This window comes from Perna viridis, chromosome 5 (genome assembly GCF_037379345.1).
Source record: "Perna viridis isolate PV_CMFRI_1.1 ecotype Kerala chromosome 5, ASM3737934v1, whole genome shotgun sequence".
In the NCBI taxonomy this organism is placed as follows: Eukaryota; Metazoa; Mollusca; class Bivalvia; order Mytilida; family Mytilidae; genus Perna; species Perna viridis.
Window position 1 is genome coordinate 24,365,579 of NC_142449.1, and position 69,541 is coordinate 24,435,119.

Here is a 69,541-nt window from a genome sequence, read left to right on the forward strand (position 1 = left end):
ATGGCTGTTAATGACAGATCTTTTGAAGTTTAAAAAATAAAAGTAAACTAAGGATTTTAAACTCAGATAAATGTCTGTCTGTTTCCAATCTTTCAAGCAAACTTAATCAATTTTTGACAATTGTAATTACACTGAGAAACATTTGAAATGGCACAAAGTATTTTCAGTTTAACATTTTGCCAACATAAATACGTTGTTGGCCACTGTTTTACAAAAAAGATTATAGATTCAAGAGTGCAATTGACAGTACTTTTAATAAAATTAATACCTGAAATGATTTGAAAGAGTAATCATGGGAGCCAAGGTTATAGCGGTAATCAAAAGAATGTAGTCCAGGTACAAAGACCAGACATGGAAAACAGACATACACAACAAAGAACATAAAGTAACTAAAATCATACATACAAAGTAACAAAAGTAAATGAGCAACTCGGACTCCACTAAAAACTGGGAGCATGGACCAGGTGCACCGGTAGGGTAAGCGTCCTCTGCTTTTCTAGAAACACCAGCCGAGTTGCTCATAAAAAGTCAAGCCCGGGGTAGACAAACGAGGAAAGGAAAACTATGACCCATTGAATAAATCAGTTTTCATGGTGTTGATGGATACACCATAATAATCCACGAGTTCATGATGACGACCATAAAACTTCTGTAGTGAAGAATATTCATAAATCAATAACAATTAGGGTTTCAACACAATTGTTTCATAACAGGTTCGTCGACCTATTGTATTTGGCGACAGTGCTATAAAGAAACAGACATAAGAAGGACTCAGTGCTGTAAGGAACCATCACCAATGCAATATCACACCTCACCGATACTGTCTTTCAACATTTATTGCATTTTACAATAGCATACGATGTATTCCGCCAAATCTAAGGGGACCACTGCAGGAATTAAAAGGGAACTTAAATATTTTTCTTATGGTGGAGAACTCACCATACCTGTTACATTATGATAGATTTTTCAATATTTACGTTCTGCAAGTTCTAAGAAAGGCTAATTATATGAAAAAAAAAGAGTAACAACAAAAATAATTTTATTGGTCTGTTTGTGTTCAATTGGTAGGAAATCGTAGATATGTCAGAAACATCAGCACTTTCTTACGAAATTGTTTGCGTCAAATAACAATATAAACATTCTAATTATATGTGCCATAGTTCTCCTTGGCATGATGCTATTGCCATTTCCAATTCATTTCTTGCAAATAATTAGTGTCAAAAATAATTAAACGGGTTGAAAAAAATAATAGGTAAGCAGTCGTATTGAAATGGCGTCACTACCTTACGTTTTTATCGAAAATTTCAACTCAAGACCGACTGCTTGAAACAAAAATACAATTCATAAATTATAGAAAGCTACACAAAATCGAATGTATTTTAACTTACAAATCGAAATGATGTATTTGTCAATTATAAGATCTTTGGAATGTGAATATGGAAATCATGTAGAATAATAAACTTCTTGTCAATATACAAAACCAACCAAGCTGAAGTTATTAACCAATAAATCAATAATTCTTATATCGTATATGACATTACACATGATTATATATTTATTTTCAACAAATAATCATAGTATACTTGTATGCCGTTTGTCTCAAGTTCGATGTGATGTCTATTATACCAATGGTCACAATGTGTGTTTTAAAAACATTTGACCACATTTATATCACATTCAACTTTAACAAACCGAATGACTATGCTGATTTTGCCATCATGTTTGAGTTTTTCGTCAGTACATTTGAGATATAACTCCAAAGCGTGTACTTGGTTTTCTAAATATCTGATAATCTTAGGTCTTATATTCGTACACACATGTTTTTAATTACATAGCTAAGCCAAGTACCCTAATTGTTCAATTTTGACGTTCCTGAGGCATACCCGGTCCCTCTGAACAATTAAAATGGGCCAAAACGTGAAGAGGTATATCTAATTGAGACTTTAATATTATAACAAAACTTGTTCAGATGTAGGTCTACATTTACCTGTCTAGATCCGCCTTTGACTTAAAGTACTTTCTTTGTAGGAATTACACAACATGTTTATAATGAGTTTCATATGGAGAAAAAAATGCTGACTTCATATTGCATTTTCCAAGTATTTATACTTCATAACGTCCGGAAATAACCATCAAAATCTTTGTGATTTTGCCTTTTTGAGATGTTGATAGGTAAAAATTAAGTGAAATGTAGGCAGGCAAAATCAAAACATATTTTCGTTACAAATGTTTCAGCATACATTTAAGCAATATTTCGGTTTTTATAGATGTATATGATATATTTGAGGCAAACACAGAAAAAAAGCAAAAAAAACAAACAAACAAACAACCCCCTAAAAAAAACAAAAACAAAAACAAACAAACAAACAAACAAACAAAACAAAAACAAAAACAAAACAAAACCAAAAACAAAAAGCAAAAAGCAAACAAATACAAGAATTAAACAAACTAAAAAACAAAAACAAATTTACAAAAATGTCAAAGGTCAAAATATCATTGCAGTCTTCTTTCTTCAACGAATGTAAACAATAACGCAATTAGTTGGTATTTGACTATCGCACATATGGCTTGATATGTCTACATGCCGGAGATACATAGTACAAAATCCAAAACTAGAAGATAACTATGTAGTTTACCGAGGTAGATGTGTCCTTTAACAGTGAAACGGTGTTACTTTTACTGAACAAACTTTACTCATCACAGGAATAAAAAAAACACGTACACAACAGTACTCATAATGAATTTGAGTACTTACGTTTTAATAATCTTTCTGGAATCGGTGTATTCATTTTAATCAATGTCATTTCTATCAAATATCCATTTACTATTCATTTAAAATACATGTACAGCAGATGGATTGTGAATAAATGATATCGAGATGTATACAGTTTGTAAACTATTTACTAAGAGAGACTCTTAACAAGTCTAGTATTGCAAATACACATGGTAAATGTTATATTTAAATTATATTTAAAGTATGTTCTTCAATTCCAGATCGATTAAAGGTAGCATAAAATTCGATTCATATCAATAAAAATGCATAGTTTATTACTTTAAGGTAGTAGAACTAGGGTGAGGGACACAACTCTTACAAGCTTACAAGTCATTGGAACGTATATATTCACCATTTTACATCAATCTTATGGAAGCGTCTAAGTAACTTGGACTGATTTCATTCCGTTTCAAATGAAAGCTTGAAAGGCTTTGGTGAAATTGAATGTGATATAAAAATATCACTGATTTCAAGAGTTATATCTCTTACCCTAGGTCTACCTCCTTAAGCCTTACATCTGCACTGATAATGAAAGGAAACAAAGTTGCTTTTCAGAAGGAAAGGCTAGCTTCAAACATTAGAAATACGATTGATATATTTAAGATATGCAAAACAGTTTACTTTCTGATATATAAATATAAGTGTTACAGTAGAACCTGTCTAAACCGTTCCCACATTGGACTTTAAAGTAGTTCAATTAGACAGATATTCGGTATGAAAGTTTAAAATTTATTTATGTAGTTCTCCAGATAAGAATCATGCCAAAATGTGATTCATGGTTGGAAAGCCTTCATATATATAAAGGCTACATACTAGTAAAATACTACAGAAACTATTGAAATTTCAATGTTGATTATATACTAAAAGCAGGCAGATTGGAATGAATAAGTAAACATTTCATAATGCAGGCCTAGAAAACAACTTGACTACAATAATAAAAATGCCTTTTGGGGGTGTGTCACATATTACAAAATTGCGTGATTCTTACAAAGACTGCAATTTATTAATTATTATTGAGCAACTTTAAAGAAGAGTTTAATCAGGTTTTTCCTTGAACATAGATCACAGATAGGCAAGATATTTCTCATATTATTTATGAAAAAAAAAAACATCGAAAATGATCAAATAATTTTTTCGGTAAAAATCGTCTTGTCGTTACAAATTCTAATATCTCAATCAAGGTATAAGTTATATGTGATTTTTATAATGTAACAATGTATCTAGGACTTTTAAAACTCGATATAGCTTTGTATTTACATTTATTAACATTTTGTTAATATACATGTTTTGCATGAACATGTTTCTATATTTCATTAACATCGTGGTGAATGAAAACATGCTGTTCACAAATAAACAGGATATCCAAAAGAATTTTCAGGCTCAGTGTTTAACATAACACACACACTTAATTGTAATGAAACAGGTACTCAATATACAATGTATCAAAACAGAACAAGACATTGAGAGTAAACAGTTGGGGGTCAGTAAATGTGTTATAAAATGTTGAATGAAAACCTCTAAATACCAAATGTCTTCACTTTAATTTTCAACTACAAACTGTTTGAAGTAAAATACACTTACAGCTATATTATTGATAAATGTTAAAGTACAAAGACATGCTATAGTTTTTTTTAAATTATCGAAAATGCCAAAACTAGTAAGAAGAGTATTATTTTCATTCTATTGCCTTTTGAATTTTAACTTTTTTGAGTGTTATCTAAACTTCTCATTAAAAGTGATGCTCCAAAGCTTAGAATTAAAGCAAGTGACTGTGGCGTTAAGATTAACGTTAATGGCGAAAAGGCGTTTTGTCACATCATTTGATATTTTTAATGGTTATAAAAACACAAACTGCTTTATGCTGAATTGTATAACGCACTAATTTGTATTCGCAGTCTGAATTAATTTTATATCGTCTCGGTGATTTCCTTTGAAAGCAATTCTCACTTTGGGAACATTTATTCTAGTATATGTTTAGTTTTAATTAATACAAAAACAAATATTTTACTCAACATTCAAAGATATTATTTATAATCGGCTTAAAATAGTGTGCCATTTATGGCAAAGGTTCATACATGGACTTTGATATTGATCGTTTTATTGTGTGTATGTTATGTTATATCTTTCAGCAATTAAGTTTAACTTAACTTCCAAATGACAAGACAATATTTGTTATACCTCGCATTGATTGTTTTAGTATGATAAGTTTCTTTTTCCCGGTATATTTGAGTAATGCAATATTTTATTGTTTTACATTATTTGCATCACTTTTAGATATACATTTCTTTGTGTTCTTTTTGTATGTTCTCATTGCTACAAAGTCCATGTTCCTCTTTGTAGATTTCTTTACTAAACTTGCGTCATTCTTATTTTGCGTCTATGGGTGTTATTCATAAATAACTTTATTTTTTATTTAACAAATTTACAGTGCTTCTTTGTTTTCTCATCGATGTCAATGGGGATTAGTATCAATAAGTCACAATTTATGAATATAATATGATGAAGGTGAAACCTTTCAATGTTCTCGAAGAAACAATAATTAAAAACTCCTTTGATAATTTTTGTGAGCTCTGATATGATATATTATACTTATAACCTTCCAAATTGGTAATTTTTGTCGGCTCTGATATGATATATTATACTTATAACTTCCAAGTTGGTAAATTTTGAAATGATATATGGTTTTAATTGTCCTAAAGCATAATACAAATTATTTTGGTCTGATATGTCTTTTGGCTGAAATATCCGACATTCGTAAGGAATTATGGGTTGTCGTGTACGGGAATGTTTTTAGGTCGAACTGTCCGGCACAGGTAAACATTATGTTTCCTATCAACTGCGAAACGTCATAAAATTTCTTTTATTCGATTTAGTTTCGTTTCATATTGTTTCGATTTGTATCGTTTAATTTTGTTTTTATTTCGTTTTAATTTTTTTTCGAATGGTTTTGTTTCGTTTTTTGTCATTTTGTTTTGTTCTTTATCTTTTCGCAATGTTTAAATATCTACGAATTGTGGGTAATACTGATTACGTAATTTTCGTAAACATCTGGGCGCCATATTGCAGACTGTTTTCACCAACCCTATCTTGGAAAAGCTATGATTCTCATTTGTAATCATCGAAACTAGCGAATATTTTCCGAGACTGGTTTGGTTCTAAATCGTATTTACAAGTATACGCAAATGCAGCTGCCATGATGCTGTTTTTCAGCTCGTGAAAATGAAGGTACAAACCGTACATTGATGCTTTTTCTTGCCATAAGTATGCAGAACCAAGTTGATAATACAACCATATACACTCCCTGCGGGGGAGTATTAAGTTCTGGTATGTTAAAACAGTTTTTGAACTTTATTATCCAATATTAAAAATATATGACAATTGGATGGTGTTTCTAAGAAAAACAAATGGTGTTCAACTAATACCATTATAACATTCATACACTCCAGATCCATGCATGTCATTGATTAGGATTGCATATGATATTGTACCTTTGTTTCAGATGTTTGATATGTAGAAAAAACGAACTAATACCGACTAAAACATATCAGAAATAGCTAGAGGAATCTCATGACGGAAAGTTGACAATTGATCCTTACACTACTGATTACATTTATTAACTTTTTATGTACTCTTAATATTTCCATGGACATTTTGATTTTTATGTTATCTGAAAGAAGTCACAAGAAAGGAAAAGTTACAATGGTTGCTAGGAAAAAAGTCACATGAAATATATTGATGTGTTACAATACTTGAAATCATACATTATTCTTAAAAACATCCTACATCCTAGTAGGAATGGTTTAATGCACATGTAAATTATATATATATACAGAAAAACATAGCATTTTTTAAATACATAAACAATATACATTGGTAAGGTTGTTGAGGAACGAATATCTCTTATTAAGCAAAGAAATTAAAAGGATATGTTGAATTATTAAAAAGAATTCGGGTTGTCATTTACTAGCCTTATCGACCGACACAGTTTTTGAAGTTTTGAGTGTTTTGTTTGGTTCATTATCGCTCTAAACGTTATAGAATTATGATTTCTGGTAAATTTTCGTCTGTTTGAAAAGCAATACATTCCATTATATAGTGGTATTCGTCTCCTGTATCGTTTCTACACAAAGGACACAGTCGCAGTTTTCTTCGTATATCATTCCATCTACCGTTTTCGATTAGGAGTTTATGATTAGTTGTTCTGACTGTTACTATTGTTAGTATATCCTTGTTTGATAGTATATCAAAATAGTCCTCGAACTTTAGTGAATCTTTGAATAGGCGATAATTAATTGTTTTTGGTGATTCGTGGCCAACCATGCCCGCTTGAATTTTAGTCTTTTAGTCTACGTTTTTTCACACTATTAATGTTAAAGGTAGTGTTTTGGTACATCCAAAGAAACGATAGTCCACATTTATCAAAAATACTTTTGACCATGCTTAACCAGGGAGATCTAAATGTTGTTTTACGGTTCATCGCCAATAAATATTTTAATAAAAAAAACAGAGAGTTTGCTTTCTATTTCAAGTTAATGTAGTTATATGCACCAAAGACAGATAAGTATAAAAGCATAACACTAGAATTGACGTTAGGAAAGACATTTTATAGATTTCGACGCAATGATCTAAAGGAAAAATAAAAGGTGCTTTAAAATCATGGAATTGCAGTCCAAATGTAATAGGTGCTTTTGTAAGAGGTTAAGGCATACACAAAGATAGAACAAATATATAGATGTAATACTTCACTTCATTTTAGCCTTTAGATATTAGGAACTGCTAATGTTCTTTACCTTAAACTGCTCATGGGAAATATGCACTCTGTATACTCATAATTTTTATCTCTTTCTTTTAAATATGTATCATTTCCTCAATTTCGAAAATCATCTACAATATGAAATCGTGCTGCTTAAAATTCAATCGATGCATTATTTCAAACATAATTAGAAAGTTTTACTTATAAGAACTCACATGAAACCAAATTCATTTATTCTGAAGACAAATACATAGTTTATGATTATACGACAACCAATTGCACTGATGATAAATAGATTCAATGGTATTTTTCAAGATTAGAAATTCTGGTAACAGACCAAAGTAATATGCTTGATGAATTGTATTTAAACAGATTTACTCTCTCAGTTATAATCGGCCAAAAAAGTGAACGATTTTCCTAAAAACGAAGGTTTAAATGTTATTTTCATTTCAAAATTCTATTTTGAGTTATGTAACCATTTCGAGAGAAAATTTATTACTTCGAAATTTTCAAAATTTGTTCGATTTTGATGAAAGTTGATATCTAGGTTCTTTGATCCGTCCCGATTAATAATCTGCGGCTCAATTGGCAACTTGAGCTACTTATCGGCCGCCATATTTTAAATGACCGCCACCTCGGCAAAAAATTCTGATTTGTCCTATCTTAATGGAAATTAATAGTTATGTTCTTTAAGTCGTCCCGAGTAAGAATCTGCAGTCGTATTGATAATTTGAACTACGAATCGACCGCTATTTTCAAAATGGCTGCCACCTTTATATTTAAAATTTAAAAATATGCGGTTCAATTAATGATATTTTTCTCAAAAAAAAAAAAAAAAAAATAGATCCGAAAAGTAATCTGAATTAACATAACGTTCTAGTTAGGTATAGATATGTAATCAATTTCCAGTTAAGTTATAAATGTTAATACTACATTGCTTATCAATTATGGTTAACACTTCTTTACATCTTGATTTAATTTTTTTCAAGTCATTCAACGGTAAAAACAACAAGGTTTTTTGGATAGTCAGCGAATAATGTTTTGTTCATGTTTAAAGCTACTAAGAACAATTTATCATGCATTATTGAAATGAAACAATTTATTCCATCAAAGGTCGAATCAAATGTCTAAACACTAATGAAATTTTACTATTAAGTCTCCTATGCAATCTTAATGAGCTACGGAACATCCTTCATAATAGGTTGTAGTGGATAACATAATCATTTTAGCTGTAGTGCTGCAAGTAAAGTAACATGATATATGATTTAAGTAAGACTTTAAAGACATGATTTGAATCCGGGGGATAGAAAAACGGACGTGAGACGTTGTTACTATATTACTCCAATTATTCCAACATGTTAACTTGTCATGTTTCTTTAAGATTGATGTTTAAAGACCTAGACTAAAACAACTTTAGTTAAGTTTTTTGGTGCAAGTCAAAGTCGTACTTACTTTCATCTTAAGAGCTGCAAAGTGATTTTAGTAAGAGTTTTTAATCACCATTTTGCGTTCGTCGTCTAGTTCTTTCTGATCATTTCTATCTTGTTGACATCTATCTTGAAGTATATCTATACAGAATTACTTTTTGTGACCTATTGTATGTTTTTCTTGTTTAAATCCCACAGTTAACAATCTTAACTCCCATTACTTTCTCAGTTGCTGTCATTCATGTAACTGTAGCTTTAACTGTTAAAAGGTGTTTTCATTAAAAAATGAGTTTCGATAAAAAATGATAAGATCAGATGATCATTATTACTGCTGGTTTGATTTACACTAAAAATTCGTCATAAATATCAGTTTAACGATTATTATGTTTTCTTTATGCTATGCATATTTCACAAGGCATTTTGTCATATATGCTGTCTATATGACTACTTCTGGTCCATTCATCGATTTATGTTTACTGTACCGCAATCAATTTCAACATGCCATGTTCTTCATTTTACTGTTTTATGTTCTAACACAGGGAGATCTTAATTAAAATATTAATAGTATACAATAAGTACTCAAAACCGAAACTGCCAAATCAACCAACAAGACGTTCGACCATGTGCAATACAAAGAATGAAGTCTTAGTCTTCTATGTTTGTGAATGTCCCCATGGAACCTTTGTTTCACAAGCAGTGCCGTCCATATTCGGGCGGCTTTAAACTCATTGTTTCTTTATACTTTCAATATTGTTATTTCTTGTGTTAATTGTATTACGGTCAAATTGAGACTAATATCGTATTTATTGTATCGGTAAAGTTTTCCCATTACTTTGATTTCGTTGCAGATTTTCCAGACTTTGTGTATCAACATTGGAAAACCAATTTTTACTTTAGGAATTTCAATCTTGTGTACTTTGAACTTTTGAATCTTTTTTGAATTTTGAAGCTGATGAGGGTTTTTCCTGAAACAAGTGTATAGCAAACCGAAATTTGCCACATTTATTGGATAGGTATTTTTCTATTTATAACAAGATTTATTTAAATTTACCTAGTTTATTTGCTTTTGATAAGTGTTTGTTTGTTTGTTGGGGTTTTACGTCCGAGCAGCAATATTTCAGCTATATTCAGACGATGAACATGAAATTGATGACAAAATGAACATGAAACGATGATGAAATGAAAAAGGGATGGGACACAAGGACAATGGGGTCGACAAATTTTGATTGCCACTGGAAATAGGGAGAGTTGGGTAGGATCGGGCAATTTAGCCTCCTGTGGCAGAGCCCTATGGTTCCTACTCCGGGAGAATACCACAGTAGGGTTCTTTAATGTGCGAGGAACGTGGCATCTTTCCCAACACGGTGCACCACTATGGTTTGCGGTCAGGTTTTCCGTATTATAGCCTGAGAACCCCAGCATGTAACACGCCAGGGATACCCCATTCCACCACCTGGGGTACACATCCCAGATGCTCTGTGGGCAAAGCGCCCTAGCACCCGACTAGGATTCTGAGCACTATTTAGTCGCCTTTTACGACAAGCTTAGCGCTGCTGCAGGCCTATTCTTTTGACACCCGGACCTGCACGGGGCTTTTGATAGGTGTAATACAAGTATAATAAAAACGTCCATCCCCAACCTCATGTACATGCCTATCATGGTATGTAATAGACATAAGCATAGTTATGTTTTCTTCGCAGACAATGTTTTAAACATATTTGATATGTACATTGTACCGTAGCGAATAAGAATAATATTCATTTAATTGTTGTATTCAAATTACTGAAAGAAAATAAAAAATAGTAAACATATTTCTAAATACAGTAACTGACATTGTTTATTATAGGCAACTTTATGAATCAGAAGAAGTTGCCATGAGGTTGGATCAGATAAACAAATCTAATTACAAGCATAAAAGAATTGAACGGTTTGCCCATTAATCATTCTGCATAAATAAAATTCTCTTACAAAAATACTGTTCTAGTTGGTTGAATTCGTTTCACCTTAAATAAACGCCATTAAAGCTATTTTTTTCATCAGACGCACTTCATAATCTGAGTCCTATTTAAAAAAAAAGTCATAAAGTTAAAGCAGACCCCTTTAACACAAACCCTCTTGTCAATAATGGCTATTTTCCCACTACAGTCAACTCTGTCTTTGCAACTACATGTAGTTCAGTAATACCCTGTCCTAATTATAATATACCTATGAAGTGCATTCTTTGTAAAATTAATCTGTATATTAGGATGATTTGACTTTTGTTATCGTGAATTTGATCTCCCTTGAAATACACAGAAATCTATTTCCTTGATTCATTTAAATGTTAGATGTTTTCCTCACAACTAGTGCTCATGCCAGTAATCTGTACAAATTCAACCTTAGATCTTAGAACCATTGTGGTCTGATTTCAGTCTGACTGGAAGTGAAAGTCTGCAAATCATATGGTGCAAATTCGTAAACTTAACGTATGGTATTCGGTCTGCAGACACGTCACCTCCAGTCTATACTGGGACATTGGACGTCACACCTAACTCATAACTAGTGACACAAATATCGTTCAGGCCTTTCTAGCTTATAACGTCATCCTCTCTCTCCAAAAAAAAAAAAAAAAAAAAAAAAAGAAACGCGAAACTTCAGTTTTAATTATAATCAGAAATATTACTTCCCTGTCTAAGTATTAGACACGTTACAGAACCAACTTCTACGATATTTTTTGTAGTGTATTGATTAGACCAGCGTAACATTATACTAAAGTGCTTGTCAATTTGATATAGCTTACACGAAAAGAAAGTTGTATTAGATTCCCATAGGATATTTTTCAGTATTGAAACAATCACTATTTCAATATTTTCTTAGATTTGCCTGGGGTTATTTGTCTCTTCAGTTTCCTAACAACTTATATAGCTGTAAGGCCAATATAATCGGGGAAAATATCTCACTATTGAAATGTCGGAGAAATCTTTGATGTTGTATTTGAGTACAATTACATCCGCGCTATCTGAATGATAGCTCATTTGTATGATAAATTAACTGTTTTGTACCTTTAGAAAGTATAACTCTCGGCTCTATACACTACAATGATTGATTCTGATTGAGCAGATGCATTGAACGTATATTTACATGTGATATATGGTCACTAAATATAACTTTTTTGTTGTGACATCACAAACTTTATATTATTTTTTAAGTTGCCAGGATGCCTTCCGCTTCGAATAAGAGTAATCAAGGGAACGTAGATTCTAGCCGAAATCAAAAGAATTTAATCCAGGGACAAAGACTAGACAAAGTACATAAACTAACAAAAATAATACATACAAAGCAACAAAAGCAAACGAGCAACTCGTACTCCACATAACACTGGGAGCATGGATAAGATGTACTGGTAGGGTAAGCGCCCTCTGCTTTTCTAGAACCTCCCGCCGAAAAAGGAAAAGAAAACTATGACACGTTGAATGAATCGGTTTTCATGCTGCAGATGGATACACCGTAACGATCCACGAGTTCATTTATGACTACCATAAAACTTCTGTAGTGATGACTTCAACTTTGTAGCTATATAACCCGATACATATGAAAAGAAAGTTGACAATACGAAATGAAAATTCATGACGTGTGTCGCATAGTTTGGTCAATAAAGTGTAGGTCAAGATATGAGGTTGATTTCACAGTGTCTGTAGTATCCTTTATCTCAAATTCTTTGGGTTAGATGCGATGTATAAAATCCCTGAACCTGGGATTTTTTAACCATAATACGTCATCTATATTGCGGAAACTGAGATTAAAGGTTCTAGCTAAACGATGTTCCTTTTTTGGATCAGATCAGTTATAAAGTCAACTTCATAAGAGTGAAATAGTAGATCGACAAGAAGAGGATCACAATTTGTTCCCATTTGAATGCCGACCTTTTGTTGCAAACGCTTCCAACACACTGGATTAAAATGTATTCAATTAAAAACTTAAGTATTTTGAGAACATTTTCTTCTGTATGTTTGGAAGATGATTTGGAATTATTTTTACAAAGCATGAGAAATCTCTACCAAGAACTACATATTTGTATCTAGATGTATCGTCTTTTTTGGAGTAACAATTATGTATAATGTTTTTAAGTCGGGATTTTAACTGAGTATGGGGAATAGAAGAATAAATAGTTGAAAAATCATAGGTTTTAATGCTATTGTATTCTAATAATAATCTTGAATTGAGTGTTTCCACAAGATCGTTCGAATTTTTCAGGATCCACATTGAATTAACACCACTACGGCAGTAACACGTGTTGTGGTAAGACTTGGGACCATCTTTGACAACTGTGAGTATAGAATTTAGGAAGAGGTTTAGTGGTACATTCCGCATATCCAGTTATATAGCGTGGTTTGCATGGATTCTTGTGAAGTTTATGAATTCAGTACATAGACGGTAGATCACAATCATCGTCTTCGGTAGAGAGACCAAAAGAGGATAAAACAAATTTATGGTTGTCCACAATCTCTTTTCTGGAGAGTGTAGTGGCAATATAAGTCTTATTACTGCTATTATTTTCTGCGTCTACCGCTGATAATAAACATTGGATGTAATACGTTTTGCGGTCAAAAACAATGTTGTTTTGGGCTTTGTTTGCTGGTGCGACAACATATTTGCCATGTATAGTAGGCAATACTTTTGCTACATCGGGGTCTTTGCAAAATGAGGTAGCATTGACACTTATTGATCTACTTAAAAAATGTTTTCCTTACATTTTTCGATTACAACTTTGTTTCAATATAATGACAATAACAGCGCACTGATTTAACAAAAAAATAATATACGAATTCGGCTCAAACAGGCGGAAATGCTCGGGTCTAAGCCCCATCCGTATATCGATTTTATGTCAAGTCAGAGTACTGTAATTGTCTATATGCGTACATGAAAAATAAAAAAAAATCGGGATTTAGAATTTTATTAAAAGGTAGGAAAGAAAAGCTTTGTCTTTCTTTCAGTGACTCAGTCACAACTCAGACAGCAGAAAAGAATGACAGTAAAAATAGTCCCATTACAGGTGTACAAATACATTGAATATGTCATTTATTTTGTTTTCAATTTTAGGGTATTTTCTCAGCACTTTAAACAGTGGTGGATGTTGGGGTCAAAAGTTTTCACTTTTATGGAATGAAATATTTAATGTCTTTTCTAAGTACTATTGCAGTTGTTTTAGTGTATTGTCATTTTTTTCTCACAACATATGCGTTTTTCTAAACGTTTAAGTCGTTACATCGACTTTCTACATGCAGGTAGGGCTCATCAGGTTTTATATAAGATACTTTAACAATAATTTGTAAGAAATAGTTAAAGGTCGTCTTTACCAAAGATAAACGACACTCACCAATACCCCAAGGACCAACATGGATTGTCAGTTTCCAACAAGACAAAATACCTATGTTAGTCATAAATTGTCATCGTATTTGAACTTACTGTCAACGAACAGCACTTAGTTGTTGTCAAACTACCAGAAACTTCTCACCAATTTCGCTTCTAGTTTTAGAGGTGTTTTACTGCTCCTTTTGTTTTGTTTTGTTTTTTGTTTTTCGTTTTTCGTTTTTTTTTGTATCATCTTTTGTTCGATTGTTCATCTGTAGAATTTTTAATTGTCCTTTTCTTCTTCTTTTCGAATTTCCTCACGTAAGGCATAATAAAATTCTTGCTTGTCTGTGTCTTTTGCTCCAATCTCTAGGTTTCCTTTTCTCGAGGATAAAACCAAGGGGCAACTTAATTAATGATAATTAGTTTTGCGTGGTAAACCTTTGAACTATGTAAAAAATGTTCAGGGTTAATGATTTAAGAGCAAAAGCATGTAAATGACTGCGGTTACCTTGATTTATTTCAGTTCGAGTCTGCTGTTCGTATAATGATATTGGAGTCCTAACAAACACTTTTGGTATTCTGTTGACACTAGAATAATAAATCTAATATTATTCCATTATTCAAGAATTTTTAACAACATATTCTTGCTACAAACAACTTTAAATAAGTGTACAAAAGCTGATTTAAACTCTTATCACATAAAAATGGTCGCAAAAAAACCAAAATAGTTTAAAAACAAGATTTTTTATATTTTCATTTCAAAAATATATTTCTTAATCAATACTTGTCTTGTATCTTTGTTCTTTATTTTGGGTTACCGCTGCCTGTTTTTACTTTAAAACTTGAACAATTATGTTGGATGACTTACTCTTTGGTTCCATCACGAACTTATTATGTCAACTATTCACAGCTCGGCCTTAAAACCACACAGAAGCTGATGATAAGTGAATCATGCATATCTTAATCTCAACTTTTTTTTAGAATTGGGAATCCTTTAGTAGGCGAAGAAGAAACTATTCTAGACAATAATAGTCGCTGGACATATCAACATTTAAAATTTGGTTTCGCGTTCTGCTACAGAAAAGTACAGAAAAAATATGTTTCCTGAAAATATTGTTACACTATAACCAGTCAAAACAAAATTCATGATACATTCCAGTAGCCCTTTTCACAAAAAATCGTAAGAGTAAAATTAGTCTTTAGTTTTGACGTCACAATACTTAACTCTACAATGACATCATAACTTACGACTAATTTCACACTTATGATTTTTTGTGAAAATGACTGCAGATACAAGGAAATGACCACTGTAAGAGGCAAATTAATTGGAACAGTTTGATTATATTGAGATATCATGAATCACTTCCTGCTGTTTTAAAACAGATCTAGATTTATTCCCCTTTGCTTATACCCTCTAAATCACTATTTCTTTTATAGTACTTGTTGTTGCGATATTCCTAATTCATGTAGAATGGTAAATGAATAAGATGTCTTTATGACCGTGTTACTTATCAGATCTCTAATTGCAGCTGACATTGTGCATTATTCTCAAAGTGAAAAAAATCAAACAGTCTGAATTTGATTTTTTAATTTCAGTTTCATATCAATGATGTTTTAAACGTTGTATACAAAACCATTGATATATGATAGAATGTAATGTAATGGATGGAATATAACAGAGAAAAATGTAGTAATATATATAAAAAATCTACTTACCCTATACAAGAAATCAAAACCAAAAACTATCGAAATAGGAAGCAAAATCCACACCAAGAGGTTCTACCACATACAAAACAAGGATTGAAAAGTCAATGTTTAGGTATTTTGAAATTTGCAATCTTGCATTTTTTTAAATAATTATGAGAAATAAAATCAAATCTGATTTTAGAAAAGCCAGTATTTCACTTTTTTGTTCTTAATGCTTATGGTTTGTTACTTTATTTGGTATTTTATGTTTATATTCTGATTAAACTGGTTTGATATAGTTATATACGTCTCTATAATGCTTCATATATATTTAATTTTAGTTTATAAATATTTAATATAACTGTCGTCCGTAACTAATAGATTATTAAATGAAACAAATATCAGTTCGTTTGAATATTAGGTGAAACGTTAAAAATGATGAATAATTGTTGAAAGAAAAATTATAATGCAGAAATTATTGCATTCGTACGTTATTGCGATTTTTTCTTTTTGGTAAAAAATGCCGTTTTAGTTTTGGGGATTTTGAGGTAAAAAAATTCCACATCTTCAGGCGTTTTATTTATTGCGATTTAAAGTCTGTTCTGTTTTTTTTTTCGCAATAATTTCCTCTTTTACATTTCATATTCCAAGATCACATTAAAACGCCCGTCCGTTTAGTTAATTGAAGAAAAAAAATGGTCCAACAAAGAACTATAATTCATGTATATGTAAAACAAATATAAATTTCTTACACAGGCTTTGAATATTACAATTATAATCAAGTATTTACAAGAGATTTAGATGTGACTCGAAGCCGAACGTAAATCAAAAGATGTATAGGTGAATGGATGAAAAAGTGTTAAATCAAATTATAGAAAATGATTTTTTTTTCAGGTTAGACAGGTGAAGTATTCCAAACTAACATATTGTGATCTTAGAGTGATTTATTGACATAATTTGAGTTTTATGATAATTGCATCTAATCCGCGTATTTCAAGAAAGAAAAGAGAGATAATCAAAATACCCAGAGAAAAAAAGCTAATTATATTAAGTAGCTGTATTTGTAAGAATCGTGCAAAATCTGAAATTTGTGATACACCCTAAAAAAGGCTACATATTTTTATTTTTGTAATTAAGTTGTTTTATGGGTCTGTATTATGAAATGTGTAATTATTCATTCAAATCTACCTGCTCTTAGGAGATAATCAACATTGAAAATCCAGTAGATTCTATTGTATTTGAGCGTCAGTTATCTCCCGTAATTTTAAAATCTACAGTGCATTCTATACAATTTTTATCTCCTAAGAGCACGGGCTATATGAAAAACACATGTTAATTTCTGTTTACTATGGCATTTCAAACAAATATCAAAAATAAAAATATGCAGGCTTTTTACCCATGAATTACATTTTGCATGATTCTTAGCTGGAGTGCTATTTAAACTCTAAGTTTTGATCATTGCTATTGCAACACAGTTGCTTCAGAAATACTATGCATGTACATGTCAGTAATGCAGTATTGCCTTTTTCGTTTTTATAAATCTCAATTCTATGATAGTGAAATATCAATTGCCCTCTTATTAACCATTCTATCACCGACATTCAAAATAACGTGTCACGTTTCCCGGGCATCTGTCATGATCACACCGCTGCCCGGAGATTCAACTTAAGCATGAGATTTATATATTTTAAATAAAAAAAACATTTTGAAAAAATGAAACATTAGGTTTTTCACCTCCATTAAGTTACTTTATCCGACCTGTTTTCTTTAATGAAAACATTCTGGTGTGATTGCTATTGATAAGAACCGCAATAAAAGAACAACTAAATCTTTTTAGCTTTTTTTCATTCTCCTATATCATACATATAGAGATAGCGTGCGTGTCATTCAACCAAAACGTTATACGAAAAGTGTTTTCCAAGCTAATTCATCATCCAAAAATCCTAAAGCGTAATATCTAATGGAAGGTTAATCCGATAGATCGGTTGTAATTATCAATATATCTTCATAGTAATTGTTCATATTAAACCTATCACGGTGGCAGTGCCAATCAATTTTACGTCTTTCTATTCTGAAAGAAAGAATATTGGAAATATTTACAATGTGTATATTGTTAACCAATCGATCAATGCAAAGCGTGAAATCAACAACAAATTTCATAATGTGAGTCTCATAGTTCGTCAACCAATAAAATGCCGAGTAAAAATCTATAAGATTGTATCAGGATCATGTTTTATCAGTTTTATTGAAATCTGCTATGAACGCGATTCAGCCAATGATTGAGTTGTATAAATGAAGAATTTTGAACTAATAAATTCACTGTAGGATAATTACAACCAAATATGGAGCATTATTAAAGGATTATTGTATCAATCTCGAGTATTTGACAATGCATTACAATTTACAAGAAGTCGAAGAAGGAAAGTTAATGTATTTTGACAAGATGACAAAACGTGTTCCTGGCCCGTTACTTGGAGAACATATTTGTGGCATGGTGGCAAATAACTTAAATGTTTCTCCGAGACCAAGAGCTAGGTCGACTTCGATGAAGAAAGTCAAGAACAGGACGTTTGAAAATTACGAGCTTGAAGATATGCGTCCAAGAACAAGTAGCTTACCAACGAAAAATAGTTACAAGAGGCCTTTTATCAAAAACTTACGTACTGCAGCCGAACAGCATGATCATGATTTGTACAGGCTTCGAACATTTGATTTGACCCCCAAAGGAATTGTTAACAGGGGAGATTCTATCAAATCAAGGAGCACCAACAGTATCGTCTCGTCTGAAGGGGATGGAAATGCCTTATCTATTGGTAGTAGTTCCTGCTCACAAAACAGTTTAGCTAACAGTGACCTTTCGTTACATACAACAAAGCCTTATAGAATTGTGATTCTTGGTGCTGTAGGAGTTGGAAAGTCTACTATTGCTCAACAATTTCTTACATCAGAGTACCTCTTTAACTCTAGCATAGGTAAGTCTTTCTGTTATATTTATTGAATCCTTTCTAAACATTTATTTTTGAATAAAAACCTCTGATGGCGTTTGATGATAAGATGTCAAACCAATCAGCAGTGAATTATTAATTCTGTAATCCGTTCAGGCTTATTAATAGATATGAGATTATAATTTATATATATATATATTACTTTTATATGATAACAATGAAAGGCTGTTTCAGTAAGCGTTCATTTATTAAATTTGTGATTAATATTTCTGTCACATTCTAGTAGCATTTGTGCTGCGGAAAGAACATTATGCCGACAGGTTTTATTCAATTCAGTGTATAGCATAACGTAAAACGAGGGGTACATAAAAGATAAAAAGATTGATGCACGTTTTACTTCGAATTAGCAACCGTAGAACCGGCGAAAACTGCATGTATAAAGCATTGTTTGGAATTATTTGTGTATAATTAAAGTGTCTATGCAAACAATTACACTGTGTTACATAAATAGAACAAAAGGAAATTGGTAGCTAAGATCTTCAAATCTAAAAATCTGAAAAAAAGTTCTTACGTACATATTTAATTGTTTCTTTCTGATGTGACTGCATATCAAATGCTAAATATATATGAATTAAATATCATTTAAAATTAGACAAATGTTTTAAAAGACATAGAACTTAAAATATCGCGTACTACAAGGCAATCAAGGGGCGTTTGAAATATTCGCAAGATCTTTACATTTTCTTATAAGGGCTTTTGCGAAATTGATTAAAATATAATTGGGTTTTTATATAAGGCATATTTTAATTCAATGCTTGCATTATATTAAGCTTTTATCATTTCCTACTTTTTTCTAGAGTAGCACGCATTCACTTACGAATGTTTTTTGTTGTGCAACATACGTATCCTCAAGTTATAATAGTACATAACGTATATGTTAGACCTACAATTTTACAGAAACACAACCACAGTTATGGTATATTTGAATTGCTTTTTAGTTAATAGACTTGCAAGTTTTCAAGAAAAAAAGTAAATTGATTGTCTTTGATCTAATATACAGATAAAGATAAATTGTTCGTCTTCTGTTCAATTCCTCTTGCAAGCTAAAAAGCAGAAGACGCTTACCCTAACGGCACATCTGGTCCATGCTCCAGGTTTTAAATGGAGTCCGGGTTGCTTATTTACTTTTATTCTTATGCTTTTGTTTGTTGTTTTATATTTTTTGTTGTGGGTTTCTGTTTTCCTTATTTAGTCTTTGTCTCTAGGATATATTCTTCTGATATCTGCTCGAATCTTGGTTCCCTTGGTTACTCTTTATTGCCATGTATGTAACTTGTCTATTACACCAAATGCCATCCTTGAAAAGAATAAATATCCATTTCATGATCGTTAAAAGAAGTTCCATTATAATAAGCATTGTAATTTTAATAGCAAGAGACAAATTTACCTGATTGTATTGGGAAATAATGAAATGTTTGATATAGCGGAAACAATGGAACGTTAAATTTCTTTAACTAAATTCCAATAGTAGGAAATGGAACAAGATAAAAGCAGTGAATGATGCCGTTTCTAATAATAAATCGAAATCAGTATCCTGTTTTCTTGATATGACCGACTTCACGTGTTAAATAATCTTAGATCAACGACGTCAGAACTTACGTAGCAGATAGACATCCAAATATTTCATAACATACGAAGATTATATGGAATAAGTTTAATAACCTACATGTAAAACACTGTTATAAAACATAAATTTAATCGTCGATATTTTTTTTCATTTGTATTAGCTTTATAACTATTTTTGTCACGAATTAGCTCATAAAGTTTTATTTGTTGCTATATATAGATAAACCGTTGGCATTATTATGGTAAACGAGTAGGAGTATCACCGTGTCGTAAGTCGTGTGAAAACGCGTCTTATAACATTGAATGAAAGTTACAGTAAAACGAATGAACATAAAAAAAGAATTGAAGAACACCCTAGCAGACAATGAACCGATTCCTTCGTGTAGGAAGAAGTCAAACTGATACCAGTACCATCCTACAGGTAACCAAGGCAACCACAAACAACAAGTATATGGATAGAAAATATCTTGCCTCGAAAAAGGGCCACAATACAAGCGTAAACTCCCTAATTAAAACTACCGAATCACAATAATATTCATGGTCGGAAGTTATTGCAAGCTTATAATGGCATGAAGCATAGTTAGTTTCCGTTTTGCAACTAAGAAAAACAAGCGCGTAAAAATCAACCATTTATAAACTGGAATGTTCATCATATAATTGTTTGGATTCCAGCTCCTCAATTCACCTGTTATTTTACATGAAATATTCACAACATCGTTGTTTCCTGTTGCTTACCTTTAATGTAATTATAATACCATGTAACATAGTTTTGTAATGTAATTACATAAGATATTTCTAGCAACACAACTAAGTAATAAAAACCAAAAGTCCTCTTTAATTATTTAAAATGACATTATTTGCATTTACCCTATATTTTATATAATTGATTTTAAAGTTAAATACTCGACCATTAGTTGTTTCAACTGAAGATACATATTTCTAAATGTCAGCAGATAGATGCTGCTGGGTTGTACGCAAAACATGCCACAATTAGTTTCAATTAACGACAATCTAACATGTATAGGTCTGTTCGAACTGGACTCTTTAAAACTTTGTCCTTAGTTTAAGTGCGATTCATTTCCATTTCAATTACTGAAAGAAGTGTGAAAAAGATGACGTCCATTGTTGGTCTTCTGAATGATAAAGGAATAAACATTTTAACAATAGCCTAAAATGGCCATGATGATACAGTGGTTGGACTATGTTTAGGGTACCAGTTGTAGTGTTGTATATTTTTGTTCAGTAAAATCAAAACGTTATTCCAATTTGTAAAATGTAACTTAGACCAAATCATACATTTAGATTTAAGGTATAAGAGACCACTCACATCGACATGTATACATCTAGGACACTCCGATTGAAATATCAGGGGATGAAATGTGATTCATTTTCCCGCTAATCTCCAAACCACGAGGTAATGCCGAAATGTCCTCCAAAACGTCAAAAATAATTCTTGAAACTGGCACTTGGTTTGCATTTATGATAATTCTTTTGAGTTTATATTTTATTTTATCCATCTCTTTGTCGGACATTCCAAAAAAATCAATGTCTCTAATACACCTCACTCTGAGTAACTAATGTAACTGATATTCTTGCACGAATTTCACGTGTACATGTATATCACACGGCATTTTCCGTTATTTTATTGAAATCTATTTCCGTTCATTCCACGTAAATAATATTTGCCTATGTACAAAGAGCATAATTAATTATTATCAAGTTAATGGATAACAATAACACACAATAAAACCAGAACGCTGTTCAACTCCTTGTATAGTGCTTGTTGTTGCGGTATTCCCAATTCATGTTGAATAAGTTGTCTTTATGACCGTGATACTTATCAGATCTCTGATTGCAGCTGACATTGTGCTTTATTCTCAAAGTGAAAAAGAAAAAGTCAAATAGTCTAAATTTGATTTTTAAATTTCAGTTTCATATCAATGCTGTTTTAAACGTTGTATATAAAACCATTGATATATGATAAAATGTAATGTAATGGATGGAATGAGCATTTTTTTCATTGCGAAATGTAGAAAAAGTAATATTTGTACAATCTCGAAGGTTACAAATAGAATGGAAGTTAATTTTCTACATTCCTCTCGTTTCATTCCGGTGATTCTAGCATGATCAAAGAATTTCTAAAAAGTTATTTTCAATAAAAAGCAAAGGTAATATCCTGTTGTTTATGTTGAGTTACATCAAACATACAGTGATTATTGTTTACCGAAGTCTAAGATTATGGAATTTAAATTGCAAAATTTTATCGTTATGATGATGTATGCATCATGAAGCGGCGTGGCTACTTAAGTATGCCATGGCTTAATATTATGTCTCCAAAGTTCTTTGCCGCCACTTAGATCTTGTTTGTAAAGGCTTTGGCATTACCTTTTTGTAAGCTGGAAATGCAAGTCGTTCAAGAATTATAATTTTGATGTATATCAATATACACTGTATGTTAAAACAACGCGTGCGTGTTAACAGTCATGACTATTTCTTTTAAGAGTATTCAAAGTTTCTATTTCCGAGCTATTTTACGCGTGCACATGTATTCTTGAGTATATTTGAAAGATTTGAAATTTGAAGCTAAGTTGCAGTCAATGATAAGAAAAATCATGGATGGTGCTTTATGAAATCCGTTTTAAAGTCATTTATTGTATTCATACTAAAAGCATATATAAGCTTTTTGTGAAACGCTACCATCAAAAGAATGTTAATACAATTCAAAATTGAAAGTAAATCCGAGTAGAGTAAAGCAAGGGATCTGCGATCTGTATATCAGTATATAAAAAGATCTATCTTGTATGACTCCTCCTTGTTTTTCCTCATTGAAGTATAATTATTTGAAGTCATACGGATAACCATTTATTACAAAACTAAAATGTTGAAAAAAAGATGTAAAGAAGGAAAATAAAGAAAAGATATAATGTCGGCTTGTTATTTGTTTGACTAGAGAGTTTGATTTTTAGACTTTGATAAATATGAGTTCTCAATTTTACTTTTGCATTTGGATTTTGCATATTTCGTTCGACTTGTTTTCTTCTTTTCCTTACAAAATTTGTGAGAAAAAAGGTGATATGTTTTTTTTTTATTTATTAAGTATGATTGGATAAAACATACATTAAAAAAAGCTGAAAACAAAAGAAAAAAAAATGTATACATGGAGATATTTTTAACTTAAATTTGTATCCTCAAATGTATTACAAGTTATTATGCAAGAGTAATCAAAGGAACCAAGGTTATAGCGGTAATCAAAAGAATGTAATCCAGGGACAAAGACCAGACATGGAAAACAGACATTCACAACAAAGAACATAAAGTAACTAAAATCATACATACAAAGTAACAAAAGTAAATGAGCAAATGCAAACATTTATTGAAATTGTATCCATCAAGTAGATGTATACAATTGCACCATACAAAGATTATTTCCATCATTAAGCAATCTTGATATTTGAACTTGATTGAGTTTGAATCAGAAGGCGTGTTATTACATTTTTTGGCTAATCAGTATATCACAATAACGTGAATAATGTTAATTATATTATTAACCCGTATTAAACTATTTATGACATCTGTATCAATAACATATGTTGGCGGTAATAGTGTCCTCTTTCTAAAATAACACCAATATTCAATTATAACGGTCAAATAGTATTTGCGTACTGTACACGATCTGTTCGCCCCTATTGAGAACTCTTAGTAAGCGCACAGAGTAAAACCCTAACTTGCAGTATGTTAAACCCGTAAGATAAGATTTTCTTTATTTTTATAGCAATTATGTTTTTTTTTCATGCACATCTACATAAAATGTCATCATTCCTTTCATAGAGGATCAAATTTCATTTTAAGATGTTCATAGACGGAAGGTCAATTTGATTTGTGTATACATTGCACATTTTTGCAATAAGTAAACTTGATTAAAACTTTAAGGGAAGATGATGTTTATAATTGCATTGATTAGTTTCCTCTTGTTTCTTCATATTATTAATCGAACACAAAGCCCGCCCATTCTTGTTCAATGATATGACCTTTCCATGTAATGCTTCATCATTTATAGTATTTTCGTACAATTTGGTGGCAAAGAAATATTAATTATATCATTCAAGTTGTGAAAAGGCGAAAGTATAAAGATATTCAACGAATCATAGGATATAATTATATCGTATAATTCACCACCAAATATATTTTTTCCTTCCTCTTTCCCTCTAATGTTATAGCATTTTTATATTATCACAATGCTATTCCATATGATTTAAAAAAATGAAAATTATAATCCAGAACATCTTGCCTAGATTTATTATACAAACTAAAAACCGAAGACTCTTTAAACATCAAAACTGCTCCACGATTGAAATGTCACCTTTGTTAGCTTGTGTTTATACTATTTAAACCCAAGGGGCACATATTACTACAGAAATTGTTTTATGCAAATAAATTGCTGGAGGAATACAACAGCACATGCAATTATGTCCTTAATCAAGAAATCAATAAAATCTGTCACTGTTTAAACATAGGAAGATAACATCAAGTGCTTCTTTTCTCATCCTTTTTTTTTGTTTTTTTTTATCCCTGTAATGTGTTAATGGGAGTAAATTAAAGTCGACACATTAAGACATAAGCTATTTAATTTTTAAGTAACGACGAGGAACATTGCAATAAATCTATTATAAAATCAGTTATTTAAGAAAAATGTTGCGAAAAGTATCAGCTAGAAAACGTCGTCTTACATCGTCTATGGAAATAAATATCTCAAATGGATCGATATATGCTTCTGTAATCCAAATTTATTTGGCATCAGTATAGTCTGACCGTCCTTGAAGGTCTTTGTTATTGCCACGTTTTAAGAAGCCAGTAATCTCATTGTTATTATAGTACCATACTATAAATCAAACAAATGATAATATATTTTCTCTTTTGTCTACCATGTGTGATAGTTTGTGAGCAAATTGGCGGTGCTTCTAGAAAAGTAGTGAACCCCTACCCTACCGGAGCACCTGATCAATGCTAGAAGTCTTTTTTTGGGATCGTGGTCTCTCATTATGTATCTGTGTAAGAGTTATTATGGTTATTTCTTTTTCTTTGTTCTGATGTTTTCTGTCCTTGATTTTGTTATCTATCGTTTTTATGTAGAGTATATTCAGTAAATTACCGTTCGAATCCTGGTTCCATTGATTTCCATTGTATAAGTAAAAACAAAAAAAGTTAATCATAAAGCAGAGAGAGAGAAGAAAGAGCAAAACCTAAAGAACGTATGATAGAATAGAAGAATACCGTTGACAACACAAGACGAAGAAAAAGCCTCACGATAGAAATGAAGTTGAAACAAAAACATAATATTTTCACAATGTATCTGCAATGTATATATACTGCAGATTTGTGAAAACAATATTGTTTTCTCTTCATGAAGAAAATTTGTGTTTGAATTTATAAGAAAAAATAAAAAAAGAAATTAAAACCGTATAAATTATTTAGTTACTGTTGTCTAATTTTACTTTCCCGGTTTTTTTTTACGTAACAATGTGTATTTGTATGTTTCTCAGACGTCGAAAGTTTTTTTGGAGACACATCTGGGGCCATTAGGAGCAAGGCGACAGGTGCCATTTCATTTATTGGAAAAAAAAAAAAAAACATATATATTGAATTGATTTTCAATTTGGCACTTAAAAATATAACACTTGTGTCCCATTTTGAGTATACCTTACATTTTATCACCGGTTTGACGTAATTTGTATAACATTAGATTGTTGTCAATAGCACGTACTTATTTACTTTAGCGCCTCCTACGTACAGTACAATAATAAGACCATCTGCGAGTTTTCAAAGTAATTACCAGCATGGGAAATTAAGCTTTGGTAAACCACAGCATGTGTTCCCGTGCTAATAGTTTTTACATATGTCAAAGCTGGTGTGCCGTGTTTAGAGCATTATCACACGTCACAATCAGGCGTAAAACAAAGCCAATAAAACCCGAAGACTAGACTCATTGGATGCAACCAGTATCTTTTAATATGAACTCTTAAATTGGACAAACAGTTAAATATGACAATTAACTATAACAAACCGCCTCTCCCACATCTTGTTGTCAGTCTTCTCCGGATTTTAGCACATGCGAACTATAACTTCTTTATCTAAATATACACGAGGATATGTAACAAATCAAATGCATAAGCTTGTGACGTTGCCAATGGTGATAGATTGACCATAGGTTGACTTGCTTTTGAGCACATGTGGAATGCACAAGTATCAAAAGTGTGGTATGATTAAATTAAATACTTGGCATAGTACCGCAAAAAATGATATATATATATTTTAAATAACTAATGTCATTTATAATTGAATTATCATATCCTTTTTTTCGATTTTAGTACTGTAATTATTCCACCACGAAATAAAAAGTACTCGTTAATTTTTTTGTTTTTTTTTCTTTTTTTTTCTTTCTTTTGTATGGCTTTTTTATTGCTTAGCATGAAATCATTGAATCGTACTGAATATCTCTAAAACAAATCGGTCAAAAGGCTTAGTCAGTGACAAAACAGGCATTACTACATAACTACGGTCTCAAGTATTTGTTCAGTACTTCTCAGTAAAAAAAAAACACAAAAAAAAACGCAGTTGTTTTTACATTATCTAAATATGTATGCGTCATTACCTCCAGACATAACCAGAAGTGTTTGTAACGTTCGTCTTTTATGAGATATTGACAGGTAAAATTAACCCAAAATGCACTATGGGAAATTGGCGGGAAAATTATCTCGTATTTTCCCCGAAATATGCAGTAAAAATATCTACGTCACCGATGATTCAAGATAAACTAAATAGCGTTCATGAATATATCTGAGGAAAAAAAAATAATGACCCCCCCAAAAAAAACAAAAACAAAAAAAAACAAAAAAAAACGTTTACTCCATGTACATCTTGAATTAAAAACAAACGATTTCCCAAGAAACATTTATGACCCTAGCTTCAATGGAGTCCAAGTTAATCATAAAATATTATCTGAATCAGTGTTTTAATTTTGTCTTAAATTCGTTACATCTTTCTTTGAAACTATAACCATAAGACTGGCTCAAAGGAAATAACAGAACATAGTCAAAATTGGAAAAAAAAACATACATGCAGGAGGCATAATCAGGAAAACATTGAAAAAATAAACGTAGTGTTATTTTGAAGTTTTAGTTTTTATTGAGATATATCTAACAGGGTTTGAAAAGAAATTAAAAATTCAAGAACACAGAGAGATAAATTAGAACAAAGGTTATATTAATTATCTTAAATGTTTTACGGAAAGGATCTGCATCGAATGTTTTATGATTTTCAAATATTGTATTTAAAATAAGTAAAAATGCCACTGAATAAATAAATTCGAATAGATGTAATAGTTGAACGATATGGTTAATACATGAACACATGCATTGATATTTGGAAAAGTAGGCTTGATTATGTTCGATGTTTGTATGCATGTCGCTTCACATAAAAGCATATATTGTTATAAATACACATGGGAGTTGACTCCTTATCATGACATATTGTTCCCGTTTGATTAAGCCCATCGTATTTAACCTTTAAAACTGAAATGTATACAACAGTTTGATCAATTTACATCATTGATCAAATTTACAAATAACAATTTAATTTATAAAAAAATGTCATGTTCTAAACTTTCAAACAAATATTTTGTTAAACAATTTTATACAACATTGCATTTATTATCATATTGGTCCTATTTATGGTAAAAATAATTGATTTCAAGTAAATCACTAAGAAGGTTAACCCTATACATGATAAGAGAACCTGTTTGTTTTGTTTAAATTAATCAACTGCTACATTACCAACGGACACATTCAGTAATGATAATCAAATTTCAGATTGTAGTGCAATTAAGTCGACCCGATATATTTATTGTTGTAAATTTAAAAAAAAACAGTCACATAAGTATACCTGTATAAAAGTTCAACAAGCCGAACGCCAGGTATCTATTTCACAAAAAGTCGTAAGTGTGAAATTGTTCGTAAGTTATGACGTCACAGAGCTATTATTGGTTGTGAAGTCATTACTTACGATCTACTTTACACTTACAACTTTTTGTGAAATTGACACCAGAATAATAAAAGCAAACTTTGATAAATATTACATGGAAGAAATATCTTTTTGAATGAGGTAGCAAAATCTGACACACTATAATTCCAATTAAATGTTAGAATTGAAAGTTCCAGTATGCCAGTTTAAAAGGTAATCTCTAAACAGTGGCATTAAAATTATATACAAAGAAATATACGTACATAAAAAATAAATGGTCAACAAGTAGCACTCATTCACAAAAAAGTCGAAAAAGGAAGCCAAATTCAGTGCATCAAAGTTATATCATGTGCAAAACAAGGATAAAGAACCTCAGTGCTGAAAGGGCTTTGAATTTTGTGTTACTTCTAATTTTGATGAACAATCAACTATATAATTCAATACAATCAAATCTGCCTACCAATGTATTAATATTCATATTGTTTATAAAAAGAAAGTCAAAAAGTCAAATAAATCAAATAAAATTAAATTAAGTAAGGGTAGATGGAAGAACAAAAAAGTAAACGTGTATTGACAAGCTCCACACAGAGGTAGCCATTCGTTTCCTCTCTTACTTACCGCTGCAGACAGGCTTTCAAAATTTTGCAAATGCAAAACAAACGTCGTTTTACCATCTGATGACGTCGTGTAAAATCCCCAACTTTTTCCCGACTTTGCAAGTTTCTTGCTTTTTCTGAGGGGCTGAACGTCTTTATTGATACAAAACACGCGAGGCGCAAGTATTCTCTGCACTTGCAGACAACCCTGTGATGCGTATGCCATGTCTACTGGAATACTTCTTTTACCTACTAACTTAGTTTGTATGTTACACCAGGCAACTTCTGAACTTATATTTTTTTTTTCTTTGATGAAATAAATTACATTTTCTAAACCCATTAAGGAATTGTCACGGAAGACACACCCATTAAAACCAGAAGTTCTTTCATTTAATGTTTTCCTTATATAGACAAGTTAATTTATTAGTGGGGAAAAAGAAATCAAAATAAGTACAGAATGTATCATTATACTGATTCAAACAAATAACCAATAACACTTAAAACAAATTGAAGAAGTACTGAGTAAATAAAGCTTTTTTACAACTAGCAGCACTTTTCCAGTTAACAGGAAAGTAAAACTTCTATCACATTTTGAATCATCCTACCTATTTTATAATCAGTAATAGAAACTAAGAATATAATCCGATGTTTGTAAATTTTATACGAGGAATAATATTCTAGGGATTATCATATTCCTATTATCAATTATCTCTTCCTTGTTTGTTTATTTAATATATGTATCAATACTGATTTGTTAAAAGCTGCGTTATCCGTTATATCTAAAACAAAGGATATGAATTGGGTCATTAAGCCTACATTCTAAACGATCAATGATTAAATTGACATTTTTTAACCAAACAATAAATAACTTCAGTTTTATTGAATATAGTCAATTTATGACATTTAAATGTCAGTAGGACAGTCCGAGACAATGCATAGATGGCGGTTACAGTGTTTTGATTTTTTACATGCCTTCTATAAAACCTCAGTCAAATAATTTTTTGGGTTTACATTATAATGAAATGGGTCCTTGCATTAAGTGTAAGTGTTTGTAAGAACACAAATAGGAAAAATCAGAAACATGCATGTCAAAACCTCACCGATCTGACAATATGATTTCACACAAAGATGATTCCTTTATTTGAGCCATTATTTGATCTCTGCATCATTGGCTTTGCGCAGAAATTTTTTAATAGAATCTTAGAAAAATGAGATTTTGACAGAGTAATCTGCCCTTGAAAGATTCAATTCACTGATACTGATAATGCAAATAAACAAAATTACACTATCAAAATTATGTTTTTTTTTTCAATCCATGTTTCACCCACTGCCTGATTCTAACTGTGACTGACACTTAAAAAATCTATATTTTAAATTAATCTTTTTACAAATCAAAAAAGTAAACGGCAATATTCAGTGATCAAATGCACCACTAATCTTTCACCTAAATGTAAATAAATGATCAACCTGTTAACTACGGAACATGTGCATTACCCAACAATCTATCGGCCCTTTCTATTTCCACCAATCAGTGCCTGGTAAATCGATAATCTCTAGATACAAGAACTATCGTTTCACACCGGTTAGAAGGTTTGAAAATCGATTCAAAATGGGAGAATCAGCTTTTGCACACATGTGAGTAAGTAAGTATAAGTCTGCTCTTTCTAAATTGACTCAATAATATAAAGAAAGCGATGGCCTTCAGTCCGAGCGATGTCCAAAGCAAAATTATCAGGTTCCCTTTTCAACAAATTAGACTTCATGCCATTTATCATTTTGCCAGGCTTAAGGTTGTTGAGTAATTTTTCATCAGTAATAATTACAGAAGTCTTTTAAACGTTTTGAGTAGCTTGCATTTTAAATAATTCTAAAGCTCCAATGTACCCTGATGCAGTGCTCTACCTCGACGAAAGTTTTTCAAGTGTCAGTATGATGAATTTTTAGACGATTGTATATACATTTAACAGGGAGCTATGCTCGCTTATTACCAAATGCGTATGCCAGAAAGCGATATATTTGTAAATTAACTTTGGCTTGGCATTCATAATGTATTCCGAGTTCAGGAAATTATCATATTGTGTAATTGGATCTAATTCGGTATTATGTGTGAGATTATTAATTGTACTTACGGAGCCTTGTTATTCCTTTGAATATGCCAATTGTTTCGTCCTTTTCATTTTCTCATATTTACTTTGACTGCTGAATGTGAAATTAATATTTGTTTTGTTAATTCTCGTCAAGGATTATCAGTGTATCAAATATGTACGACGTTTAATGATGTGTATCTCTGTTTGCTTACTCCTATTTCCCTATTTAAACAACTAAAATTAAAAATAATGATCTGCCAATAGCAATGTGATATGTTTCACACAGGTAAGATAACACTGACAATCGATAAAGCAATTGTAATTTAGTGAAAATTTGCACAAGTTCATTAGGGTTAAATTTCTAATACCATACCAACGGAGCTGGAAAATATGGCTGGGTTAACAAAAGTTGTATTACTGGTGCTATCAGAAAAACATTAAGCCTGTATTGTTTCCCAATGTACCATGAAATATCTCGGAAATTCGCGATGGTCACATAAACAAAAAAAACGGGATTACTCGGCAACACATTTTTTACTCCAATAAGACTTAAAAACCTGGCGTCTCATTTTATAGTAAGAACGTCATATATCACCAAAATATTAACATTTTTTAATAAATACAATTCTCCTTTATTATATATTTTGATAATTTTCCGAATGAAAAAGATATTGTTTTGAGTTTTTCTAATGAAGTTTCTTTTGATTTACATATACATTACATATGTTGCATCAGGAAATGTCACAGTCAGTGCTGAGAGGAGTCCATTAACATTAATTTCTGTAGTGTGTTCGTAATTGTTTCTTCATGGAAGACTGATTCTTGTGACTAAGTACTTAAGTTTGATCCAAAACTGCTGCAAACCTCATTTGTTAGCTCAACGTGCAAAATAAAAAGGGAAGTGCAAATGTATCATTTAGCTATGAACTGTATTTTTTGTTAGCTTTTTTCCAACTCTCGTCTGATCATTTACGATTGTCAGCTCCAGATTTATGCTTCCAGTGTCGATTAATTAAAGATTACTTTTGAAGTTTAGTTTATGTGCCATGTTATATAGTTTAGGAAGTTTCAAGCACTGCTCATACACATGTTATCTTGTATAATTTATTCTTTTGAACTTATCAGGATAGGTTTTGTTAAGGCACAGCTGAATTAAACGTTTCATTTGCATGGTGTTCTTCTCATTTTTTTTTCGTTTTTTCGTTCATGACTAATGAAGTAGGTTAAGGGTATTGGGTAGTAACTGAATATAAAAGTATGTGTACCTTATCAGTAAATGTAATGCAGGTAATTTTGCTATATCAGAAAAAAAACATTTAGATCGTTGAAATCAAATGATACAATAAAAACGTCCAAGAACATTTCTTATTATGAATAGAGTTTATAGTGCTGACGTGGCAATGTGGCTTATATATATATTGAGATCCCACTTTAAAATCCTGTGGCTATCATCAGAGACTGCTTATGGATTGTCAAGCATGATGAATATCTTTTTTTTTCTCACACAGCAATTCGTAATTTGTTGTTTGACGGATGTCTACCAAAAATTAGGAACTGTTATCCCTAATGGCGTTCGTCCCGGTTCAACGTTGTTCGTTTTGGGTTTAACTTAAGGGGGGATCTATTTCCATATTTGTCGTATGTGTTCAAGGAATCGATAGAATATTAAATAAAACCAATGTCCAATGTGTGTAATTTAGAAATAAAGTGAATTGGGACTCAAACATAACCGGAAAACTTTAAAGAGTTTCCTAATAATTTCTGGTTATCTGTCAATACCGGACATCTCGACATCTTGAGTCGTGACCACTCGGCCCGTAATCCAGACTACTTGGCCTTTGAATAAAATTTTATCGAACTTGTTTAACTCAAAAATTTGTGAATTCAACGTATGAATAGTATATGAAAACAAGTTCAGAAATAAGTTTGCCGTAAGTTTTAGTGATTTAATCATAACCTTAGGATGTCAGAGACGGTCACTGATTTTCACCCAGTTAATGCCACAGCTGCATTAAGAAATGAATTACAAACTTTTTAAACTATATATACTTTAATGACACCAATATTTAAAAAAGCTTAGAAATTCTATCAATTTGAACATTCTGATTATGGGCTAAGTTGTCCACGTTCCGAGATGTCCGGATCCCCGTTGTAATAGTTGACAGTAGTAATTGGAGCGATTGGTCATATGGCAACATGTGAATGAAGCCTCTTATTTTGCTACGCGAATGGAGCGTAGTATTTTTTTCCTTCTATGGTCTCAGAGGCGTGACTTTATTTTGTACGTAAGAATTTTTGGTGGTGGTGACCTGATAAAACGGATGTTTCGTCATTGTTATTGTGTGTCTTAGTATAATTCGCTGATTATTATCTCTTGAAATTTTGATTAATGTGCATTTTAGTCTGTGTAATTGGATTGTGTCAAATTAGCTTTAGTAATTTGCAAGTATCAAATTTCCTTTAGACAGTACAATACATAATTTACAGTCATGTGAAATGCAGATTGTAAGAAAACACAGAGAACCTAACGACATTGATCTTGAAAAAGTATGTTCCGTGTCAATTTCCATTATGTTTTATTTACAGTTTATGGTACAGATTTTATTCTTTAACATTCTGTTCTTTAAGATTCCCGATGTTGATGTCAAGACATTTATTTTACGACGTAAATGTCAAGGCTTTAATCTATAGAAATCGGAATTAACATAGTAATGAACATTAAAACCATTAATCCTATGACGAAAGAAAACATAACATTTCTATTCGAAGGATAAATTGAAAGATATTAAAAGAACTATATTGTCTCAACATTCTCATCTGGAGTATTTTCCTTTATATCAGGTTTCGACTGGGATTTATAGGTCGCTGAACAGACTGAACTAGGATTGTAGAATGAAGTAAAGTACACATTTTTTTCTGTTGAGGTTTTTTTGTTCTTCTGAAGATTAGTGTAATACAAAAACAGTTTTACCACTTTAAGTTGTCTTTTCAAATTACCAAACGTTCCTCAGAAATATCAGCTTATCCAATTTGTTATTTTGAAACAAATGGCAAAAGTGTTTAATACAAACATGAAAAAAAATGAAGTTTAAGGATATTTCTAATCGATGCTTTATACCAAAATCCAAACAATCGTACTAATTACAATGTACGTTATAATAACCGATAATTATGGACTATTGAAAACTATGTTTCAATTCAAGGTGACGCAAAATATAAAACTAGTTTCATTTTATCCTTATAGAAAATTTGTCTTGAAATGAATGTTTTTAATTGGAAAATGTCAGCAAACGGAGTGAAAATATGGAATATATATGTTTTTGTGTGTCATAGCGATTGCTTTTACATTTTATCTGTTTTTTTCCCTTTTCATCGACTTTTGATTGCAATCAATAATGAATGTAAGTTTCTCTCTTTTTCCAAGTTTATAAATTGTATGTTTCTGTATTTCTATAACTATTTTATTCATTTTAATACTAAAAGCAATATCATACCGTTTATACATTTTCATTGTATAAATCACATCAGAAATGCCTCATTGGAAATTAAATTACATTTTAATCATCTTGCCTTAATGAGGAACAACACGCCATCAGATTGATGGAATGCTGATATAAGTACTGAGCAAAAATAAGGTTCACATTGATTTTTCATTTATTGCACAAAATAATTTCCGCTTTCGTTTTCAGATGTTTAATAAATGTAGATATACGGTGGATGTTTTTCGACCTTCGCATTCTACTGTCGCATTTTTTTGTATACCCCGAACGTGACATTTTATGAGCAACTCGTAAGACGCTTACACTACCGATGCATCAGATCTATTCTACCAGTTTTCTCATTTCCTTTTGTTTCTTCGTACCTGTGATTTTGGTGTGTTTACTTCACATTCTTTGTTGTGTTTGTCTATTTTCGTTGTCTAGTCATTAATTATTATAGGACTACATACTGTCCAAGTCTAGTTTCTTCAATTTCCCGTCATAAAATTAGCAATTGTAGTAGTTTTCTTTTCATCATGTACATGAAACACTAAACTATCTGTTGAGTTTAGATCTTGTATCACAAGTGTATGATTATAACGATTACTGTGATTTTTAAGATAGGGATCGAAAGCTTACACGAAAACCATCGGTAAAGGGATATGTTACGTATACATCATAGTCGTTTTTATGACCTGATACACTGTTATAAAGTGTCCGTTATCAGTATGACCAACGGTCCTCTTTTTTTTAAAGATATTCCTCCTCTTTCATTTAAATTGACATTCAAACATTAGCATGGTAGACGACAAGCTAGAAGCAGGAACTGTTCAACTTTCGAATGCCACTGAGTTCAATGTGTAGCTTTTAGATTGTGTTTTGTATTTATATTCTTCGATTGTTGTCATTTTGTTTTCCGCTTCTTGTTTTGTCCACAACTTTCCGTTCGTTGTTATTTTGAGGATGGCTTATGTTAATAAAATTTTATTCTGCGCGAGTGAATCATCCAACAAAAGTATCGTATCATTTTTCGTGTCAATAGAAACGAAATACATGGTTAGCTTTGTGTTTTCTAACGTAGTCAATGATGTTTCCTGGTGTTTGTTTTAAAATGATTATCAATTGTGTCAAATGCTTCAGTATGTATGATTATGTGGCGTATTATTCACAGAAGTAAGGCAATTTTACACTTGACATTTACCCATAGTAAGTTCATAAGTCTTAAAACAGGAAGACACTTAAAACCTATTGTACAATCCTAAATATTAGCATATACTTTTCATAAAAATGATGATACTTCATCTTGAAAATATTGATATCAACTTGGGATGCCTTCTACGGTTTTATCAAGGCACATGCTCAACAATGTCATGTTGTAGATGCACGTACCTTCTCAAACAAATCACTATGGCATGTAAAATCAAATAACACAACCAAAGAAAACAATTCTGCAGTAAATTATTAATACCAGTATCTTGGGATATTAAATCGATGTATCAGTTACAGTACCGTATGAAGCATACATTTAAGCTAAGTTGTGTAAAAATCACAAATTCTTAGTGACATTGAATTATCAAGTGAATAAATAATATATCTCTGTCTGGAAGTCAAGCCTTTATTTGTTCAAAGATCTAATCGTAATATAACAAGATGATTCAGAGTAAATTACACTGCATTGGTTGCATATAAAATATAAAAAAGTCTAAATTCTAAAAGTTCTGAATATTCTTTTGTTTATATGACATTTAAAACAATCCTTTATGTTTTAGTAACTGTGGAAGCAATTTTTGTTATTTAAGTTTTGTATCGTTAATTTTTCACATTTTTCCTAAAAAGTATCATAATGAAATCTTGTGATAAAATAACTTTTCATTATCCCAAAATGTAGTGACTTTCTAGGAAATGTGTTGCTAATTTTGTAAAAATAAAGTAAAGTGCATTGAATAAGAACCTGAATCTATAAGAAACTGTCCATTTAGAAACCAGCCAATTCCTATAATATGGGTGACACATAGTAAATTCTATGCAACAATTTTTTGGTTCCAATGTACTAGTTATAATAATATATATTTTAAAAGATCGACAATAGATGGCTCAGAATATGATTATACAGTTTCCTAAGAAAGCAACTAAATTTTGCACAACATGAAATACCTTTTTCAATTAATTCCAATGGTTTCTATGCAATTTACTTCTCTTTGATCGTTGCAGTTACTGGTAATCAAAAACATTTTTGCTGCAGCTTGTGTTAACAGCTTTGACATCAGGTGTTGGCTGAAATGCGTTCGCAAAGTTTATCGTACATCAAGGTTCATCATAACCTTTCGACATATGTAGCCTCAATTTCATTGCTTATTTTCTCTGACTACAAGCAAACCTGTTTATCTAAAATAATTTAAAGGCTTAGCATACCCTAGGTACGAGAAAGTTGCATTCAATTTATGTAAAATAATATGAAAAACCGGTCTGACTTTTGCTGATTCAATTTTATCAATTCTGCATAGAGGGCAACAATGAACTATGTCTGGGTAATGTTTTAAGATGTTCCTTGTGTATTAAATGAAAACTCAATTCACATTGACATATTGGTCAATAGAAAGATTATAGCCACCTATACACAATAGGTGCTTAAAGCTATGTAAATGAGTGGACCAAATAAGTGAATCTCATGTGTTTGTCTATTGTTGCCCTCTCTGCAGAATTGAAAAATATAACACTGCAAAAGTCTGATCAGTGTTTGATATAATATTACATAAATATTATGTAACTGTTTCATATCTAAGGGATGTTATGCCTTTACCAAATTCTATACACACAGGTTTGTCTGTTGTCAGAAGGAAATTAGTGGTAAAATTGAGGCAATATGTGTCGAAAGGTAAGGAGTAACATTAAGTATAAAGGACAGCCTCATGTAAATTATGATGCGACTATTGGTCTGAAAATTGTAATTTATTGAGGATTTTTCATATTATCCCGGACACAAAAAATATGTATATTACACCTTGCGTATTCCATCCCTAATTTAATCGGAATCAGAATATATATAGGTACTTTCATTGTAACTATATAACTATATGACCAAAAAAATAAATATGCATTTTTTTTATTTTATTACTAAATACAATGTTTGCATTGCATTTCGTATAAAATGCTTATATTTCAATTGTAATGCAAAATAGATAGTTCATATTTATTCAAAATGTATGACAATTGCTGGAAGATAAAAATAAAAAAAAACATCAACTTGTTAGATGACAAAAGCACATGACTGCACAAGACATGTCAATATTTACGTTGCCGATTTGATATATTGAATAATATTCCCGTAGGAAAAGCTGTGTCACGAATTGGATAATTGAGAACAGAAACGTGATAACTAGGTGATTTTGGTAGCCATTTTCTTTGGCAAGAATTATAAATTCTGTTTTGTTTAGGGTAATAACACCGTCGCTTTGCCAATTGAAAGGGTAATCAAGGGAACCAAGGTCATAAGGTAATCAAAAGAATGTAATCCAGGGAAAATGACCAGACATGGAAAATAGACATACACAACAAAAAACATACAGTAACTAAAATTATACATACAAAGTAACAAAAGTAAATGAGCAACTCGGACTCCACTAAAAACTGGGAGCATGGACCAGGTGCACCGGTAGGGTAAGCGTCCTCTGCTTTTCTAGAAACACACGCCGAGTTGTTAAAAAAAAGTCAAGTCCGGGGTAGACCAACGAGGGAAGGAAAACTATGACCGGTTGAATAAATCAGTTTTCATGGTGCTGATGGATACAACATAACGATCCACGAGTTCATGATAACGACCATAAAACTTCGGTCGTAAAGACGTCAATCTCATAGCAACATAATCCTGTTCCAGAAGCCTATTTGTTAAGAGTTATAGCGCGATACGAAAAGTCTGCGTAGTTTCGGCAAGCTCTGGATAACGTATGAGTTGTGATATGAACACTCCATACGCAGGAGCCGAAGGGATGTTGCCACAGATGAAAGGAAAGACAATACTGAATGAAAAGTCATCACGTTTGTCGTAAAGTTTGGTCAATAGTTTTCCTTTACCATCGATATCTAAGTGTAGGTCAAGATATGAGGCTGACTTCACAGTGTCTGTAGTATCCTTAATCTCAAGTTCTTTTGGGTAGATACGATGTATCAAATCCCCGAAATTAGGATTGTTTAAAGATAATACGTCATCTATATGTTACAGACCACCAATTCAACCAATGAGCATTTGGTACGTACGCAAAAATAGTCCTACGCAGAAATTACCCCTGTTCCTCATAGTGCTGTGAAAAAAGTTCTCATCTTATTTAAAAAATTTAAACAGTTTCTGAAAGGAAAAACATTTCTGTACATTTTATAGGTGCATTTTGCTTCTTGTGATGTGAAGCCTAATCTCCATAATGATTTTTAAATATACCCATATCTTGTGAAAACACTGGTATTTCCCATGCTATTTATAGACCCTTCACTTCCGGTGACCAGTACTGCACTGCAAGTCTGCTAACCCCACATGCCATTCTGAGGATTGTGAGCTGACATATGTAGAATCATGCTGATATATAGTCCTCTGCAGGTTAAAGTTAAGGTAAAGTCCAGAGAAGCCATTCAATATTGTGAAATTAGCATAGAAGCCTATGGGAAGTTGAATTAGTGGTTTTTAGCCTTAAGTTGAAGCCATGGCAAAATGAAAAGTTTCTTGAAATAGCTTTAAACTACTTGAAGATCTTGTTAACTTTGCCATGAGAAGAATACACTACAAAAATCCTTCAAAATATGCATTTTTTTAAGTTATAGGTCCAAATTATGGAAAATTGGTCTTTTTGGCTGATTTTCATGTCCTATCTTGTAAAAAGTGTAGAAAATTTAGTAAAAATATCAAATATTAAACTTTGAGGGCTATATTTACCTAAATATGGTGGTAATAAGCACTATAAGCATTCCCCTATGGCAACATGGAAAATCCATTATTGAGCACTTTTTTTGCTTTAGGTGCCCTTTACTGGTCATGTTTTAATGTGAAAATACTGTATTTACAAATTTAAAGCCAAATATATTACCTTTTGTGAAAATTTAAAGATTTAGGATTTTTGACGTGATCAAGAAAAAGGGTGAGGCATGTCAGAAATAAATTTTTAAAAATAGACCAATTTCTCAGAAAATGATTACTTTTAAAACTATTTCTTCATTAATATTGTTAAAAAACAAGGTGTGATTGATATTTTTTATTTGAAAAGTCATAAAAAGTTCTTTGCAAATATTTAATGCATTTAAGTATGGTAGAATATTGTCACTTTTTTGCTCGCACAACTTGGTTACCCTATATTTAAAAATCAAATATTTAAAAAAGTGCTTGTCACATTTCACTGAAACTTTGCAAATGCATTCAGTATGTGTGTAGGTAGATACCTGTATAGTTATTTATTTTTTCTAAGACAAAAAATGACTCTTTAGGTTACAGACCACCAATTCAACCAATGAGCATTTGGAACGTACGCAAAAATAGTCCTACGCAGAATTTACCCCTGTTCCTCATATTGCTGTGAAAAACGTTCTCATCTTATTTAAAAAATTTAAACAGTTTCTGAAAGGAAAAACATTTCTGTACATTTTATAGGTGCATTTTGCTTCTTGTGATGTGAAGCCTAATCTCCATAATGATTTTTTAATATACCCATATCTTGTGAAAACACTGGTATTTCCCATGCTATTTATAGACCCTTCACTTCCGGTGACCAGTACTGCACTGCAAGTCTGCTAACCCCACATGCCATTCTGAGGATTGTGAGCTGACATATGTAGAATCATGCTGATATATAGTCCTCTGCAGGTTAAAGTTAAGGTAAAGTCCAGAGAAGCCATTCAATATTGTGAAATTAGCATAGAAGCCTATGGGAAGTTGAATTAGTGGTTTTTAGCCTATATAGCGGAAACTTAGATTGAAGGATTTAGCCAAACGATATTCTTTCTTTCTGATCAGATCAGCTATAAAGTCAGCCTCATAAGAGTGAAGGATTAGGTCAGCAACATATTCTCATAGCCACTAGACGTTATTAAATGTAAATGTTCAGTCGTCCTGTTTTTCTCTAAATTTAAAATAATGTCCAGGATACGTGTAAGAAATGATAGAAACTAGTGCCAAACCGATATGTCTCTAAGAAAAGCTCTGTTTTATTTAGATTTGACGCAACGATCATTTCAGTAAAATCACTTAAGCATATTTGTTATTTTCCAATATAATCGAACAAATAAACAAACATGGGAGAAAATAACCGGAAAAGTCGAAACTTTAAATGATTATACGTATAAACGAAAGCTTTTTTTGTTAGGGCAATGAACCATTTTAGACTAAAAGTTTTGTCATGTTAACTTGAATATAAAATGTTTTAATACAAAAATAATTTATCAGTGAAAAAAATTATGTCTTATCCTAAGGTTTCACAAATCATTTTGTTCGATTAGTTTGCACCGACCATTTTTATCCCGAAAGGTGGAAGGGGCTAGCACTTGATGTCTGATAAGAATTGTTTTGGTGCAAGCGCATACTTTTTAATTTATATATCAGCAGCAAACGAAATCATTATATCCGTATTTGAAAATCTGCATTTAAAGTAGTGGGGTTAATAAAGAATCATTATTTTTATTATTTTCAATGGAATAGTAAAATTAATTCCCAAAAGTTTTTAACATTTATTTATTTTTTTTTAAATCCAAACACCACATCCATCCCATGTACTACCCCCTCACTTATAAAATGGTCGGTTCCATATGTTTGTGCATGTATATAGAATCTCAATTATTTTTCATTTTTCTATAACTGCGCTATATCTTCGATCAAAATATTTGTGGAAGTATTTGTAATTGTGACTTTTCCCTTAAGCTTCAGTTCTCGTGCATGTAAAATACATACTGTATACTGCTAAGGTTTAAAAATCATAAATCATTTTTGCGCGGAAAAATGAAGCCTTAATAAAAATAAAACTTTAGTTTTATTACTGATTTAAGGTCTCCCTTACCTCATATAAAATGAATGAAGACGTGCCTTTATCGTACTTTAGCTACTATAAAAAAGGTGAAAATGATGACTTTCAAAGATGATACTTTGGAAGGAATATAGTGACCAAAAGTAATAAATATATATTATGATGCATGGACATTAATTTGATCATTTGCATGTAAAATGTGTTTGTATGATAAATGCCGTACTTAAAACTCCTAAGTTGCAAGCTAATTGTTCACATTTCAATGGCGGGTAATCAAGAAAACAATGATTCGAACGTGTTTAAGTTTGTTTGTTTGTTTGTTGGGGTTTAACGTCCGAGCAGCAATATTTCAGCTATATTCAGACGATGAACATGAAATTGATGATAAAATGAACATGAAATGATGATGAAATGAAAAAGGGATGGGACACAAAGACAATGGGGTCGACAAATTTAGATTGCCACTGAAAATAGGGAGAGGTGGGTAGGGTCGGGCAATGTAGCCTCCTGTGGCGGAGCCCTATGTTTTCTACTCCGGGAGAATACCACAGAAAGTATCTTTAACGTGCGAGGAACGTGGCATCTTTCCCAACACGGTGCACCACTATGGTTTGCGGTCAGGTTTTCCGTATCATAGCCTGACAACCCCATCATGTAACACGCCAGGGGTACCCCATTCCACCACCTGAGGCACACATCCCAGTTGCTCTGTGGGCAGAGCGCCCTAGCCCCTGGCTAGGGTTCTGAGCACTATTTAGTCGTCTTTTACGACAAGCTTAGCGCTGCTGCAGGCCTATTCTTTTAACACCCGGACCTGCACGGGGCTCGAACGTGTTTAAGAAATATTTATATATCTTAAACACGTTCGAAATATAATCCAAGGAAAGCGACTAGAAAGAATGAATTGCAATACTATTTGATGAATGTTCATAGTACTTATGAATTAGAATAGTATTTCCTAAAATCTCATGATTTTGTGCTATATTTCTTTTCATTCACAATGAACAACATATGCTCAAACTTTAAAAGTAAAACTTGATTTTTGTCAATGCTATTCTGTACTACACAAATAACATCTTCTTATCTGAAGTTCATAATCGTAATATTCGCAAAATACATTTTGAATAAAGAACGTATTTTGCATTTAGAAAGTATATTACTTTGACTTTATATGAATGATATATCTTTTGAAGTAACATGGTTTTAGTGTTAAAGTGATACTGTCTATAAAAAAACTCAGATATTGACCAACGCGACCGTTTTTGCTAACAAAATGACATTTATATCTAATTTATTACAGACAGCGACCAGGAGAAGAGAGTTTCAGTGCTTTTAGATGCTGAAGAATCCATACTGGAATTCGTTGACCTTGAATGCGATTTGGTAAGACACTTATTTGTCTAGAATAATTGAGAAAGTGGACAAGTATATCCATCCAATAAATCTTAGGAAAGCTTCCTAGACAGATAGTATTATCTAATTAACGTGTGATAAGATAAAACAGACGGTACAGATAATTCTATTCAGAAATAAAGTGGACAAGGTTTATAAACTCTTGTTTATATCATATCTTGTAAACGTGTGTAGTTTGACTGTTTAGAAGAGAATTTACTTCAAATAACTAAATACACAATGGTATATTGCTACTCTTTACAAGACATCAACCGTTAATTGTGAATATTTCATTCTTATTTTTTTTTCAGGTGTAATATTATAGCTACTATATGATTTATTTAAGAATTGACTGTGATAAAAATTTTGTCTATTGAAAAATAATATAAATTTTCCATGTGCATATTGTTTATTGCGCGAAGTGCCACTGAAAATAGGGAGAGGTGGGTAGGGTCGGGCAATGTAGCCTCCTGTGGCGGAGCCCTATAGTTTCTACTCCGGGAGAATACCACAGAAAGTATCTTTAACGTGCCAATTATTATAAATTAATTTTAAAACATATTTTTATCTTTAAACGTGAAAAAGTAGCCCTGACTTTAATGAATAGGGGCGTGTCAATATTTGTTCATCCACTGAGATATAACAAAATTATTTTAACAAATCAGATTACAGTATTTATCACAAATTAATCTATGGCTTATTGTTCACTTACAAGGAGTACTTGTTTTATTTGTCGTTACTGTTTTTAAAGTTATTTTGTTCCCTCGTCAAAATATGATTCAATTGTAATGTATACAAAAATATTTATGAAATCAACTATATAAATAAGCACGTAATCTTAGTAAGCTACAAGATTTGCATGCATGCATCCCTCTGTTTGCTCTAACTATTATCTTCTCTTGCATTGCAAATGCGGTTAGGTTTTATGGTCATTTAACGGTTTTTACAGCTTTTTATGACAATAATTTTATGCTCTGAGGTCGTTATTAAATCAATTATGATACTTCAGGATGGAGAACTTGTTTAGGCATTAAAGAATTTAACCGCTCACTCTATTCACGACTTGTGAATATTTGTGATTTGACCTAAATCATTTAAATACTTCTTTAGTCAGCACTCTTTCTATATATGAACAATGACTTCCGCTAAGTTATGAAAAAGAAATATCAGTATTTCAACAAGACCAGAAGTGAAATACCTAATTAACCTTCCTATCAGCCATTAAGAGACCACATTAACCCTATAAATGCTATGGTTCCTTATCATGATGTACTTGAATGAAACATATTGATTCGAACCAAAGAAAATATCTTAGCGTTACATCACGAAACCAATATTAGCTTCCAATCCATTTTCCTATCAATATTGGGAGTTCAGAGAGGAGATCACTACATAATAATCCTCCAATCATTCTTTTATGTTTTCCGAAAACGTCTTATTAGACTTGAAGCCTTATTTCAAAGCAATTTGTCTTCTGTATTAAGTTCGTACCACAAGGTCGTTGGTCTCATTGATAACACACCGGAAAGGTAAACATTTATTACGACACACTTTGCTTTTAAGAGGAATTAATACGAAAACAATATAAAAAGAAGTACTATTATGATTATTCTTAAACCTGATAATCATCTCTTGTTTTGTGGCTTATCAAACACATATTGACATGCAAGTATAGCGGACTAAGAACGTCAAGAGCTTTTTAAAAAGTCATATTATCGAAATTAACTGAAGATTTTAATGGCTTTGGCAGCTGCGCAATTTGTAGATTTTGATTTTGATGCAGAATCTAAATGATAAAATAATTATGATGATATAATAAAAAGTGATAGCTCCTTATGTAACTGAAGTAATAACATGATATTTTAAAAATTTATATGAAAACAATAAAGAATATATATACAAAAGACATATTAAAAATTTGATTTGATATCAGTGAGAAAATATTAAGCTTTAATTGTGAATGTTTTTAATTTTGTGTGAATTTTGTGTACATTTTTTTTCTGCTTTAGGAGCAACGCAAGGAAGAGCATATGTTTGACTGTTATGTTGTTGTATATTCAATTGATGACCGGCAAACATTCGATAGAGCTGTAGATATTCTCTACCATCTCCGGAAAGAGAGACATATTTCTTCAGCAATGATTCTTGTTGGTAACAAAAGTGACCTTGTGCGCACAAGACATATCATGACAGAGGGTGCGTAACACTTTCTGTGAAAGTACTATTGTTCGTGGGGTACCAATTATTCACGGTTTTCACAGTTAGGCCAAACCACGAAATTTGGATCCCAACGATAAGGAGGTTTTCATTGATGTGTCTACTGAAAATCTCAAAACCACGAATTCAAGAACCCACGAACTTGCGTTTCTTCCCTAATCCACAAAAATTCGTATCCACGAATTAAAGTACTTTCACAGTAATAAGGTTTGTACTAAGGTGTCATCAAAAGTTTTTTCGCTGGATGACAGTATTTAAGTATTAGATATGTTTTCTTTAAATGTATAACGGAGAATATTAAAACAAACTAATTGATAAATGATGTTTAAGAAATGAAAATCATTTCACTTTCATACAATATACAATATATTACCTTTTACAGAAATTTAAAATATGTGTAAAGAAGCATTTAATACATACATTTTACTTATTTCGGCTTTTAATTTATTTCGAAAAATTTCAATCATCACGTTTGTACTCTAATTAAATGTTATTAAAGACTTCATTTCTAATAAAAATACATATAAATTTATCTGGATATGCTATGTAATAAATCATGCAACTAAATAAACCATAATAATATCGACGTATATTGCTTTCTACTACTGCGTTACCATGGTAACTTCATTCTGTAATCTATTGTTAATTCGTCATTTTATTCAATATTTTAACACGTGCTGCTTCTAACATTAAGACAATATACCAATATTTTTTTGTGAATTTTCCTTCAATTGTGTTTCTTCCTTTAATTAAACATTCAAATATAGACATATAATATCTTTCATTTCAGAGGCAAAGCCAGTGGCAGTCCAGTATGATTGTAAATTTATAGAAACTTCAACAGTTTTAAACATCAACATAGATGAACTCTTAGTTGGCATTCTGAAACAGATTCGACTGAAAGATAAACTGGAGAAAAAAGTAAAGTCAAACGGCTCAGACATTGGGTGTATCAACAAAAGTAAACATTTGCTCACAAAATTGTTTGGAAGAGACAACTTATCCAAATCATGTGAAAACTTGTATGTCCTATGATTTATTGTCTGTTTGTCTGTTCTCAAAACTGTTATCAATGTCAAAAAGTGCAATTCATTTCTGGACGATCTTCGCATAATCTCTTTTTTAACCTTTGGTTAATTTATGATATATTACTGTAACAATACGACCGATTTACAACCCCAAGCAGGTAAAATTTTACAACAATAATTTCAACCTACAAATTTTTCACTATAACAGTGCATTTCGATTTTGCATGTAAACAACGATATTGTTTCCAAACTAAGTGCCAAATACAAGACGTCTTTTTCATCTTTCGCAAAATATTACTCTTAGATAATTAAAATTTTCCACCAGTACATACATTTTGTAGTTTGGAAAAAGGCACCTTGAATATGTTTATACTTACGCCTTACATTAAATATCCTAATCGAAATTTATAGTGTATATCTTAAAAAGCGGACATTCGCAGCTGTACAAAATTTAGACAAATTTTGCTTATAGCTTAGATTCAACGGATAATTTCATAATTGATTTTTCAACGTAATATTTATACATTACAGAACCATGAAGTGACGAATGTCGATTCTACTTGAAATGTTTTTTTTAATGCACTGTATATTTTTACAATTAACCGTCGTATAACTTACATTATTAAAGTACTGTTTCACTTTTAGTCATTACTATGAACATTGAGCAAATAATAAGCCTTTTGCAAAATGACCTATTTTTGTTACATACAAACAACTCTGCTGGTTGTCCAATTTTATAAGCATAGTATGATATAGTCTATGTCGGTTGGCTGTCTATGTTATTTCATCCAGCTAAGTGAGAGTTGTCTTTCTTGTCGTTTAGAATTTGTAAACCGATTACAATAACCCGATTAATATTTACGGTACATTTGTATAGCTAAACACCACTAAAGTATTTCTAACCTGATAACCCGCTTGTAAACTCTCCGCTATCTTTGTTTCATATGGGATATTTTTATAGAAATTAAAGATTAGAAATTTGTTGGTGTTAACAAAATTCCAAAACACTTTAGGGACGTTTAAATGCAGCTGAAGTCGAGTTATTCGATATTTTGTCGACGGTTGTTTGAAATTCAAAACAGAAAATTTATGTCCCTCTGTCTTAAATGATGAGTTCAACATCTCTTTCAACCACATTTCCATAAACATGAAAGTGTGTCTTTTTGTTGAAAAGAAAACATAAAGAAAGTTATATTTAAATGTCGTTATGTTCAACATGTTGTTTTAAATTGCCTGTTGCTTTTAAATGAAACATGATCTCAAAGAATAAGTCCCAAATCAAGTTTTGAGTCCCTATTAACATACATGTCTACATATGAGAATATGTTGTTTCCTTTTAAATGTTCCGAAAGTATTAATTTCAGACAAACTGCAGTGCCTTTTAAAAGTTGTGAAATAAAGTATTGTGCTATATAACCGCTATTTAATTAAATATGCTGTTTGACATTAAAGGTATAATTATCGTTAACATGTCAATTGTTGTACAGATATCAGTTATTCTCATTAAAATAAAATGTTTGTCATCGAGACATAATATCTTGATGTAACTAAGGTTTCTGGTCTTTGTTTTACATTCATTTAACGGAGGAATAAATTATAGTATTATTTTGACATGATGCGCTGGAGAACGTCTAACACACACACAAACACACGCACACACAATAATGCTATGCGTTTATATGTTGCAATCACACACACGTGATAGTGTTGCTTGTCAAGTTAAAGCAATAAGACTAGATAAAAATGAGGTTTAGGAAATAGATGATCCTTGGACAAAGAATAGACTGAAAACAACTTAATTCAACGAATACACTCTGAACCAAAGAGAAAATGAGGAACCCAACCTCCATTAAAAATAGGGTAAGGATAAGGGTAAGGACCGTGTCAACTGGCAGGATACGTGTTTTTGAAATGCTTTACACGATTTAATCATTTATTAGACTTCATTTGTTTTTTTTTCTTGGTGCATTCTGATTTGTTCTTGATGAGCAGATATCATATAAAACAAAAATGTTCTTTTCATTCATCTGTTACTACCTGTTTAAGCTTAAGACTTGTTACGCCAAAACAAGTCATGATCATCACCTCAACGGCTTTCCAGTCGTCCTCGTAAGCTTATCGGCCTATATGTGTTCATGTACACCATTATAACATATAGTTAACATAGTTTTCTTCCTCAGTAAAGTTGTTGTCGTTTTTAGAAAATAAAAGAATCTACATACAAATGGCCACATTTTTTTAATGGATTTCTTATTCAATTTATAACATTTCCTTGCAGCTTCGGTATACTTTTTGTGTTCTGTAGTTCTGTCACCAAGTTTTTTTTTTATCCTTCTTATCAACGTAGAAACTGATTTGGTTGCCATAGTTGCCTACGATTCCGACGTATAAATTGGTATTTTAGAACAGAGCTGTGTCCTAAACAGTTATATCATAGCTTAACTGTAGTTTTAGATAAAAATATAATAGAGAACGAAGTCCTCATAACGGTTTTAAAAGCAATGTCAGCCTAATTTCAGTTTAAAACAGGAACTATTCATACAGAGCAAGAGAGATTCATCTTCACTAAATTGAGTTTATTATATGGCATTCATTAAAAACTTGAATTAAGAAACATTTTTTTACGATATGCCATAAGGGTAGGCCTGATAGGTCGAAGGTACGAACACTAATTATATTTATCTCACTAATTAGCAACAAGAAGTGACAAGAAACATCGAGAAATCCAAAGAAAACGAGAGGGGGGGGGGGTAGAATAGCGACAAGAAAAATTTTTTAATCTATCGATATATTCAACTTCAACCAATCACAGGTTAAACTAACTTGATATTAAGAAAGCCGTTCTTTAACTGTCAAAGGAAAATAAAAATCTTTTTAACACGTAATTAGGTTTTTAGAAAGTTGCAACTCGAGAAAGTCCGATCCAGAAAATCTTCTCATGAATATAACTCTTGAACAATGCAGAATTTTTTCTATTTGGAACATGTCTAGTCATGTCCCATTTGTTTGTCTATTTTTAGAAAAAGGAAAATTTGAAATGCATCTTGCACTACATTATATTCCAATATAATACAATGGTAACAGCTTTACCTCACAGAACGAAAACATAATTGATACATTCCAGAGGATGTCTTTATTTATTTAAAAAAATAAATTATTACATCCTATCGTTTTTGTTTGCTTTAAAAAATATCCCTCTCGGAACCCTCTGCGTTTACATCTCAAATTACAACAACCTGTACTTTTTAAGCTCTTTATCAATTTGTCTCGGAAAGATACAAATTTGAGTAGTTTATCCCAACCACAGTCATATGCTTGCCACAGTCAGGGGATGAGGGTAATTCATTTGTCTCTGTAGAGTTTTCATTACTTTTTAGTTTTATTTTGAAGAAGTTACCGTGGATTTTATTACTTTTGTTGTTGAGTGTGTGGCCCTTTCGGAGCTTAATTAATGGTGTTCTTAGACTAGTCGAATATCATTGGTGACCTCTGAAATTATTTACAATTTTGTATTTAGATTATACGCTGATGCAGTTGTTTACACGCCCGTTCTTTTTTCTACTGTATATGTTGAAAATGATAAGGTTAACAAGTTTGTTTCACAATGAGGCCTAAACTGACATTCAACAACAAAATAATACTGAAAAAAGGGAATAAAAACATAGACTAATTATCTAGACATCATGAAATTGATACAAGAGAAATGACAAATTAAACTATAAAAAGATGTATCACTCTTTTATATAATATATAATACCAGATACCGTACAAGATAAAACTGTATAGCAAGCGCCTTTTGACTTATGAAGAAGAGTATGACAGTAAAGATGATTACGTTCTCATGATAAAATGTGCCACAAAATATATGATATGATTATGCTAGATGATTAAATGTATACTTTGTATTAACAGTATTGATGGTAAAATATATGAAGTTTAACACTAGTGTGCTCTGTCATGACACTGGGTTACTTGGATAAATTTTCAACGTTCGCTGATACATACTCACTGTTTTTGGGATGCGGTATTTTTGTTCTTACTTTTTATATTTTACAAGTTCAAGGTGATGACATCGCCCTATATCTTATTATGAATCATACAAAGTTATCCCAGCTCTCAAATTCAAGGACTAAAACCTTTGCATGTTATCTCTTTATCTTAAACAATAATCAACTGAACACAATTTCGACAAATAACCTTTCATAATGACAATTTTTCGTTAAGTTAATGACCATAACGTATGTTTACAAGCAATGATGATTACAGCTTGTCCTACAGTGTGTCAGCAAAATATTTGACTTTAAACAACATTTTATCATATACATGTTTTAGAAAAAAAATCACATTGATAAACTTTACAGCTTCTAAGCAGACGATTCTTGTAAGTGTTGTTCGGTGTACATACACCTTTACAAAAAAATCTAATCATTGGAGTGAACTATTTGTACGTTGTTTTAAAATCTGTTGCGACCCGAGGTTGGCCTGATGGGACATTCACTACCTCATTAAAATTGGGAAATTACTTTTTTAGCATGAAATCATATTTTTTTATAGAAATTCCTCCCTCATTTTTTTTTATTCTTTTCACTCCCCCCTTGCATGAAATTCTGGATCCGTCCCTATAAATTGATATTGATCTTTACAAAGAAGCATTTTACGCATTTGGAACTTAATTCGAGAACTGTATCAAGATATTGAAAACGTGAACAATTATCCGTGTACTTAAATTGTACTCGCGAACTCGTGTACTCGTGTATTCATTGCCATCGCTAATTGATATAATGATGAGAATGGATGTTACTATGAAATTCGAAAAAAAGGGATAATTATCAGTTCACAAATACAGCATATTTGGTTCGACGGGCAATAAAACAGCAAGAGAATTTGTTGATCTGAAAGATATTCGGTGCATTACAAGTTTTTTTTTTGTTTTTTTTGTACCAAAGTATTTTGTTACCTAACCATGTGTACCACTTAACATGATGGTACAAGATATCAATATGTAAATTAAGGAATCAAGGTTACGGTAAAACAAGGTCGAACTTTAAGATATATTCTCAATATGCTGTGTTTGAACTTGTATAGCGGATGTTAAAAATTTTCCAATACCCACATCCAGTTCGAACTCCTAAACTGAATATTTATGACAAGAATTGTACACCCTGCTAATTGTGTTTATTAAGAACATCCACTATATGTTAATAATATTTATAGCTCATGAATTTCTAATTATCTTTTTCTTAAATATATGAATTTTAAGTCTTTGTTGTTAAAAAAATAATATGACATTTTATCAATCACTTCCTTTCTGGTGCATAAATGATCTGGTGATGTGAAATGTTTACGAAATATTTATTTACAATATGCATTTATTATTCTCTAAAAGTTACTTTACGCGAAAAAAAAAAGAAACAGGATACTATCATCAAATACTTATCATGCCTAGTATATGATGTCTCATTCTAATTAACTTCTGAAATAAAGTCATGTCCGATCTACTAAAACTAACGAATAAAAATGGGATTGATAAATAATGATGAATTTGTTGACATGCAAAACGGTACCATGCATGTATCATTGTACTTGATTGTCATGGTTACACTCCACGATTCTTTTTTCAAAACACCTCCCTATTAGTTTTCTGATGATCAGTTTATTGTTTTGGCGAATATTTGACAAATGAAAATTTTAAAAACTATATACATATTTGCCTATCTTTGTTCATAGCCATGCAGAGTCCCAAAACAGCCAGACGATCATTTTATTAGTAAAGTAAATAGTCATTGTAGAGCTGTCAACTTAAGGTCAGTGAAACAAAACCATTATGGTTTACAAAGCTTTGCAAACAACTTTTTCATAAAATAATACTGCATTACATATTTGAAATATTTTATTACATTATTTGTAAAGACGATATTTCGGAATCCTCTCGAAATTAATCTATACGATTGAACAACGTTGGAAATGCGTAGTTACAAATACATTCGAGAGGCCAAAGCAAATGGTATATTTATTTATTTATAGTTTAAATTGTTTTTTCTAGAAAGGCAATGCTTTTGCCAATCCATTTAAGCGTCTAAACTTTATGCTATAAATTTAATAATGAAACTAACACCAAGGTCGTGAAACGGTTTTAAGAGACTCAGTTTATTCGAACACTATTTTATAATTTGTGGTGAAAGATTAATACCATTATACTAATGCTTTTGGTCTTAAATTTAGAAAGAAAAACGAGATATAGGAAAAGTTTTTGGTTTTTGACAATAAATAATGGGGTTAGAAAGTAAACTTGTTTTATAATGATTGGAAAAATTTGTTCATTTTCCTCGAGGCATATTTTCAAGTTAAGCTTAGTAATGAAATATCCTGTATTGAAATATGTTGAAAAGCTCCTGTCTGTCATTATATTAACGTGAATTAAACGATATTCAAAACCACGTTGACTGAACACTTCCAAACGCAATATTCAACACAACAGTATGTACATTTTGAATACTACAGCAAAATTAAAGTAGTGACAACCACATTTTAAAGTTCCAAACAATAAAATGTTACGGCATTATGTTATTCCGTACTGTTTCTGTGTCTTTCCTTGTATTTTTGTCACATGTTGCTTTTTAAAATGATCACAGCTTTTCAACTTAAGCTATTGTGAATCATGGTATCAACATGTTGATAAAGTGTAATTTAATCTGGATACTTTTTTCCATTATATCAGAACTGAACAAGCAATCAACAAAACGAACATTGCAGTATGGATCTGAATAGTTTCATATGTTGATCTTTGTGTTACATAATATACCTACTCTAGTTTCAGTTTCCATAATTGGTTAAATTGTTATTAAAAATCTTAAATCATTTTAGAATTTAATATTAATATTTTTCTACAATATGTTTTTCTAATTGCAGTACGTGTCACTTATTTAAGTTAATGTCAGATATGACACATTGAGTAAAATTCTATATTATGTACCACGTTTTTAATAATGATTTGATTGCAGAAATCCATAAATTGTAAGTCATCGACATGGAATCGATCAGTTGTACAGAATTCGTAAATATCAAATATTAACTCTTCATGGATTGTTCTTTTACAGGTATTTTTTGTGGTAGATTAAGGTGAAGCGAGCAAACAATTGTAATAATGACCATTGTGTTTGTAATCATAAGTGTTAATTGCTTTAACACTTATGCTTATATCATACACGAGTACCCCAATATCAAAAATATCAATATCGATATCAATACCAAAACACCGAGGTTTCATTGCGTGTATTGCAAATGGCAGAGCTTCTTGGTGATGGCTTATTTCTATTTCCATAGATTTGGGTTTGAGCACTTCTTGTATACGATTTATTTTTGGATAATGATCCAAAATTAATCTTTGGATAAGGTTCTTCCTTTATAGTTGATTCTAAAGCTGCTAATGAGAGGTTACTCCTTGAAATACGTGTTCAGCATATCACAATTGGCAAAACATATTATTATATATATTTTTTTTAAAAAAATTTAGAATAGAAAGTGTAGTAACGTATTTGTTTCTCTTCATTCAAATAAATACTAAATGAAGTAACGGTTTAACCATGGGGGCTTGGACATGACGAATACGGACATGGTTAAAAGATAACTGATTATAGGAAATGGGGAACGCAATTAATTAGGTACTCATTGAATACGAAAGAAAAATGTTATACTTTGTAATACAAGTAAAACCTGTAGAAAATGTATTAAATAAAAAATATATAATCCGCAAAATTTGGTATAGGCTAAAAATGACATGAGGAATGGGCATACCAAAGGGGTAAATAAGGAATGGGTCACGAAAACATTTAGAAATTTGTCCCATAGAAGAGCTGTTTCCAAGACAAATAGAACCACCGGAAAATCGTAAACTGAAACATAACATCAATTTTAATGAACATAACTTTCAATCATAATCCCCTTCTGTAAAGTACGGTTTTTCCTTTAGTTCAAATACAATCAAATCCTGTATATTGAACTTTCACAGTGGGTTTCTTTTCATAAAGGAAATACTAAATTGATAAACATATGCATCAACACTTCAAACAGATGTTTCTGTCTCTCTTCGCAGTTGGTTTACAGTTCCAACTTGATTAAGTTTGTACAAAAAAAGAAATGGAACACTATCTACTCGCCAGCATTAGCTTAATAGGCTTTTCAAGACACTATCAACTTGTAAAACTTGTAAAATGACTAAACTAAATTATCAGGTATTCCCGTCTTTATTATATGATCCTTTTAGCTAAAAAAATAATAAAGGACGAAGTCTTTTTAGTAGTGTTTATTGCGAAATAATGAGAGGGATTTGAATCACTGACAGCCTGATTTCAGTATGTCAGGAAGTCAGATCTGTCGGAGCTTCGTGTACAAAGTCTTTCATAATTTTTGAAATAGTCGTTTTTCATACTTACGGAATACAAGCCATTTTAAGGGGTGTAACCCATCAACAGACGACTACCTGGTTGGCGGTCTCATTTAAGAAGGATGAACCCTAAACATTTGTCTTTATGACTTAAACTATTTTCATGTCTGAAAGGACATGTAGCTAAATTGTTTAAAATAATTCATTTAAAAGTATCCAAGTAATAACCGCAGCTCCAACAAGTCAAATATAGGTTTTTGAAGTATACTGCTGTCCAATACTCTATTTGGATGTTACTGCCTTCAAAAATTTATAAACACGAAGTCAAATTCTGGGATATGAACAAAATCTATTGAGATAATTTTGTCGTTTTCGTGTAGAAAGAGTAATCAAGGGAACCAAGGTTCTAGCAGAAATCAAAAGACTAAGTAATACCAGTCTCACCATTCAGCGAAAAGAAGTGTCAAGAAGCGTCAAAAAGTAAAAAAAAAATATAAAGATGTGTCAAAAAGCGACAAGATGGGGAAATTACAAAAAAAAGAAGATTTTTAAATATATTTAATTATTCACCTTATCCTCTTACAAGTTACTTGAATATTAAAAATAAAACGTATTTTTTAAATCCCGCAGGTTCGCACATTAAGAAATACTAATTTAAGGGCTTGGTGTGTTTGTGCATATCTTACCTCCATTGTTTTTTGTCTAACTATGCAAATAAAATTACTACATGGAAATGATATGTAGATTGCTTGTGCTTTAAAAAACCACATAGACATGCTATGTTAAATGCACACCAAGATTTCCTGAGCTTCAATCTTACAATATGATTCTTGGTAAAGTTTAATGCCTCCCATGTCACAGGTGATTATTACATTATTTAACTACATGTGGATATAGAAATGTTTATAGATACACACAAATGGCGTAGAAAATGAAGTTATCAACGTCATTGACAACGTAAAACCAAGGTAAATGCGTAGCATCATTACACTACACGTTTTTACGAGTTTGACCATGTGAACTGATATGCGACCTTTGGCCTGGACATATCATAAAGGTTCTATGATTTGATTTTTTAATTTTGTACTAAGTTTGTTCAATACCATTTGATGGATGATTCTAGGTTACTATTAATGTCGTTATAAAATGACATAAATGCAACCGGATCTCTGTTACAATATCAACGTGGTAGCATTGTTATCTGGAAATAAAAATACTTAGTATATTACGTAGCATAAAAATCATGCAAAATGTGATTCATGGTTGAAAAGCCTACATATTTTTATTTTTGACATTTTGTTTAACATGTCATAGTAAACAAAAAGTAACATGTGGTTTTACATATAACCCATGTTCATAGGAGATAAAAATTATATAGAATGCACTGCAGATTTTAAAATTAAGGGAGATAACTCTGTAAATGATACTCAAATACAATAGAATCTATTGGATTTTCAATGTTGATTATCTTCTAAGAGCAGGCATATATGAATGAATAATTACAAATTGTACAATATAGACCCATAAAACAACTTAATAACAAAAATAAAAATATGTAGCCTTTTTTGGCGTGTATCACATTTTTCAGATTTTGCCTGATTCTTACAAAGAGAGCTACTTTAAAAAACGTTGATGAATCAACGTAAAAGAATAAAGTTTAATAATCCGTTGATTCGTGAAAACTTCCCTTTTATATCTCTTGATTCAAAGGGATGCTTGCTAGAGAAATTCTAAAAAATTATAATGACTACAAAATTAATTTCATTCTTATTTAAAGAAACCTTGAGTTTTTGTTTTCAATTTATATTTCTTCACCGTCAACAGTTCAAGGTCTGTTTGTTTGTACGTTGTAATTGAATTTTGTTTTAATCACATCTTCCTTGCTGTTTTTGTCAGAAAAGAAAATTACCAATTGTTTGTTTTTCAGTGACAGATGATTAAAAAGTAACATAAATTCGCTTTCCGTGGAGGGTTATGATTATACTTTTTTTTTTAAATTTAGTTGCATTTGCCGTATATCGGGTAATTTTTGCGGGTGAAATAATTGGTGATTGTTTCTGAACATGAGAACTTATTTCTTAAAAGTGTTAGATATTTGCATGCCAGATATTTGAATATGTATAGGTAAATGTTACTTTACAAATTGCATTATGAACGATTATGAAAAGGTATGTTACTGTATCTTGACAACGTGACGCATCATGAGTAAAACTATGTATTTACCAACCTCGAATATCCTTTGTTTACACATTTCTAATGCAATAATCAATTTTATTGTGATAACCATGACTCTGTTATTTGTATACATGCCGAGACAGTAGTCATATAGGTAATATGGTAGTGCCAAAACAAAACTCATTATAATGTATTACCGAAAATTGGATTTATATCACCTGCAATCATGAGATTGATATATAACGTAGTAACTGAATGATGAATAAATATGTAAAAACATTATACGGTATTCGTTTTATTTGATTTATGGATCGTTATAACTGTTTAAACCCTTACAAATCAGTTCTGGCTCATGGTTTTCTGTAAATGTATGGTACAAATCTGTGCTGTTTAAACACCGTAATCCGCTTCTTAAATTTTATTTCGTCATAAAATTCGTAAGATAAATGATATATTGGATTCTCTCCGACGTTCCACCTACATTTGTTTTTTTTTTGTTTTTGTTGTTGTCGTTGTTGTTGTTTGTTGTTGTTTGTTGTTGTTGTTTTTTTTTATTATTATCTTCTTCCTATTATTTCATTATTTTAACTTGTGTATTCATATTGAATAAGATGTTTAATCCCTCCTCGTCAACTTGTACAAATAAAAATGTTTTGATGTAATTTGTATTTCTGCATACCTTTGTACCTACATCGGTTTATCAGAATAAAGATATATATATAGTATAACAAAATTTAGAAATTTCTTAACAGTAACAACAAAAGCGATTTTTATTTTTCAAATAAACAATCAGTTATCAGAAGGTTTTTTCTGTTTGAAGTAGGCATGTTTGTTTCCAGAGTTATTTATTGGGTATCATTGTTTTTTGCCCAATCAAATTACAAGATAAATTCGTTTACAACTATGTATAACTCTGGGTTAAGTAAAATCATCTAAACAAAATATACAGTATGTTTGTAAATGGAGATATCACCACATCTGGATGTACCACACATAAATATCTGAAACTATGATCTGTTATAACATTACAGTTCATTGCCAAGGACAGAAACATAGAAGTAGCATAGAGAAAACTATTTCTATATAAAGCATTGTTTAATCAAGGATACCATCTAAAACGTTAAGATTTCAACCTTCACCTTTAATGGGCAAGCATGAATTTGAAATGCATTAACCTTACAATCATCTGAGTTGATTTGACGCTTCATCCCTACCTTTGCGATTTCAAAATTTCTTTCGGAAAGATGAACATTAATATGTTATAAGTAGTTTATCAGAGTGAACAAATTGATGCCTTTGTTGTGTTGAATACCTTCTGATTGGCTGAGTAAAGAGATAACATAACATAAAAAAAGATATGGATAGGGGAAAATATGTATACTAAACTAATAGTAAACACAAACAAAGTAGAATGTAAAGAGTAAACTATACTCCTAAAATTGCAGTTTGCACAAAATTAAAAGTTTGGAATAGTTTCATATATATATATATATATATATATATATATATATATATATATATATATATATATATATATATATATATATATATATATATATATATATGAAAAGTCCACAAAGTCTAGCGCCCTAGACTCTGTATAAATTTGTTCCGATTGAGTAATGTAGCGAATAGAGTCGTCACATTCTGAGATGTTTGTATAATATTGATTTTTTGTGACATGCATCATTAATTTGATCCTCTATCCTACATAATAACATCTAACTGAGCTGTCCCGTACTAACATACATCGTGTACTTAGTTACATCCCTGGAATAATCCTACGAGGAGGAATGACCCGGCCAGGGAAAGCTATAATTTTTATATAGCCTAGCTGGCCGAGTGGTCTAGGGCGCTGGACTTTGTGCAGGCGGTTTTGCCATAGATGTCACAGCGGTATGAGTTTGAGTCCCGCGATATAATCGCAATATATTTCATAAGAATTGTAATCATTATGAATATAGTATTAATGTATTGCCTTTTCCATATTGGCCCTGTAAAATGCCCGAGGTATCAATGATGGCTGTAATGATCCGAGGCAACGCCGAGGATCATTAGACTCATCCGAGGCCATTATTAATATCAAGGGCATATTACAGGGTCAATATGGGAAATGCCTTGCGTTGATACTTTTATTAACCAATTTTATTTTTGGACATAGTCAGAGTTAAACATTAATACATATGATTTCACCAATTTATAAAATTAAAACATATCTCGATGAATGAAATATTGATGAATATATATCATGACTGTTTTGTTGTCTTTTCCAACAATCCCCAAAAAAACTCGTAAATTTATAGTTCAAGATTAAAAATACCTAATAATTCAATATACTCAGTCGTAGTACCATTTTCCAGCAACTTTAAATCTCCTAATCTGATTAATAAAATTATTAGGTCACTCATAATTAAAGTTGTCACTTATTGTAAGAAATGCACGCCATTTTGATTTAGTCCATAATGGTCCCTTATTGATGCCCCGTTTTGCGATCACTCCCCACTTTAGTTAAGTTTCGCTCTTTCGGCTAGGGATGAAACATGACATTAACGGAAACTGGTGGTTGCTATAGTGATTAAAAATGAAGATTCTATTGTAGATAAAACATTTCCCCAAAAGGGGACTTTCAAAAGTATTTTGCAATGTTTCATATATTTTCAATGTTCTAGGAGCTTTTTCAATGACAATTTGACTTCATTGTGAAAGTAAAAATAAGTAATTTTTTTACCATGCTAAATTTGAAAAGTGGATTACAAAGTGAAAAGGCTAAAAATCTAACTGCCGATATCAGGAAGGGGTTTTCCAGGAAAATGTTTTGACAGTTTCAGGGCATGAAACAAAAAGTTAAGATATTTTGCGGGAAATTTGACATTTTTAAACCTGATTTTATCAACTTTTTTGCATTTTTAGCATAGTTTAGTATGGTTTCTATGGTAACCCTATTTGTTGTGGGTAAATTTGTTTTTCAGAAATGTTTTACTGCATTCTGAAGGCCTTGGCTTGATCTATATTTAGATATTTAGATTTGCAGATGTTTGAAATTTTTAAAGTAATAAATGTTACAAAGCATCATATTACAATACCAAAATCAGGCAGCGCTACAATACTGTGGAGGTTGACTTTAAGCTGTGATTTCGTAATGACCTGCTGTAGGAATGTCAGGTTCGTAATGACCAGTTGTCTAAATTTTCGGTTCTTAAAGGACGAGCATTTCTATACATAGTGTAGTAAGTTGGTTTATAATGATCTTTAAAGACGTACAAAAATGATTGATTTATTGATTTCCGGTTTCAATCTGTATTATTGCCAATCTATTTTGTTTTTGATAGTGTTTATTCAGTAGCACGAATAAATGCATATAAGGTAAACCTAGAGCGATTCTCAAAAAATATCTTTCAAACCGTGGATATATATTCTATTTACATGTATCACATTTTGCGAAATCATATAATATTTTTCCCTAGGAAGGATTTATCTTTGAAACAGTTTGATTGTCTGCTAATTTCCAATAAAAGTTCTCATTTGTTTTATTCGCGAGGTCAATTTCCGACTAATCATAGACAAACGATTGATTAAGATTTCTACCAGGAACTACCAGAAATAATCTATCAAATCAAAAACATTTCTAGACTAGAATACCACAGAAATAGCTATGAAAACGATTTTGATAGATTTGCTGGAATAAATCATATCTTTTGCGTCTCTGACTTGTGGACTATGAACGACCCATCGTGTTCATGCGTTTAGAATTTTAAATTGTTTGTCTGTTGAATAGACACAATCTTAAAGAATGATTCTTAAAGGCTTATTAACCTTCACTGAATAATTGAAATTATAGATATTAAGTCTGTTATATCTATAAAGTATTTATCAACTCCGAGCATCAAAATTAAAGGCAATATTCTCAAAGACATCAATACCCAAGTACAATGCCAAAAGTGAAAACAGGGACGATCTACATACACAATGAAGATAAAAATATTCCAATTTTAGTCAGCCAAAAACTTGACATTCCTTTTCGAATATTGAAATGGAATATTTAAAAACTCGTCATCTAATGACATGGCACGCCCCTACCGGTTATTGTAAGGAATATTCCACTTATGTTCATATCAAACTCTATTCAAATTGACCCCTGGATAGAGGATGAAAAAAGCAACCTATAAAGAATAGGTGATTAGAACTGTGAAAATGAGTGGAGGTTTTCAAGTGAATATTAGGTGTTTTCTTATCTTCTGCAGAAATAATAAAAAAGCACTGCGAGAAGTCAGGACAGTTTTTTTTTTATGTAATATGACATAGAGTCAATGTAACTTTCTTCCATCAAGGGCATGATTTGCCTGATTTTTGTTATAGATACAAAGGTATGTTTGTAGCCAAAGGATAATTTGTGGTGAAAATCAGCTCATATCGGTCAAAATGATGTAAGGAATCTTAACTCGACAATTCATAGCTATAATATTTATGAATTAAGGCAGTTGTTTTTTCACGATTCGCAAATGATCTCGCTCAAAACAAGTCTGAAAGAATAAGAAAAACAACTTCATACAATAATGAATAATAGTACATGTCAATGATTAATATCATGTCATGTTTAACTACAACTTTTGCCATTTTCCTCAGTTTTACTTAAAAATTGAAAAGTATCAGAATGAAGAAACTTATATCCATATAAAACTGTCAACAGTTGTGTCGATTATGAGCCAACTTTTACTAAAATCATTTCTTACACCACTTGCAGCGTGTAACGTTGGCAACCCCACGAACACGAAATTCTTACACGAAACACTTTGCACTATACACGCCGGAAGTATTCATCTCTATTATTGAAATATTTCGGAATTTAATTTGGGAATCGAAACTAATATTACAGACTGTGTTTGTCTGCTCTAAATCATCGTTTGCATGACTGGATCTTGTTTTGTCCTTTGCCATAAGTTGTTATTGCTGATTTTATTTGGCCACTTTATTCCGAGGATGTTTCTTAGGCACCTGTTTATGAACACTTGTACTATTTTGGTGGATGCAACAGTTGATCGCCATGTCTCTGATCCATATAAAAGCACTGATTTAACATGAGAGTTGAAAATTCGGATCTTTGTAGATGTTCTTTGCTCCTCCAGATCGGCTTGAGGATAGCAAAAGCTTGTGCTTTCTTTTTCTTTGCTAGTATGTCTTCATCTGTCTCTCCAGTTGTACTAATGACACTTCCAGGATAGGTAAATTGTACCACATCTTCTATTTCAGAACCTCTTATCCGGGGTATAATAATGCGATACCATTTTATTTATCTTACAATGAAATATTGAATTTTTGATATGAAAAGTATTCATTTATTGTTCATTGCAAAACCATTCTCATTCTCATTTATACGTGTACTTTACTTTTAGGAATGTTAAAAATATATTACACGTTTAATTATGTCTTATCAATTTGGTAATGCTGAATTTAATCTGGCAAAAACAATTTCGAGTAGATACGGTAATATCAATTTTACATACGACAAAAATAATAGTTCGTTAAACTGATGTCCCGACCATCTTGGAGGGCCATATAAAAGTTTTGCAGTATTCCATTATATTTACAATGTACAAAAGTCTGAAACCAATTATTTTCATTACGTATTAATTCCTGACGATATTTTTTCCAATATTAAAGAGGAACACTGATTTTTGCATTGAAAACAAAATTACAACCGTAATCCGTAAAACTGATTTAACCATAGAAACTATTTTTACCATCCAATCAGATGACAGAACCGTTGCACGAATCACGCTGCACGATACACGAAGAAATAAGCAACAAGTGCGCACGAAAAAGGTACATGCACACGAATCCCACATTGCACGTTACATAATCCCACAAAACACGCTAAAATGGGAATGTTACACGTTTCAAAAATATATATCATGACCACCTAGACCTGCTAAACACTTTGTCGTCATAGGGAAGCTTGGTATGTGCATAAGATTTATATTAAGTTCAAGCCAATAATCAAATAGGATTGATCATAGAGTTAATTTTAGATATTACTGCTTTTTTTTATAAAAAAAAGACACAAATTTATAAAAACGATTAAAATTTTATACTGCTTCATAATTTTAAACTCATTTAATTGGTTTCACATCTCCTTTCTTTGAGCAATGATTAAAACTGTTTGATGTAAAAGATTCTGGATATTACGTTTTGTCTCAATAATTGGTTCATTGATTATAAGTTCTACCTGTTAAGATAATGCTTTTACACGGAATAGTAAAATTACAATTACACATGAATTTTTTATCAAGATGAGGATTTGTTGTTATTTTACTAGGAATTCAAGGTATTTTATATCATAAGTTAGAGTCGAGTTTTGGGTACTTCTTATATACAACTAATTTTTGGATTTATATCAACCTGAAATGATTCTAATGCTGCTGATGAGAGGTTATACCTTGAAATGTAATTACTATTATTGTATTCATTTGACTCAGATTAAATAATAATATTATATAACAATAATGTTCTAATAGTAACAATTTTAATGAATTTTACTATTTTTCTTGCCATGTTAGTGATTTTGTAAATGTGCTTATCGTCGATCTTAAACCTTATGAAGTTATATCTGAAACAATAGTTCTAATGTCCAATATAATGTCATCTATGTAAAGTTGGTTTCCACATCATGTTTAATGCCTGTTACTACAAAAATGTGATAAATGACAGTGATTTCTAAAAAAAAAAAAACCATTACTTCTTCAGAAGTATTATGTCCTTTCAACAAATACTTCAGGACCTTGTTTGGGTGAAAATGTTACAATTTCAACTTATGATAATTGTCTACTTATATGCTTTATTCAACGGGTCATAGTTTTCTTTTCCTCATTTGTCTACCACGGGCTTGACTTTTTATGAGCAAGTCGGCGGGTGTTTCTAGAAAAGCAAAGGACGCTTACCCTACCGGTGCACCTGGTCCCTGCTCCCAGTTTTTAGTGGAGGCCGCTTTGCTCATTTGCTTTTGTTACTTTGTATTTATGATTTTAGTTACTTTATGTTCTTTGTTGTGTATGTCTGTTTTCCATGTCTGGTCTTGCATTCTTTTGATTACCGCTATAACCTTGGTTCCCTTGATTACTCTTTCGTATGTTGGTTTAACAATGATGTAGATGGCTTATCATACCACTTATAGGGCCAACAAACTCTTTTAAGATTTCCTTATTAGCATCTTGATTTCATACTTGTTTCTCCTTATTTCTGTCTGGAAAAACGGAAAATCAAATTGACATCAGGTGATTAAATTATGTCTGAAAAAGATTTGCTGTCGTTTTAACAGATTCCTAGTCTATTAAAAACTCACATGATCATCCGGTTTTAGAAATGTTCATAGTTAATTTTGTAATAAAAAAACAATATTTTATCAAGTTTTTTTAAAAACATTTCTAAACAATCTTACTGAATAAAACATCTAGAATGTTTCGGGATTAACGTGAAAGGTAATTTAACAACCAACATGTGACCATAGACAATATAAAATACTTTCGGAATATTTTATTACATTAGATATTGCCGGTCGTCTTAAGACTGGGGAAGCCTAATGAGTTTGTAAAAACAATTTCTGTATTGAATTCTCCAAATATCAGTTTTGTTGATATAGGGCTGCTAATATAATAAAAAGTATCGTGCTAAATCATAAAAGTTTCATTTATAAATCTTTAGGGAATTGTTCTTTTATACGACAGAATGAAGTTGGCAGTGGCATTTTGTTTCATTGAAAGAATGTACTTTGTTTTTCTTATAAGGAATATAAAGTTTTTATGATATGTAGTCTTGAAAACGGATGAATCATGTTAAAATAGTAAGAAAAATAAGAACTCATTGTTTTATTTAAAAATATACATAAAATATATCGTAAACAGAGATAAAAGTTTTACAAATGTACTAAGGCTGCTTACTAAAGAAGTGTAAGTTGGGTTTGACTTGAAGCCCTTTCAAAGTGTACACTAACAAATAAAGTGCACATGGACTGAGCTTCAATGGAATTTTGGATGAATATATCAATTACAAAACAAAGAATACATGTAACACAATAATATATTATGCAAGAAACTGTAAGTTTGAGGATGAATATTTTCTACCTTTGTTTAAATATGTGTCTTCGGTTTCAGTGCCATATATGCATTAACAGCAATGGCACTTTGTTCTTAATAAAGGCACGTATCAAACTTTGAAGTTTATTTGAAACACATACGTTGTTAGATTATTTGGATCTTTCCTTAAGATCCACCTGTAAAAGTATTATTCATTTATCTCTTATTGAGAAATACTTACAAAGTCTTATGTATGGGTAGAAATAATTAGAGCAACGAGAAACATACAATAAAACAAAAACAAACAAATAATAACAAACAATTATATGGTTTCACGTCAATTTTGTTTGGATATCGTTACAAGATCTGCCACAATGCTAAATCAACAACAAATTACTTCAGTGTCATAAGATTGACAACAAGAATGCTGATCGTGTTTAAAAAACATACACACAAATAATTAAAATATCATTAAAACAAATATATGGTTAAGTTTTAAAGAGCTTTGTCTTCTATTTTTTTTTATTTGGAAAATATTGGAATATTCTCCCAATGTTTTTTTTTCTGTACGCTAAGTTAATGTAATTAAGATGTATCTTCATTTAAGGAGAATTGAAGATACAAGGCACAAGACAACAAATTTTATTAAATCCGACAGTCTGAAGAAGAATTTGCACTTAGGATTGTGAAAAACATGATATTTGTTGACCACAAGGGAATGATATTGCAGTATTCATAACTCTACTGATCCGACACAAAGGAAAGTGAAACATATTTATTTAAACATGCAGATGGATCTCTTTTCAGTTAGATTAACATTCAATTGTTATCAACATGAGAAAGTTATAGTGTTCCTATAACGGCTGTCATTAAAATTTATCCAAGAAGGCGCGATCAATCTGACTACTCTCCGAGTCCATAAAAAGAGACTGAGCTTTTACAAAACTTTTCACATCGATTTATCTATATCTGAGCAATTTAAATTGTAAATTTCGAGTTAATCAGCACACACATAAAAAAGGAAGTATGTCTAAGAATATATACTGAATACGTTTGCACTTCTAAGGGACAAAAGTGAGTTTCTGTGATTTCACATTACTTATGATGAAAATAATGTTTTTCATCAGATGACAAGGATGTGCATTCCGACCATTTAACATATTCTGTGTAAAACTTCAATTAGCAATCGTTTGGTAACTCGTCATATATTAAAAAGCAGATATATTTTACTATTTTCGGAGTTTTCGAGTCTAAAATCGCAAAAAAGAATTCCGTGAAATCTTATTGTGGGCTCAAATACTTTGTGCAACACTTACCATCCGCCAAAATAAGAAACGGTAAATATTTTCATTTACCTTTTTGCCTAAAAGTCGCCACATTTTACACATCCAAAAATAATTTGCCATACGATATGTGGTTATTCTTGAGATTATTGATGGAGTAATAGAAATGGAGTACAAATTAGACAAAACTCTCAATCCCACGGAAATATTATGTATTGTAAAAAGAATCTTGTTGAGACAATTGATTTCTTGCATTTAACGATTGGATTTAGAAAAATGCGGAAGTTGAGAATAATAGCAACTACAAATTGATGAACTTCGGTTTAAATATATATAAATGGCAAGATCAATGTCAATTCTAAAGATCAATTTGTATCGAAGACAGATTGCAAACAGTAAATAGAGGTCACATAGGCACAATAAATCACCGTGAAAATAGAAATTAGATCATTGATGTGCAATTAAGCGTGCGAGAAATCAAAATATCCACTCATTTTCTTTTCTCAAATGTGCAATGTGACGATCGTTTATTATAGATCACAACAACGTGCTTAAAAAAAATTAATTGGTAGTTATTTTTTTTTCATAAAACATAAAACTTAAACTATTGGAATTATGCATTGCCAAAATTAAAACAGAAGTTTTGGATCCGTTTAATACAAATTAAGAAAAAAAATCAAATATAATATTGAACTAACGAGAAGTGCAGGAATGGTAAGTATATGCAATTTCTTGATAACATAAAAACAAGATATTTACTCTTCTTGATTTGCTTTCGGTAATAATTAAATGGAGGCTTTTTTTCATTTGTAGCAACTCATTCTTTGTTCATACTTCATTATTGCTAAACAAATTGTGATCAGTTTGTCAATTTTTGTAGAACATTCAATAGAAAAAAGCTTTTCGTATTTAGATAATGACAGAAATTTAAGTTTCGTGAAAAAATCCAAAACAAAAAAAAAAAAAACAAAATCTCAAATTACTTATTAACTAGAACTTGATCAAGCAGAAACCTATAAATATTTATTTTGTGTTATATGTAATTCATTTCAAATGACACATCCTGGAGACTAGTGGTTTAAGTTGAAACAAATCAGGCAGTTAAATGTAAGGGATACGACCGTTACCCAATCAGTAACCAAAAAGAAAACTTTCACGAAACTGTCACGTTCCACAGTATTTGCTTTTCCATTTCACTTGATACTTTTTTAATGTTTAATTGTGTGTGATGAAGGTTTATAGAAATTTTAAGTAGCTGTCTTTGTAAGAATCATGCAAAATCTGAAAAATGTGATACACCCTAAAAAAAGGCTACATATTTTTATTTTTGTAATTAAGTTGCTTTATGGGTCTATATCATGAAATATGTAATTATTCATTTAAATATGCCTGCTCTTAGGAGATAATCAACATCGAAAATCCAGTTGATTCTATTGTATTTGAGGGTCATTTACAGAGTTATCTCCCTTAATTTGGAAATCGACAGTGCATTCTATACAATTTTTATCTCCTAAGAGCACGGGTTATATGAAAAACCACATGTTAATTTCTGTTTACTATGACATTTCAAACAAAATATCAAAACAAAACATGTAGGCTTTTTACCCATGAATCACATTTTGCATGATTCTTAGCTGGAGTTCTACTTAATATCGAAATATTTTGTTGCAAATTCATAATAACTGCGCAAAAGTAAATTGATGGTAGAAATTGCAATTAACAACAACGGCGGCACAAAACCCACTTACTGATAGTAAAACTTCATGCAAAACATCGCATGTCTTTGGATAACAATTGGAATGAATATTTATCATATTGGCATTGTGGCATGTAACAAATGAAACCCTCGTCTCAGTTGTAAAGACCACGGAAAAAAATCTGGACTATTTTATGTATAGCGTCTATACATTTTTAACTAAATAAAAGACAATCTCTAGCGCAGGTGTTGCAATGGAAATAAGGTGGAATGTGTGTCATGTCGAAAACAAAACAGATGTGATATAATGGAAATACAAGATTCAAATTATTATTTTGTTATGAATCGTGTATAAATCCATACATTTAAATCACCGGGTAACATTGCTAATTTATAGTGACAAATCAGAATCATTTTTGTATTTGCTGTGAATTGGTTTGGTTTTCATTATGAATCGTGATTTAGTTTGTATTATATCAAGTTAATCAACAGAGTCACTTAATCACACATATTAATATTTATTTGTAGGTAGAAGGCAATGTGTTTATTCAGTTTAAATATGTAAAGGATTCTTAAAATGATGAATAACGATGAAAAGTTTTATGATCAGTCAAAAAAAAAAAAAGAAACAAAAAAAATCATTTATAATGTGTTTAATCACACCATATTGAACGTATTAAGATCAGTTCAATGGCATCTCTGGTTTAACGAGTTTAATGATGAGTCCACCGTAGCCATAAGGAAACCGCCGTTTCATTTATCATTTTTCTTTTCAGTTGACCATCAGACTGAGAGCTAGAAGTTTGTTCAGAAAACACATACAGTTCGCGCTTCTAGAAATTCCTGATCCGTTTAATGATTACATTTGTTTTTGTTTCTGTTGCAGAATACTCTTTACATGTAGCAATAATGTGATATACGTTAACTGTTCTACTAAAGAACCGTTCGTTTGAATGTCTGTTGAGCAAATTTTGTTGCAATGTCTGTATTAGTATCCTATTTCAGATTCAATGTTCAGAAACGAACAACTGAAAATTGAATATAAATATTGATATGTCGTCTAGTGCTTGTCATGTTCAAAATATCTAATTGTTCAGCATTACGGCGTTGAAGAAAAGCAAATGCTGGTGTTTTAAATATCTTGTGTAATTATTTCTTTATTAAGGTGTGGGTGGTAGTATTAAACGCGAGTAATTTTTTCATCGTTGCATTGAAATGCATTTTAAGGAGGTAGACCTGGGGAATGGGACATAACTCTTGAAATCAGAGATCTGTTTGTATTATATACAATTTCACCAAAGCCTGTCAAGCTTTCATTTGAAACAATGAAATCAATTCAAGTTACTTCAATGCTTACTTGGGCTTGGTGTCAAATGCTGAATACAAACATTCCAATGATTTGTAAGAGTTGTGTCCCTTACCCTAGGTCTACCTCCTTAAATTAAATAAATGTAGCCATGACACATACTTATTAGACATGTAAGGTGAATAATTATGGTGAATTTGTCAACGAGGCAACAAGCTCATTGGGATGAAAAATGTCGCAAATGTATTTAAAAGAAAATAAATACTACAAATCATGAT

The 69,541-nt window shown here is 31.3% G+C and overlaps 1 protein-coding gene across 1 annotated transcript; it reads left to right on the forward strand.

The window, feature by feature from the left end:
- Positions 1 to 17,953: 17,953 nt before the first annotated feature.
- On the forward strand, positions 17,954 to 48,494 carry LOC148616662 (GTP-binding protein GEM-like). Its single transcript, XM_088583861.1, has 4 exons — positions 17,954 to 18,945; positions 43,018 to 43,100; positions 45,119 to 45,305; positions 46,117 to 48,494. The coding sequence occupies exons 1-4, from the start codon at positions 18,363 to 18,365 to the stop codon at positions 46,359 to 46,361; spliced, it is 1,098 nt and encodes a 365-aa protein (XP_088439987.1). The 5' UTR covers positions 17,954 to 18,362; the 3' UTR covers positions 46,362 to 48,494.
- The last annotated feature ends 21,047 nt before the right edge of the window (positions 48,495 to 69,541 follow it).

Coding starts and splice junctions, on each gene's coding strand:
- LOC148616662 (XM_088583861.1), top strand. CDS start 18,363: ATGCATTACAATTTACAAGAAGTCGAAGAAGGAAAGTTAATGTATTTT. Junction 18,946..43,017: donor CCTCTTTAACTCTAGCATAG/GTAAGTCTTTCT, acceptor AATTTATTACAG/ACAGCGACCAGGAGAAGAGA. Junction 43,101..45,118: donor TTGACCTTGAATGCGATTTG/GTAAGACACTTA, acceptor TTTCTGCTTTAG/GAGCAACGCAAGGAAGAGCA.